Source organism: Urocampus carinirostris, chromosome 12, assembly GCF_059441175.1.
Source record: "Urocampus carinirostris isolate Australia breed hairy pipefish chromosome 12, RoL_Ucar_1.0, whole genome shotgun sequence".
Classification (NCBI taxonomy): Eukaryota; Metazoa; Chordata; class Actinopteri; order Syngnathiformes; family Syngnathidae; genus Urocampus; species Urocampus carinirostris.
The window spans coordinates 22,572,850-22,642,354 of record NC_142360.1 but is presented as its reverse complement, the minus strand read 5'-3'; the positions used below and the strand labels follow the sequence as shown (position 1 = coordinate 22,642,354).

Sequence of the window (69,505 nt, the reverse complement as noted above, 5' to 3'; positions counted from 1 at the left end):
AATTATAGATGTACAAAGAAATACACAGAACACAGAATTGCAGTTGAATTAATGCTGTTTGATGTCATTATACAAATGTAAAACAAAATTGGGGTGCTTCTCTTTTCAGTGTAAGAAATCGATTTATAGAGTGGCTGGCTAGCTGCACGTTAGCATTAGGTATCCTTGAATCGAATCCCAAGTCAACCGCTGGTGTTCACCATTTCTTTCTCTCGAGTCCGATTTAATTGATACATTTCTTTTAATGTAACGAGCAGCTAAAAGCTAGCTGTTGCCTTGCTTTCCAGTTTATTTTGGTGGACACTTTGACTTGTGATCGGCCCTGCTTTTTGATTGACAGCATACAGCAGCCCATCACAGTCACGCCCATCCAAAACACAAGCACTCGCATACAACTTGCCCCTCCCAATGGCATTTGCTGTGCTCTGTCTGCTCGGAACACAATGCAGGAAATGTTGATACCAACGACAATAAAGACCACTCAATTTAATATAAAATTTGCAAAGCAGTGAACCAGTGATAACCTAAGCGCAAAGTAGCGAGGGGATTGCTTTATGGACTTATTTGCTTCAAAACAGGAATTTTCCAGACACAGCTGGGATCCAAACGGACCTTTCCTCTCCTCTCCATTTCCTGCATACAACAAGTTATCCTTCTCCCGGCCATGTGCATCCTGTTGCCCGCCGACGCTGCTTTTTCCCCCGTTCTGATTTTTTTTAAAGTCTCTTGCAGCTGCGAAGCAGCAAAACATTGTTCTTCTCTGGCGGGCGACACGGTCGTGAGACTTCCGGCTAGAGTCTCCTCATCAAGAGGTTACGCTTGAGTTTTTCTCACCTCCATGAGGCATTTGAGTGCTTTCGTCCCCTTTGTGGTGCGTTTATGGCCTCCATGCATACACGCCTAAATGACAAGAGGTACTGAGGTGGATTTTTTTCAGTTTCTAAGACACATTGATCATACATAAAGGAAACTGTGTATTTTTTGGAGAGAGTGCTACAAAGCACAAGGAAGATTACAAACCATGGAGACTCAAAGTGACCCAAAACACACAATTTTACTAGCCTTTTTGCTATGTTTTTGTTTTTTTGGGTACCCTTACCAGCAAGATGGCGGACAATCATTTCAGTTTCCACGAGATGAGCTTTGTGTTACGTAACATAAATACACATTTCTGGACCTACAAGTATTTAAAAAATGCATGTTTGTATGGATCTTTGCTTTTTGTTCAAATGAATATTTTTTATGAAGTATTTTCTTATACCACTAAACTCTAAGTTATAGTAATAGCACTGTAAAAAAATAAATTTTACCCCACTTTGCATATATGAAGCATAATTGTGTAATATTAACCTATTTTAATGTAAAATAAGGAAAGATATATGTTATAAGCAACATTCTCTTATTTAGCAGATGTATTTACTTATTTTAGACAATATTTCTAAACATATCTGGGCAAGACAATTTCGCTCGTTTTCAGGATGCTTTTTCGTTTTCCATATGGCCTGTAAAGGGATGTGCACAACCAGGCTGTACTTGCCCAAGACACACCACACCTAAGAATGTTAACAAAAAACTAAAATACAGACGCTGCCCTAATCCTGTAACCCCTAACCCTAACCCTCCAACCCCTACCCCTCTAATCCCAACCCTCTAACCACTAAACCTCTAATCCTAACCCCTAATCCTCTAACCCTAGCCCTCCAACCCCTAACCCCTTAATCCTCGAACCACTAACGCCAACCCTCCAAACCCCTAACCCTCTAACCTTAACCCATAATCCTCTAACCACTAACCCTCTAATCCTAACCCCTAATCCTTTAACCTCTTACCCTCCAACCCCTTCCCCTCTAATCCCAACCCTCTAACCAGTAAAACTCTAATCCTAACCCCTAATCGTCTAACCCTCCAACCCCTAACCCTTAATCCTCGAACCACTAACGATAACCCTCCAACCCCTAACCCTCTAACCTTAACCCATAATCCTCTAACCCCTAACCCTCTAACCCTAAAACTCCAACCCTAACCGGGGTATAATCTTACGACCCACTAACATTATCATAGTGAGAGCTAAAATAGGAATATCATTTCAATCCCAAAATAACAGTATACTGTATGCCTAACCTTCTAACCTCTAATACTAACCCCTAACCCTCTAATCCCAACCCCTTAACCACTAAGACTCTAATCCTAACCCCTAATCCTCTAACCCTCCAACCCGCTAACCTTTCAACCCCTAACCCGCTAACCCTTAATCCTCGAACCACTAACACTAACCCTCCAACCGCTAACCCTCTAATCCCAACCCTCTAACCTTAACACATAATCCTCTAACCCTATAACCACTAACCCTCTAACCCCAAAGCCCTAACCTTCTAATCCCAACCCTCTAACCCCTACCCTTCTAATCCCAACCCTCTAACCACTAAAACTCTAATCCTAACCCCTAATCCTCTAACCCTAACCCTCCAACCCCTAACCCTCTAACCCCAAACCCTCCAACCCCTAACCTTCTAATCCCAACCCTCTAACCTTCTAATCCCAACCCTCTAACCACTAAGACTCTAATCCCAACCCCTAATCCTCTAACCCTCCAACCCATAACCCTCTAACCCTAACATTATCATAGTGAGAGCTAAAATAGGAATATCATTTCAATCCCAAGATAACAGTATACTTTATACCTAACCTTCTAACCACTAACACTCTAATCCTAACCCCTAACCCTCCAACCCCTACCCCTCTAATCCCAACCCCCTAACCACTAAGACTCTAATCCTAACCACTAATCCTCTAACCCTCCAACCCCTAACCCTCTAACCCTTAATCCTCGAACCAGTAACGCTAACCCTCCAACCTCTAACCCTTAATCCTCGAACCACTAACGCTAACCCTCCAACCCCTAACCCTCTAATCCCAACCCTCTAACCTTAACCCATAATCCTCTAACCCCTAACCCTCCAAGCCCTAAACCTCTAACCCCAAACCCTCCAACCCCTCTATCCCCTAACCCTCTAATCTCAACCCTCTAACCACTAAGACTCTAATCCTAACCCCTAATCCTCTAACCCTCCAACCCCTAACCCTCGAACCACTAACGCTAACCCTTAATCCTCGAACCACTAACGCTAACCCTCCAACCCCTAACCCTCTAACCTTAACCCATAATCCTCTAACCCTCTAACCCTAAAACTCCAACCCTAACCGGGGTATATCTTACGACCCACTAACATTACCATAGTGAGAGCTAAAATAGGAAGATCATTTCAATCCTTAAATTACAGTATATATCCGATCATAGTACTCCCTTTGCATCGATATCAGTGATTTTCGTTCCGCCCACCCTTCCCTTCAAATGGAATCAGTATGTACTTGGGGAAGGAGAGACGTTCTTCCGTCTTCTTCATCTGTTCCTTTTCATCTTTTGTTGCGCTTGACAGATCAAGAAGGAAGGTGACAAGGCGAGTCGTGACCAAAGTCAAACACGACGTGGAAATTTGCGTCTTTCAGTCCACAGGAAGTGTGCTCTCATCCCATTGTTAGCTTAAGCCCACCTGTGAGGATTACCTGTGGTCTGACAGGTGTCTTGCGCTCACCGTGAAGGAATTTACTGCAGGGGTGGTAAAGGAGGGGGCCACAGGGACACGCTTGGGGCCATTCCGAATCCCCACCAACCCCTAACACTCCTTTTTTCCATTCAAGGGAGGATGTTTCTGTCCACGAGTCAACAAAGCAATATAACTGAGGGACTTTGAGAATGCACCTACAACCATACAAAAACATGGGTAGGAAAATCGAAGGCCCGCGGGCAACATTTGGCCCGGCAAGCTTTTTTGTCCAACCCGCAGAATGAAAATAGTGAAAATAGAATGACAATATACATAATAATTAAGGACCCAATGTGTAATATTTGATGACTAGCGGGCACTGTTGTCTAATGTGAAGAAAACCAGTGCCGAATGATCATTAGATGTGAGACAAACATGGCGGCAACTACTAGGTATGGATTCCACTATGTAAAATAAATACAAATTTCTCGACCTGATTTTTATAAAAATTAATATTGATACGAGTTTACATATGTTTGCCTAATATTCAACTCAAACTTTTTTTTTTACTGAATGAAAGTTTTTTGTTCCACTAGGAGGCACTACATATTACACACTGTCTCTTTAAAATACTAATAATAATAAAACCAGCATTTCCACAACTGCTCCTTTGTGTGTCTACTATTAAAATATCAATAAAGAAATACTACAAAAGAAAAATTATAGTAATCCAACAAAAATACGAGTACAAAAAATACTACAAAAGTCCTACTGTAAAAATAATACAAAAATTCCACTACAGAAATGAAACCACTACGTAATACTAAAAGTAATTGTAGATGAGAAATGCTTCAAAAATAGTCCTATGGAAATACAAAAAAAATCACCTACAGAAATTCACTACAAAGGTTTTCTACAGAGTACCACAAGAATACTACAGAAATACTACCAAAATACAACGGAAGTAGCACCATACAACTTAATGTCAAATCAAGTGTTTTAAAACAGGGATATAATAAGTTTTAATTCTGAAAATAAAATACAACAAAAGTCCTACTACAGTAATAGTATAATACAGAAATACTTCCACAGAAATACTGCAAAATGCAACTACTGTAATTCTATAAAAATACTATCACATGAATACTACAAAAAATACAACTACAGTAACAGTACTCAGCTAAATACCAAATCTAGTGCCTAAAACAGGGACCTTATATATTTTACTTTCATCCTGAAAAAGGAAAACAATTCTACATAATTTTCTACAGAAAAACAACTACAGAAATGCTAGGTCACTTTGAGTCTGTTGTTTGTATTCTTTCTTTTAGCACTTGTTTTTGGTTGCACTACACAGTACATTAACATTACAACATCTAGCGGTCAAATAATACAAATTTGTGAGAACATTCCGGAAAAGGAATACCTGATAGAAACTCCTTTTAAAAAAAGCTAATTTTACATTGGATTGTTTTTAAAATGGGCAGCACGGCGGCGCAGTGGCTAGCACGTGTGCGGCACAGTTCTGAGGCCATGAGACGGAACCTCCTGTGTGGAGTTTGCATGTTCTCCCTATGCTTGCGTGGGTTTCCTCCGGTTTCATCCCACATTCCAAAAACATGCATGTCCAAATTGTCCCTAGGTGTGAATAAGCGAGTGAGTTGTCTGTCCCTGTGTGCCCTGCGATTGGCTGGCAACCAGTTCAGGGTCCCCTGCCCACTGCTCGAAGATAGCTGGGATGGGCTCCAGCCCCCGCGACCCTACTGAGGAAAAACCTTGCAGATAATGGATGTTTTTAAAATAAAACAAAATATGTTTTGTCCAACTGACCTGTTCTTTAATTGCTCTGCTAACCCAAATATGCCAGGAAAGTGTAAAAAGCAGTTTTTGGGAGGGAGGGTTAGGGGGTCACTTGGATGTGTCCCTCAGGACCGGTGAAGGGGAAACAGGAGGTTTACATCAAGTGCTCTTCTGAACTGGCGTCATCTGTTATCAGCAGAGCACATGGACGCGCAGACCGATAAACGCTTTTGATGGATGCTACTGAACCTAACCTAGTGACAAAACAACTTTTGCTTTACGAAAATGAACAAGTCATAGCCTTACTTTGAGTTTCACAGATTTAAGAACTCTTATATAAACATACAGTGCCTAGCTAAGTATTGCCCCTCCCAAAAACATTTCAGGCTTCAAATTGAAAGCTAAACAACTGAAAATATTTCCAAGAATCGACAATATGTGAGAAATATTCGTGAGTTGGAACTAAAATATGTCAACATTTTATATATTTACAACAAATCAAACTAAAAAGTAGGTGTTGCAAAAATATTAGTCCCACATTCTTTCAGCTCAGCCAACTGAGTCCAGAAGTTACCCGATAACTACTGAATGATCCAATGTCGACCTAAATGACTAACATTGACAAACAACGTGCCTTAACTCCCAGTTTGAATGCACCTGCTCTGTGATGGCTCAAAGGTCAGTGAAAGGAGACATTGAAGAACAGAGAACATTATAAAAAACATAACACTCGGACGGGTCAGGGATAAAGTTGACGAAAACTTAAAAGCAGGAATGGGAGATTAGAAGATGTTGCCACATTTATATATGTATTAGAGCACTGTGCGGGCAGATATATAATAATGGAGAGAGAATAAAACCTCTGCAAACCTACCAAGACCTTTGCAGAAGCCACATGGGAGACAGAAATAACATGTGGAACATGGTGCTTGGGTCAGTTGAGACACAAAACATTTTGGGTGTAAGAGTAACAGTGCACATCACCCTGAAAAAACATCCCCACTGTCAAACATGATGGTGTCAGCATGATGTTCTGGGTTTCATTTTCTACCGCAGGGACTGGGAGGATCGTTAGTTAATGGGAAAAGGGATGGAGCCAAATACAGGGCGATTCTGTCATAAAATCTGTTGAGGTCTGCAAGAGACCTGAAGATAGGGGGTATGTTCACATTCCAACAGGACAATGACCCCAGGCTTAAAGCATAATATACAATTATTATGGTTAAAAACTAACAATATGAAGGTGTTACAATGGCCAAGCCAAAGTCCAGAACTCAATACTATGGAGCATTTTTAAAAGGTCTAAAGAACGCTGTGCACAAATGATCACCATGAACCTTGGGGAATTTGAGCTGTTTTGTAAGGATGAATGGGCAAATATTTCAGTCTTAAGATAGTGTCTCACACGTTGTTGATTCTTAGAAGATATGTTGAGGTTTTTATCAATGTCTGAAGCCTGAAATATGGCAGTAGGTTGAAATGTTGTGGAGTGGTGCGGGGTCAGTACATAATAATTGTATTAACAATTTTCATCATATAATGTGAGAATTCCGGCATTAAAAAAAAAAATCCAAAATTGTTAGGTTAAACAAGAACTTAATACTGATTTAATATATTTTAAGTGTATGTTTCCATGACAGGTGAGGCATGGCCTCCCCCAACTAAACGTCACTGCTCCTTTTAAATGCATCAACCTGATATATTGTGACCCATAGCATAACAAAACAGTAGCTGAGTCTTTTCTTTCTGGTTTTTGGTTTGTTTTTACAATGGTGGCAAATGGAAAGAAGGCCAACCCACGCCTGGCATAACTGCCCAAGTGCTTTTCTGGTGTACAGTGCCAGTTGTAGTCTCTGTATCCGTCCTTATCAGCTTGACATTTTCATATAAACCACACGTGTGACACGCATCACTCTGTGGCCGGAGCCTAAATACAAGAACACGTTATCATTTGTTCCGAGTCCGACTTGTCTATTTCCCCTACCTCTGTCTTTTGGTCCATTGTTTTGTTTTGATGAAAAGCAGCGGCTTCCTCTCGGCTGCGATTACAGCTGGACGGTACCAGCATGCTGGAGCGAAGGGTTAGCTAGCCACCTGCGCGCAAGTGCGTCAATGTGTTATGTGCGACTTGTTTCCTCACATTGTGCAGCATCCTCAATGAAGATCGTCAAAGTCGTCATCCCTCAGGAGGATTAAAAAATCAGATAGGGGAAAAGTCAAGTCACATTTATTTGTGCAGCCCCTAATGAGAACAAGTCTAAAAGAGCTGAACAGACCACGATGACAACATCCCCTGATTTGAAACCTACAGTGCCGTTTAAAACGCTAGCAGTGCAAAATGTGACTAACCAGAATGGTTCAAAGGGGTGTGTCCATAAATAATAATAATAATAATAATAATTTCCTTGTATTGTCATTCTGTGTAACAATGTACACAGAACGAAATGTCGATTGCACCTGACCCGTTGTAGCAAGCCGATGCAGCCGCAGCCAACAGAGGGCGCCGCCGACCACTTTTTAAGTCTTAGGAATGACTCGGCCGGGGCGCGAACCACCGACCTCCCAGTCTCAAAGCGGGCGCCTTACCATCTAGGCTACTGAGCTGGTAAAGATAGCAGTGTGACAACCAATCTCTGAATTCATCAATTTGTGGAAGAAAAAAAACAAAAATAAGTGTGAATCAGGTGTAAATCGAATGTCACCTATTTTAGGATGATGAAGCCAGCACAGGTTGAAAGTGCATTTGAGGAAAATGAGTCATTCAAGACACTGCACCGATGAATGGTGTCTTTGATTAAAAAGTTGATTGGAGAGAGAAGAACCTATAAAGAGGTGCAGAAAATGTTCGTCTGTTCAGCTAAAATGATCTCCAATGCCTTAAAATGGGTAGAAAAATCACAGAAATGCGGAAAAAAACGGGAGACAACTTTTAAAATGGACCGGGGAAATAACCAGAATGGCAAAGGCTCAGCCAATAACGGCTCCAGGGCAATCACACACAGTCTACAGTTACTTGTAAATGCTGTGACAGTTAGAAGACGTCTTTTTTCAAGAACCCCACGCAAAGTCCCTCTGTTAGAACAAAAAGGCATGTGCAGAAGAGGTTACAATTCGCCAAAGAACACATCAACTGGCCTAAAGAAAATTAGAGGAACATTTTGGGGTCTGATAAAAGAAAAAATGTCCTTTTTGTGTCCAGGGGCCACAGACTGTGTGTGATACGACCCCAAAACTCTGAATTCAAACCTCAGAACACATTTATGACAGTGAAGCATGGTGGTGCAAGTATCATGGTGTGGGCATGTTTTTCCTACTCTGGTGTTGGTCCCATTTATCGCAAACCAGAGTTCATGGATCAGTGTGTGTATGTCAAGATACTTGAAAAGATTATGTTGCCTTATGCTGAAGGGTACATTCCCCTAAAATGCGTGTTTCAACAGGCCAGTGACCCCAAACACCCCAGAAGACGAGCAAAGTCTTGGTTCCAAACAATTAAAACCAATGTTATGGAGTGGCAAGCCCAATCCCCAGATCTCAATACAATCGAAAACTTGTGGGATGATATCAAAAATGCTGTTTGTGAAGCAGAACCAAAAACTGTAAATGAATTGTAGAATGTTGTTAAGCAATTGTGGAGTGAAATGACAACTAAAAGCTGCCAAAAGTTGATTTCTATGCAAAACAGTGATGTGAAGCAGTTATAAAAAACTGTTGTCATGCAACTAAATATTAGTATTGCTAAATCCTACCCTTTATTGGAAATACAACATAGTTTTGAGTTAGTACAGTCATCAGCAGACACTGCTATTTTTGGAACACACCCCTTTGAACTATTTGCCCAATTGCACAGCCTTCCAAGCATGCCCATTATGAAGGCTGGGTCTTGTTTGTTTTCTGACAATCTACTGCACCTAATGGTAACTTGTTTGGCATGTAACAATAAAAAATATACTATAACCTGAGATATTCTGTTTAGTCACATTGCACTGCTATTTTATTGAACAGCACGGTAAATGAGGGCAAGGAAAAACTCAAAAAGAATAGAATAGAATAGAATATGCCTTTATTGTCATTGTTACAACATGGGATATGCTGTGACAACGAAATTGGACGACTCCAGTCCCACATTTACAGTGAGTATAAGGAAACAAAGGAACAAAGTACTAACTGACTTTGTTGTCCTCGGGCGGGGGTGTGGGGGGCGGGGGGATTGTTTTGAGGGTCAAACAGAGTTCCCGAATGTTTGATCTTACATTACACAGTCCAGCGTTTTTCCGAATTGCTCAGTCCACAATTAGTAGATTTGGGAGTCCACAATTGAAAGGATTTGGGAGTACAGTCAATAAACATGCCCGATTAAAGTCGCCGTCGACGATAAAGCTCCGTTGGGGTAGTGCAAGCTGATGTTTAGCAGCGGGCAGGAGATATAGCGCTATGCTAACGTTAGCATCTGGTGAAACTGTTAGCGGTGGAAAGTATACAGCAAACACAAAGACCACAGTTAACTCTCCCGGTACATAGCTAGAAACTCCATATCGAGTGAGCATTGTGTATCAATGGTTCCGCTATTATTGTAGCGCGTAGTCTCCAACCCCTGTTTTTACCGGAGTCTTCGTCTCGTTCGAGCCGGTGATGTAATGCGGCGTCGGGAAAGCCAAGACTCCGTGATGGCAAAAAAAAGTCCTCCAATTCCGGACGTTGTTGGTGGCGATCCGCAGCTCAATTCACTTAAACCAGTTTCCCAGCACTAGCTTAAATATTTTTCCTTATTTATCCCGTTGTCAAACATGTCATCTTGACTTTGTTGGGGCTTAATAGATTGAATATGAATATAGTTACAATAAACTACCTTAAATTAAGTGCAGGAATTAAAGACATCCACATGTACATGTCATAAAAGCAAAGGACATAGTGTCGTCACCACAAAGTTTATTTTTCAAAGAATATATCAAAACCAACAATGATGTAGTGCAAATTGTACAATGAGATTCTCAAAATTCCGGAACCAAATATTTAAAATTGTGGAACAAAATGTTTTTTCTTAGACATTTAGGATTTAGTATCAGTATCGTCACACAAATGCCTCTGCCGATCACAGCCGAAGTCCAGCTCATCTGCAGGAGGTCGCTATACACCAAAACATATCGTCGACCGGTTGATGAAGGTGCTGTATCTGAGTCAGATCAGGAGGCTTCTCCTGCTACTGGTAATCATAAAAAAACGGTACAATCCGAGAGGGATGGGTGCCGCCAGGCTATACTTGCCCAGGACACACCACGGGAAGTAGTGTCTCAACGACCTGGTAGTTGAGGGATCCGCGAGCCTACTTATCTAATTTTTGTCTTTTAAGACTTTATTGCATGCTTATCCTGGAATGCCATGTCTTATCTGGTTTTGAATGACAATAAAGACATTTCGGAATCTAATTCACCTATATTTTCATTCTGCATTTCCCAACAATTCTATTCTATATTCCTATTGTAGTCTTGGTTATTGCTCCTAACTGATTACTTAATATTAATGTACTACTAAATTCTGTACCGAAAACCACAAATGATGTTTTCAATAAAGGACAAGTCAGTTCCGTTATGGTGGAAGGATGTTCCGCATAGTCAGGTGTGCCGAGTTGTCTTATTCAAAGGAGGCAAAAAAATAAGTAAACGAGGACCAACCCAGGCTTGGCAAACGGAGGGGGGTTGATTTGGGACGCAATTATTGTCTGACCCCGTCTCAGGTTGCAAAAGTCTGTGCTGAATCCTGGGTGAAAAAATGCAGTGCCACAAACCTTGGCATTGTTGGAGTCCCTTCCGCCTCCCGTTGCAGATTCCCGACCTTCATTCTGTGGCCCTGACCCTGATCAAAACCTGCAAGGATGATGTTACAGGAAGCTTGATGAGCCGGGGGAACCGGTGGGGGGTTCGGTCCTTGCGTGATGACAGCTCTCTGCTGACTTCCGTGTGGACCTGCTGCCTGCAGAGGGAGGTCAATCGAGCAAAGGTATTTTGGGGGAAAACAAACAACCGCTGAGAATTTCTTCTTCAAAGTATTGAATTTTCCGGACTATAAGGCGCACTTAAAACCACCAGTTTGGCCAGAAAGCCAAATGTGCATCTTATATACACCGCAGAATACAATGGGTGAGATTGATAACGCATACAGTATTTTAAGGTATGCGCTACAATACGAGGTTCTACGGTCAGGGTTGGGTAGGGTTACTTTAACTTGATTACTTTCAATTACTTTTGGATTACTCCAATACCAAATATGCTAATAAAAGACAAAAGAAACTAAATATGAATAAAATTATGACTCACAACACGTGGTAAGCTTTCTCTCCTGGCTTCGATCTCCGGCAAAACTAACATAAAATTCGGCAGAAACAAAATGAAAATAAATCCAAACAGCTTGCCAACATCATTTTTGCCGTTCCATGTATTCCGTTACTCCCCAAGCCTGCACAAAATTTTGTAATTTTATTCATATTTAGTTTCTTTTGTCTTTTATTAGCATTTTTGGTATTGGAGTAATCCAAAAGTAATTGAAAGTAGTCAAGTTAAAGTAACCCTACCCAACCCTGTCTACGGTATACCACAGTTTCTGTGTAATGATTGTGCAATTATCACTCAATGATAAATCAATCGATTAACATCACTGAGCATAATGGCAAAACATTGCATGCAAAGGGAATCAAACCAGAGCAGTGGCGTGAGAGCACTGACACTTTACAACAAGACCGCCGGTGGTCGGGCCGGCTGCAGTACTGAGTACAGTCTTACGAAGCAAGAAACACAGATTCGCATGGTGCATTCTGATAGGTTGACCCATTGTTTCAAAACTGTCGGGTCGGGACCCACTTTCGAGTCGCAGACGATTTTTCAATGGGCCGCAGACCTTTGCCAAGGGAAAATAATGCTAAGATCAAAAAAAAAAAGCAGGCTTAACACTCATAAACAGTAGATGGCAATATTGCCTTTCTGGGTCTCATATTCTTGTTCAGTCAAAAGGTGCTGTTCCTATTGTGTGTGAGAGGGAAGACATCACGTTCTATTGTGATTTTCTTCGTTTTTCTGCCCATAATGGGTGCTAAAAAAGCTAGTCATAAACGGAAAGAAAAGCATAAAACAGTGACAACAACGATCAAATCGAAGAAGAAAAGGATTGGGAAATATGAAAATGGTGAACGGGTGTCTGCCATTGAAACATTGCTTGAAAGTACAGTAAATGGTTGTTAGAATTATATATTTTTAGCTTTATTCTTATCAGTATATTTATCTTTAGCATCTATTTAACTCGTTATAGCTAGTAGTTATAGCTGATTTTTTAAACTTTGGGTATGAATTTCTCTTGGTATGTGGCTATTTCATACCACTTTAGGAAGGCGCTTATTCATGATTTAGGCTTATATGAGAATATATATGGTCCTTGAAGTTGTTTTAGTTTTACTGGTCTTTTCTCTGCTTTAAAATCCAAAATCTTTCAATTCGATAATTTCGAGAAGTGGGTCGCAGTTTGTCATCAGGGTGGAATGTTGGGTCAGTAAGTCAGACCAGTTGAGAAACACTGGGTCAAACAGTCTCTCTACTTCATCAGCCAGAAATGTTAAGAAGGAAAAAAACAGGAGGTTTTTCGACAAAATATTATATAAGCTCTTAAACGCAACATGATTGACGGACAGGTGAAGAAATGTCCGAACATGACACTGTTTAGTCTATCACAATCCAGAACAAAATGCACTATGCAAATCTGTGTTTCTGGCAACAAGAGTGTGGTAATGAGATAAGCTCTAAAGTCTTTTCGTATGTCAACGGCATTACTCGGGTTTACAATGTTATGTGATTTTGGTTAGCGACACATATCGAACACAAGGTAGCTCTTTGCCCCAATTTTATGCACCCTACTTATAGAAAATATAACGTTTCTGGTGAAAAAAAATAATCAGGTGCAATAGAAATTAAAGAATTAGAGCTCTTTGAACTCAGTTGGCCAATGTCAACACATAATAGAGAAAATATTTACCCATCAACCTTTTCAGGACAACTCAAATGACGCATCCCGCCTCTAATTTTTTGCAAAATTACTCAAACGAGGAAAGCAATATATTGTGGATAAAAACACTGTGTATAATCTTATTCTTTCCACTACCTCATCGTTACTCCTTATTTTTCTTTCAGTGTGGGTGGTCGGATCTAAGCACATGTCTACAGTGAAGCAAAATGTAGCCCTGAAGGGGTATTTGTCTCAACAGGTGGCGTTGGTTCCAGCTCCTTTTGCATCCGGAAACCAGCACGCTTAAAAAATTAGTGACAATAAAACCTGACAGGCAGAAGAAACTGCACTCAAGCGTAAACCAATTGAACTGATAGCAGACAACTTGTGTATAAACAAAAGAACAACTGCCCGCTTATTGCATTTGTCATGTCACATGAGTCATCTTGTTTCCCTCAAAGCTTCAATTAAACTACTTTAGTGTGACTTCATAGATTGATGACGAATGCCAGGCATCAGAACACGCACTTAGCATGATTGCAAGATTCGCTTACCACCACTCAGTCGTTTAGCTCCACTGGCGGAACCGGAGGAGTCGGGTCGGCTGCAGTACTGAGGTTCAGCTTGGGATAATTTGGGTGCCAGGCTGTACGCAGTGTTCTTCAGAACGTCTCCCGGCTCCGGCGTTCGTCCTATCCTAGGCCGGCTCACAAAGCCAGAGATTGTATCGGCGCTGATGACGGGAAAGAGAGAACTAAGAAAAGACAAACAGGTTTTGCCTCTACGTTCATTTGTACAGAACATGTTCATTCTCACTGGCCGAATGACGGGGCTAGTCCTCCTTTCTTTTGACATTCTCATTAAATTAACAGAAGATAGCACTCATTTTCTTCAATCCTTTGTTGAGTGGTACCAGACTTGATAACTGACTCCTATACGTTAGCAATGATCTATTATCGTTTAAAAAACTCTGAAGTCACATAAGGAGAAATATACCTGATAAATAGTCACCTGCTGCCACACTAAAATATTGAATCCCCGACACTACTTGTTAGAAAGATCGCAATCATATCTGGGTAATGAATTTTGTCGCACTCATGCGTATACAAAATCCCTTAGTTATCGCGGTTAATTAGGACCAGAACCAGCCACGTAATGTGAAAATGCGAAAAGTAGCATCACACCTCCATACAAGACCCCAAGAGTAAACTTACCTTGAGATGATGTCCTTACCGACTAAGATTTATACGAGAAAATACAAAAAAACAAATTCAGATCTACAAGTAAAAACACAGAACACAGAATTGCAGTTGAACGAATGGTCTTTATTGTTGTTATACAAAAGTATATCGAAACTGGAGGGCTACTCCTTTCAGTATAAGAAAGCGATTTAGGGAGCGGCTGGCTCGCTGCACCCTAGCATCGGGTAAACTCCACTACAGCCAAATCTCCACGCTGATTAAAATACAACTGTTCCGAATCTAGCGGTTTCTCACGAAGTGTACCTCCAGGTCGTCTGTTTTATAGGTAATGGATCTGGCTTGGTGAGATACCTTCTCGGCAGGGTAAACTTGTGAGAGTCCTTATGTAGCCTAGCCTTAGCATTAGGCCAGACATGCAGCCCTGGTATTGCCTTCTCCCCAATGTAGCCTCAATCGCTTTCCCAACACAATAATAATCGATGGAACACCCGATGATAATCTCCATTTCATTGCACTCTTCTGACTTTCCTAAGAGTCCGATTCAATTGATACATTTATTTTCAATGTAACGAGCCATTAAAAGCTAGTGGTCCTCATGCTCCACAGTTTGTTCAAGTAGCCACTTGTGTGCCTGCCCCGCTGCTTGACTGACAACATACAACAGCCTTTCACTGTTGTACACACAGTCACGCCCACCCAACAAACATAGCCTCCGCCTAACCTGGCCCGGTGATAGCATTTACTGTGTGCTGAACATATTGCAGAATACGTTGACATCAGTGGCACTAAAGGCAATTCATTTTAAATTCCATCGAAAACCAAAGCGTATGTTAATGCTAATTTAATTATTAATGATTGCTGTGCAAAGTGGATAGAGATTGACATCTGCGGGCAGAGTTCTCAAAGGAGTGGCACAATGTGTTACTTTTCTTAGACATTTCCCTGCAGATTGTGCCAAGGCTGCGATCTTATTCCATAGGGACGGTGGGATTCTTGTTCATCCATTTATGCGCGTCACTAATCCATGGCGAGGCATTTGGCTGGAGAGTCATAGTCACTGGCGCCATTTAACCGCGCTTCATTGAAATTCTTACCTTTGACATTCAGAGCACTTGGCAAAAATCGCGATACTTTGTTTTAAGTAGACGGTCTGATTTCCCTGGTCTGGACCAGTTCTAAATCTGCTACTTGGCCCTGCTAGACAGGGCAGGGAGCGCCGCTACCCAGACGCAGGGCCCCGACAAGCACCGCAGCTAGGGAGATCCATGGGAAGAGCCCCGCGTGGGTTTAAAGTCGCTGCCGTCACGTTTGCAACAATCTGCCTCAAAAAAAAAAAAAAAAAAAAAAAAAAGAACAAGCCGCACCATATTTAAAGCCGCAGGGTTTAAAATGTAGAAAATGAGTAGCGGCTTGTAGTCCATAATTTTTGGGAGAAGGTCTAAATAAATCCCGAACTCAAATCATGAATATTTATTAAAAAAAATTCGTCTCGAATGAACAAATGATAAATTTCTAGTTCATTTTACACTCAAAATAAGGTGGAAAGAAATCAATATATTTTAACCGTGCAAGGGGACATATTGGATTTTAACAACGTGTTTAAAGGCACATTATGTATTATTTAATGCTTTCAAAAAGGCTTAAAGGTCAGAAAGTGCCAAGAAACAAGTGATACGTTTATGATTTAATTATTATAGGTCATAATTCAAAACCTGTTCCAAAAATCCTTCCCTGAGCCCTTTCTAGATTTAACTAATAGGAAACAAAAGCAGACCTGCCCTACAGGGTGTGGAATCAAAGAAGAGCAACATTATTGGCCAATAGTAACATTGACATAAAGAGTGCATCACAGTCAAAATAATGAACAGGCACCCTAAGCAATCACCTTTGTGTAAGTCCAGTAGAGAAGTACAGAACAGAAGAAACTTATGTACTTAGTACCATTTCAAAATTCCTAGTAAAAATTCTCTGACTATTGTATGTTTAATTGAAGTACCACCAATCTAGTCTATTCTATAAATCTCGATTTGCATAATATATATACAATTTTTACAGTATAACTTTAGGGTTCTGGGAGTGTCTTTAGCTAGGTTTCTTGTCAAGGCCCTCCAACAAATACCAACAACATCAATAAATGATCTGCTTTCGTGTACAAGCTTTTCTGGAGATGCATGCTCTTAGATACTCCCTAGTGGCTCTCTGACGCCCAACAACGCAAGCCCCGCAATGCAGGGCCATTATCCTTGTACAAGATATTGGACATACATTTCCATAATTTATCCTCTTTAAAAATTATGCATGAAATCAATGGAATCAGTTGTGGGCAGTAAAATGAAAAAAAAAATGTAATCTTCTATTTTAATTCAATTAAAGAAAAGAAAAAGAAAGGAAACATACTGTAACATGAAGCCAAATCCCTTCCTACTCATGATGCATTACAAAGTATGTGACTAGAACAGACAATCCATTGTCTCTAACTTCAATTTTTATTTCAAAAAGCCCCAAGCCTTCATCTAAAACAGAGGTCAGCAAACTTTTTGAGTCACGTTGCATTGGATTAATAAATTTGCTAATAGGGCCGGGGTAAGAAAATGTTGGTTTTAAGTCGGCTATACATGAGGGAAAAAGATAATGTAGGCCGGAGCCCATCCCAGCTATCTTCAGGCACTGGGCAGGGGACACAGTGGCTAGTAGTTGGATTTGAAGCTGGGACCTCTGAACTGTGGGCCTGATGCACTACCAATCATTCGCCATGGTGCACCTTATTATTTGATGTCTATAGACAAACAACTTAATCAAATTAGTTTTGAAACACTTTGAGAAAAGTGATAAATGATGCCCCTTTTTGGAGCACAAAATTTGATAAAAAATCAAATTGCAATACAGGTAGCTTAATAAAGGTAGTTTAATAAATTAGATTTTCTGTTGGATGAAGTGGCTGGGGATAGGGAGGTCTTGGCTCCCCTGCTGAGGCTGCTGCCCTGCGACCCGCCCTCAAATAAGCGGAAGATAATGGATAAACGGCTAGATAATCAGAATGAAATAAAATGAAAACATGATTAAAAAAAACAAGTAAAGAAAAATGTAACCATCTATTTGAATTTTGGTTACACTACGGACAAGCGTGGCACCAAATCTACACATCTTCATTATTTCATTATTTTTTTTTAAACCTTTTATACATATTATGATTGTATCTTTCACTTTTTCATTCGACAGGCCGGATAAAAAAGACTGACGGGCAGAATGGGGCTTGCTGGCTGTAGTCTGCCCACCCTTCATATAAGTGATTTAGGAGATTTATGGCACTAGTCCACATTCTGAGTCCATATTGCTAAGTGCATTAGTGGTCCTAATTCCAATTCGCTCAACCAATTGATTGATAAGTAATTTCTCTTTATTTCTGTCCAAGGCACTGAACATCATTTTATATCTGCCACAGAAGTGTATTTTTTACTAAAAATAGATAAATATCTTGATAGATATAATAAATACATGCTAAAGATAGCAAGTAAAGAAAAATGTAGCCACCTATTTGAATGTTGAAGACAGTGGTGAGAAGTGTGGCACCAAAGCAACACATTTCCCAAGTCATACTTCTTTAAACCATTTTATACATACTATCATTATATCTTTATTATTTTAGTTTCATGGACCAGATGAAAAAGCCCGACGGGCTGCATGCGGCCATCGGGCTGTAGTTTTCCCACCCCTGATCTAAAACGTAAAGATGTATTTATAGTTTTATAGTCAATTAAATTGGTTGTGCTTGGGCATTTTCATGTCAAGTTACCTTTGAAAATCTCCGTTGAATTTCTCTTGGAGCATTCCTTTCCGGACTCTGACCCCGTAGGACTGGTCCCGATCAAAAGCCTTGGCTCGGCCTTCGTGTTCTAAGTCTGAGGGGGAGAGCATTTGCTAGTGAAATTTGTCAAATGTTGGATAAAATTGCTCAAGGGCATCATAACAGCCCTACAAAAATATTTGTTTTTACAGGGTTTGCTCACCATTTTCATGGCAAAAATCAAGCACTTTTTAAGGACCTTCAAAGCCTATTTTCTAATTTCTCCAAATACATTAAATTAAAATGTTTTGGGTGTAAATCATGTGTTTTGCAGATCCACAAATGTATCTGTGATTTACATATGGGATTTTAATTTTGCGTGAGCAATGAGCATGTATAAGGAGCATGTGAATTTCCCTACGGGAATGAATAAAGTATCCATCTATATCTATTCAAATGTTTTAGATATTAACGAATATATTTGATTTTGAGAAACATCTCTTCTTATGTAGTTGTTGGGTAAAAATGACATTGATATTTATCTTACATTTTCAGTTGCAGGAAGTTCTTCCCATTACAATTTAGCACTGGGAAATGCTTACTTCATATTTTCCATGGCCCATAAGAAATGTTCATAACTGATAAAAAATCCTTGCACTAGTACACATGTCATAGTGCCCTGTTTAGGTGTAGCATACACAGGTCCTCTTGGGCACGACCTCCAGGGGACAATGACGCCTTATAGGAGAGTGTCGTACAAACCAATGCCAGTTGCAGTTAACCACGAGGTAAGAAAAAAATGCAGTGGCAAAACAAAGCCACCAGAGAGCGGTGTCGGCGACATTTTTAAGACTAGATTTTATGAGACACACGCCAACAACTTAAGCATTTACGAGCACTTTACCCAAAATTTAATCCTTGACAACACAACTTTAAAATTCACATTTTCAGAATCAGCACCTGAGATGGCTCTAACCCACCCTGGCTATGTTGCAGGGAATCAGCCGTGCGAGGCCGATCGCTGCAGCTCGTAGTCGGCCTGGAATCGTTTTTGTTCTGTTTGTTTGTTTTGTTTTCCTGCTCGCTTGTGTGCCCACGGTGAGCGTTGACGCTTTCCCTCCCACTTACACCATCCCGACTGGCCGGAAGAGGATTTCTAGGAATGGAACACACATACAAACTTATGAGTATTGGAAAAAGCTCCAAAAATATGTTTTCGTCATTGGCTTGCTTTGTGGCCTGAAAAATGCATTAATCATTTTTCATTATTTCAATGCAAATGTTTATGTAGACTCTTTTGCTTTTAAACACTTTTACTATTTGGTTGAGTGCTGCAACATTTAGGAAATGAATTAGTTAACTCTGATTTTTACAGTTTATATACCTTATGTCATCCTTTTTAATCATTATATTACCATCAATCTAGCTATCTATTGATCTATCTGTATGCCAAAGCCATTTCCCCCTCATACGAGGTGAGTAGAACACACTCACATTCACCAACCATTCATTCCCCTTCGCTCTTCCCAACCTGAAACCAAACATTAAGCCCACAGCACAACAAGGGGTAAGTTTCTGTGCTATGCAACACTTCATCAGCAGAGAGGTCCGACAGCAAACACTGGTTTACCCCCTCTGCATCATATGCGTCAATATCAGTTGTTCTTAACTCCCTTCGCCCATTCACATATTTTTCTAGCACACACTCTTGCAGCCATTAAATTCAACAACCTCACATCCAGAGCACGTTTCACCCCATCCATCCGACTACATTCGGGCCTTTATCTCATTTTATTTCTTAACACTACATACTCTTTTAGTCAAGCAGCCTTGATTCATTCTTTCCATATGTCCAAACCATCTCAGAACAATTTCATCAACCCTCTCAACAAGATCTCTCACCACACCAGTTCTCCTTACATCATCATTCTTTAACCTATCCAGTCGTGTCACTCCACACATTCTACGCAAGCATCTCATTTCAAATACATTTAATCTATTACACCCATTTACTCTCAAACCCAATGCCTCTGAGCCATAGATAACTGCTGTTACCACCAGACCTTCATGCAATCCTCGCTTTGCAACCATTCCCAGATCTCTACACTTAAACAATTTGTTCAGCACACACATTGCCTAGCACCAGTAACCCACCCTCTTCTTCACGTCCTCCTCCAAACCACCACCTGCTGTCACAAACAAACCCAAATACTTAAAACCATCTACCTCCTGCAACTTTATACCATTCAACAAAATCTCTCATCAACCTACATCAACATGTCTTGAACACCTCATGACCTTACTCTTGTCTGTTTCACCTTAAGCTTCCTTCTCGTAGACACTCTTATCAAACTCCATTTCCAAAACACTCAGTCCTGCTGCAGAATCAGCCACCAAAGCAGTGCCATCTGCAAACAACAGCTGACTTGTACGTGAGCCACCCTTACACACTATTCTTGCGCTCCCTGCTCTTACACACACCACACGCACCACTCCATCCATATACAAATCGAACAGCCATGGTGACCTGACACACCCTTGCATCAAACTCACTCTTACCAGAGACCACTAGCTCACTTCACTTCCCACTCTCAAACAAGCTCTATTATCCTTATACAAGCTTTGCACAGAGCGCAGTAACCTGCCACTCACCCCATATATACTCAACACATGCCACAATGCCTCCCGAGCTATCCTGTCATATCCTTTCTATAAATACATGAATGCCCAATTCACTTTTCTTCCTTTCGCCATAAAGTTCACACGCAACTGCCCCACTTCAAAAATCGTTTTGTACATCCCCTTCCTCTTCTAAACCCACACTGTTAGTCCAACTTATCCCTTATTCATCTAATCAAAATCCTACCATAAAGCTTTCCCACCACACTCAACAGACCTACCTCTCAAATTATTACACACGCGCCTGTCACATTTCCCTCTGAGAACCACACATGCACTACGCCAGTCCTTTGCTACCACTCCAAGCACGAAACATACATTTAACAACCCTTTAAGTCACAATATCACAGATTCAACACCTCTCTTGTTGTGCTCTACCATGCATCCATTTAACCCAGCAGCCTTCTCTTCATTCATTAACCCAACAGCTGCTTCCACTTCTTCCCCTACAATCTTCTCATTCAATTCACCAAACAAAGACATCTGTCTACCACCCACAAGCACAATACAAGCCTCCCTGTAATCAGTCACAATTAACAGCTAATTAAAATACTCAGCCCATCTTTCACGCACCTCTTGCTCTTCTACCAACAGTCTGCGATTCTGATCCTACACGCTCTTATTTTTTCCATTTATTTTCAAAACATCCACCTGTTCTCCTCAAAACTCTCAGTCAACTTCCTCCCCCATCTATCATTCACTTCCTTTTTCGCATCTCTAACAACTCACTTTACAAAATGTATTTTCATTCTATGCACCTAATTTCTTCATCTCATTTTTTTAATCCTTTTTATACTTCGCATTCCACCACTCACTACCCTTTCTTATAACTCCACCAACTTTGTGCATTCCACAAACCTAAACTGCGCTACAAGTCTTCAGTCATTCCCAATCTTCCTCCACTCTCTTTACAGATCTTTCCTTCCTGATCTCAACACACTCTCACTATTCCCTCATACGCATCCTGCTTCACCTCACTAATCTTCACTTCTTCTCTCATAATCACTTTCCTTCCATAACCCTACCACTTACCACACACTCAATTTTGCCTCCACAAGATAGCTGTCAGACGTTCCACAAGCTTCTCCTCGGAGTACATTCACATTCAACATTATATTAACCTATGATTAATCAGTCAATTATTTAGTTGAAATAGAGAACAACATCAGTTTAAAATGTATTTATATCTAAAAGAAAATCAATATACATTTTTAAAAAACATAAATCAAGAATGATTCAGTTATCTGATTTGTCAATATAGTGTCACAATATAGTTATCAGTATTTTCCAAAATAAAGTAAATCACTGGTGTCAGGCTGAACACAAATGATCACTTTAAGTGACCCTCCTAAAATTGGTCAACAATTTGTAAACAATAAGCAGAAATAACATCCAAATGTTAAGACTGATTTTTGAGAAAAAGCAACAACTGAATTTTGACTTCAGTTAGTTTCTGATTACCACCAAATCATATTTTTTGGTTGAACAAAGAATCCATCTTAAGGACAAAATATTTTGAAAATAATATTTCCACTTTTTGCTTATTTTATCAATCCTGACTAATTACTAAATGATATTTTTTCTAAAAGCCAATCAAAAGTTAAATCTTTAAAGCTTTAAATTTGAGTTAAAACTTGCTTAAGGTCTTGCATTAAACGAGCTAAAGCCTTTTTGAAGCATTACTTTTGAGTTAAAGCTTTCAGGAGACAGTGTGTATTTTTTGACCAGTAAATGTATCTGTATTGTGTATTGCAACCAAAAACAAGTGCCAAGTATGAGGAATAATACAAGCTACAAAGACTGAAAGTGAAAAAAAAAACACAATAAAAGATAAAAAATAACCAAGCCTTTCGCAATCTTCATTTTTTTTATGTGCCCATAGCAACAAGATAGCGGATGATTATCCCAGCTCCTATAGGTGATGCTCATATTATGTAAAATAAATACAAATTTCTTCAAATATGAGTATTTGACAAAAGGTCTTAGCTGATCCAATAAATTGACAAAATAAATTGATTAAATATTATAATCATCCAAGTTTTTTGCAGCCCAATTCTTTTCATACTTAAAACTACATAGTGAGTTAATTCTTTCCCTGACCCAATGTTCTACATATCTATATTTTACTAACATGTATTTAAAAATGTCTCTTTGGTCTATTTTTTGCTTGAATGTCCAATCATCACTGATGACAATGCACTTCTAATATCCTTACGTCATTTGATATCCTCCAGGGGAATTAGAGCAATTGAGACTGGAGGCCAGGCTAAATCTTATCTTTTGAACGTTGGACGAGACGACATCTGGCTGCACGGATACACAACGGTGGACAATAAGCAGGAAAAGAACAACTAAGAAGACCTTAATCAGACAGGAGTCATGTGACTTACACAGTGATCATGCTGCGATGAGAGCTCGGGGTCACGGGTCGCTGGAGAGAATCATAAATGCTGGCTTGATGATGAGGGGTGGTCTTCCTCTTCACTTTGGTTATGTTGGTGACAATCTATTATTTCAATCGTGACAATCAAACAGTGTATTCAATATAGTGTGGAGCCAAAATAACCGAATGGACCGATTAACATCATATCCTGTGTCTGCAATGTGTTCTGCTATATTAGCGTGATTGTAAATTAGCTAGGCATAGAGGAGCATTTATTTTTCACCTACCCCCAGGTATTCTGTAGTAAGCAGACTTTCCCCAGACAGCTCACCGGGCTTTGGCTGAACCACTTCCTCTTCATCTTCATCTTGGTCCAAGTCTATCAAGTTTTTCTATCACAAAATCAATCATAGTAGACACAGGTCAGTCATATGAAGGCCTGAATAGTCCGACAGGCTAAAATCATCAGTTGCAATTTTACTAATGCCTTATTAAATCGACATGCAATTACCTGTTGTAAGATTTTTTTGCACACTGTAGAAACAATATGATTAGACTCACATAATTGTCATCCTCCTCATCGCCTGACTCAGGCCCTTCATCCTCCGCTGGAAGTAAAATGGCATTTATTAAATGGTTAGTTGAAAAATATAACAATTGGACAGCAAGAAAAAAATTAAATAAAAACGTTGAAAAAAAATCACTTTCACTGGAGAATGATACTTAAGATAATACAAACGATGGTGATGATTGAAATTAGAAAACTGATGATTGTAGGGATTGTGGTCATAATGATACTGAAGCATAAACATGCTTTTCTATTGATGATGATGACAAAACTGGTAATGATGATATTATTGTTGATAATGATACTAAGGACAAAACAATAATACTGATGATTTTACAAGTGATAACAATTATATTCGTGAAGATAATGATTCAATTCCAGTGATGCAGACACTAAAGATGGCACTGGTAAAGGTGATGATAAAACTGATAACAAGGCTGATACAAATAAAGACTAATGATGATGGTAATGATAAGGATGATATTGATGATGAGAATGATGTTACTGTAATACTGAAGATTATAATAGTAGTAAATATTGATTACACTGTTAATAATAATACTGAAAAAGAATATGATACTGATGAAAAGACAATGGGGATGACGATTTTGATGATTGTAATGCTAATAGCAGATGATGACAATACTGATGATCTATATAACGATACGGACAATGATAGTAATACAGGTGAGGACCGATGATGACACTAATAATAGTACACATAAAGATGAGGATCATACTGATGATGATAAGATACTCATGATACTGATAATTGTGTTAACAATACTCCCAGTACAATGACAAATATAATAAACATGATCATCATTATCCTGGTGAGTGGCCAGACAAAACGCAGATCAGAAGACCCCTAATGATGAGACAAAACTTTGGTCCTCGATTTCCCTCGCCCGGACGCGGGTTACCGGGGCCCCCTTCTGGAGCCAGGCCTGGAGGTGGGGTCCGCTGGCGAGCGCCTGGTGGCCGGACCCTTACCCACGGGGGCCGGCCGGGCACAGCCCGAAGGGACGACGTGGGACCCTCTTCCCATGGGCTCACCACCTGTAGGAGGGGCCAAAGGGGTCGGGTGCGCAGAGAGCTGGGTAGCAGCCAAGGGAGGTGTCCTTGGCGCGACGATCCCCGGCTACAGAAACTGGCTTTTGGGACATGGAACGTTACCTCTCTGGCAGGGAAGGAGCCCGAGTTGGTGCGTGAGGTTGAGAAATTCCGACTAGATATAGTCGGACTCACCTCTACGCACGGCTTGGGCTCTGGTACCAGTCCTCTCGAGAGGGGTTGGACTCTCTTCCACTCTGGAGTTGCCCGTGGTGAGAGGCGCAGAGCCGGTGTGGGCATATTAATTGCTCCACGGCTCGGCGCCTGTACGTTGGGGTTCACCCCGGTAGACGAGAGGGTAGCCTCCCTCCGCCTTCGGGTGGGGGGACGGGTCCTGACTGTTGTTTGTGCTTATGCACCAAATAGCAGTTCGGAGTACCCACCCTTCTTGGGGTCCTTAGAGGGTGTGCTTGAGAGCGTGCCCCCTGGGGACTCCCTCGTACTGCTGGGAGACTTCAACGCTCACGTGGGCAATGACAGTGAGACCTGGAGGGGCGTGATTGGGAAGAACGGCCCCCCTGACCTGAACCCGAGTGGTGTTTCGTTATTGGACTTCTGTGCTCGTCACGGTCTATCCATAATGAACACCATGTTCAGACATAAGGGTGTCCATATGTGCACTTGGCACCAGGACACCCTAGGCCGTAGTTCGATGATCGACTTTGTCATCGTTTCGTCGGACCTGCGGCCGCATGTTCTGGACACTCGGGTGAAGAGAGGGGCGGAGCTGTCAACTGATCACCACCTGGTGGTGAGTTGGCTTCGATGGTGGGGGAAGATGCCGGCCCGACCCGGCAGACCCAAGCGTGTTGTGAGGGTCTGTTGGGAACGGCTGGCAGAATCTCCTGTCAGAAGAAGTTTTAATTCACACCTCCGGCAGAACTTCGCCCATGTCCCGAGGGAGGCGGGGGACATTGAGTCCGAGTGGACCATGTTCCGCGCCTCCATTGTCGAGGCGGCTGATCGGAGCTGTGGCCGCAAGGTAGTCGGTGCCTGCCGCGGCGGCAACCCTCAGACCCGTTGGTGGTCACCGGCGGTGAGGGATGCCGTTAAGCTGAAGAAGGAGTCTTATCGGGCCTTCCTGGCCTGTGGGACTCTGGAAGCAGCTGGCAGGTATCGGCTGGCCAAGCGGAATGCGGCTTTGGCGGTTGCCGAGGCAAAAACTCGGGCATGGGAGGAGTTTGGCGAGGCCATGGAAGCCGACTTCCGAACGGCTTCGAGGAAATTCTGGTCCACCATCCGACGTCTTAGGGGGGGGAAGCGGTGTGCCATCGACACTGTGTATAGTGCCGATGGGGCGCTGCTGACCTCGACCCGGGACGTTGTGAATCGGTGGGCGGAGTACTTCGAAGACCTCCTCAATGCCACCGGCACGTCTTCCTCTGGGGAAGCAGAGCCTGAGGACTCTGGGTTGGGCTCTCGTATCACTGGGGTTGAAGTCACAGAGGTTGTCAAAAAACTCCTCGGTGGCAGGGCCCCGGGGGTCGATGAGATCCGCCCGGACTTCATTAAGGCTCTGGATGATGTGGGCGTGTCATGGTTGACGCGCCTCTGCAACATCGCGTGGACATCGGGGACAGTGCCTCTGGACTGGCAGACTGGGGTGGTGGTTCCCGTCTTTAAGAAGGGGGACCGGAGAGTGTGTTCCAACTACAGGGGAATCACACTTCTCAGCCTCCCTGGTAAGGTCTATTCAGGGGTACTGGAGAGGAGGGTCCGCCAGGAAGTCGAATCTCGGATTCAGGAGGAACAGTGTGGTTTTCGTCCTGGCCGTGGAACACTGGACCAGCTCTATACACTCTTCAGGGTCTTTGAGGGTCCATGGGAGTTTGCCTGTCCGGTCTACATGTGTTTTGTGGACTTGGAGAAGGCATTCGACCGTGTTCCTCGGGAGGCCCTGTGGGGGGTGCTTCGGGAGTATGGGGTACCGCACAGTCTTATCCGGGCTGTGCGGTCCCTGTATGCCCGGTGCCAGAGTCTGGTCCGCATTGCCGGCACTAAGTCGGATTCGTTCCCGGTGAGGGTTGGGCTCCGCCAGGGCTGCCCTTTGTCACCGATTCTGTTCATATCTTTTATGGACAGAATTTCTAGGCGCAGCCTTGGCGGGGATGGAGTCCGGTTTGGGGGCCTCAGCATTGCGTCACTGCTTTTTGCAGATGACGTGGTGCTGTTGGCTTCCTCAGGCCGTGATCTTCAGCTCTCGCTGGAGCGATTCGCAGCCGAGTGTGAAGCGGCCGGGATGGGGATCAGCAGCACCTCCAAGTCCGAGGCCATGGTTCTCAGTCGGAAAAGGGTGGTATGCTCCCTCCGGGTCGGGGAGGAGGTCTTGCCCCAAGTGGAGGAGTTCAAGTATCTTGGGGTCTTGTTCACGAGTGAGGGTAGGATGGAACGGGAGATCGACAGACAGGTCGGTGCAGCGTCTGCCGTCATTCGGACCCTGTACCGGTCTGTCGTGGTGAAGAGGGAGCTGAGCCGAAAGGCAAAGCTCTTGATCTACCAGTCGATCTACGTTCCTACCCTCACCTATGGTCATGAACTTTGGGTCATGACCGAAAGAACTCGATCGCGGATACAAGTGGCTGAAATGAGTTTCCTCCGCAGGGTGGCTGGGTTCTCCCTTAGAGATAGGGTGAGAAGCTCAGTCATCCGGGAGGAACTCGGTGTAGAGCCACTGCTCCTCCGCGTTGAGAGGAGCCAGTTGAGATGGCTTGGGCATCTAATAAGGATGCCTCCTGGACGCCTCCCTCGGGAGGTGTTCCGGGCATGTCCCACCGGCAGGAGGCCCCGGGGGCGGCCCAGGACACGTTGGAGAGACTATGTCTCTCGGCTGGCTTGGGAACGCCTCGGTGTCCCGTCGGATGAGCTGGAGGAGGTGGCTGGGGATAGGGACGTCTGGGCTTCCCTTTTAACGCTGCTGCCCCCGCGACCCGACCTCGGATAAGCGGAAGACAATGGATGGATGGATGGATCATTATCCTCATGAAAAGCAGGCAGAAAAAGAGGTATTAAGAAAGCATGTACTAACTCGAGTTGAGCTGTTTAATGATGAAGCCAATTTGCCTGTGAAGATTGGGATCGACTTCTTTGCAGAAGCTGTGGAGGATCACCTCCACACTCTTGGCACATGAAAACAAAACACATCGACTTGGGTTACGAAACTGACACGAGCAGCATAAACAGCTGCAAACATCTTCGAAAGGCAATTAATTTGGGCTAATGGTGTTGTAACTCATTCACTGCCATTGACTGTAACTTGTGTTGTGAAATGACCTTTATACCCGTCAATGACAATCAATGAGTTTAACGTAGAGGAGATGGCTGTGAGTTCACATCACAGTTAACCTACCATCTCTTTTGCCTCCTGCCTCACAGATGGGATGCACAGGATGCTGTAGAGAGCTCCATTCACGTATTTAAGAATCTGGAAAAAACAGAACATGCAGATGAGTCTCGGGATTCAAAGTCAACAGGGTTCATTATTCCGAGCAATGAATAAACGAAACACGAGTGCACACCTCATGGTTGTCATGTCCGAGAAGGTTAGTTAGAACTTTGAGCACGTGTTTGGCATTTTCTGCACACTTCCTTTTTCCTGTGCAAGGATAGCCACATAACTATTAAAGAAGAAAAAAGCCCAGTCGTTTCCAGAAATACCTTTTGTGCGCAGGCACAAGTTCTTGAGAAGAGATGCAGAATACTCCAAGGTGTAATCACTCAAGCGGTCCGAGTCATTCAGTTCTTCTACCAACCAGCCAATAAGATCATCTTCAATCATGGCTGTCTGCTGGCTCCTCCTAGAATATATATGTATTAGCATGGGATGTTTTGTGTTGGTTGAGACCTTATTCTCAATACTCTTGATTACATGAGGCTGAGTTTCTGCAGAGCCGCCAGCACATTTTCTCTGGTCAAGGAATCTTCCTTCTCCTCTCTGAGTGTATCCATCAAGAGTTTTGGGACAAGTGGTATTTGGGAGAGGTAAATTCGCCCTAAAAGTAGGAACGTAAAATCATGTTTATTTATTTTTCCTATCTCAATAGTTCTTAAATCTAAATTTAAAAATAAAAATGAAAAAATATATCATTTTTTAATCAAAATGTTGCACAATAGTTGACACCAAATCCTGAGTAATCATGTAAAGGACGGTAAAATTGAAAGGCTTTTGGGCAGTTAACCCTTACCGTCCACAAATGAGGAAAATGTATTGATGAGACAAGCCATGGATTGCCGCACAATTTCGTTCTTTGAAGTCAGTAAATTCAGAATAGTTTCCTACAAAAAGGGAAATACAATTGTTTTACATCAATGAGATACAATTTATATAAATGTGTGTAGCGTGGGGTTTTCTAGATGAGGCCAAAAGTGATCAATATATTTGCTATATATTGTATTAGAATTTACAATTAATAAATGTGTCGTGACTTGATTAAATATATAATTAATTAAGTATTGCATCTAAAGTTGTGAAATATACATTTGTCGTGACTTCAATGTTTATTTATTTCACTTCAGCCTGAACCAAAGGATTAGACAAGATTTTAGCAGATCAGGCTTATGCCCAGCTAGATTTGACGAGCAAGTTTGACAATTAAACAAATTTATGAAACCCACAACATTGACTATAAAATAATAGATTTTTATAGAAGATTAAATTAATCATTTTAAACAAAGAAAGGCTGCATGGCAACTGAGTGGTAAGAGTGTCCGCGGTCATGGCTACCAGCCTTCCGGTGCGGAGATTGCATGTGCGTGTTTGCGTGGGTTTCCTCCAGGCACTCCAGTTTCCTCCCACATTCCAAAAATATGCATGACAGTTAATAGGCCGCTCCAAATTGTCCCTAGGTGGGAATGAGCGAGTGAGTCGTCTGTCTCTGTGTGCCCTGCGACTGGCCGGCAACCAGTTCATGGTGTCCCCTGCCCACTGCCCGAAGATAGCTAGAATGGGCTCCCGCGACACCACTGAGGATAAGCGATGCAGATAGTAAAAATACAGAAATAAATGAGAAAAAAGTGAAATAATAGAATTTATGTATTTCAAAATAGTCATTTGTAATTTTATCATTATTTAATTAAACATTTATTAATGAATATTACATTTATTTATTTTGGATCATTTAACTTTATAATGACGTATGAAAAAAATCCTATAATGAGCTTTCTTTATATTGCTTAATGATGCATTATTTTTTACATTTAGCATTTTACGTCCAAGAAAAGGTTTGTGTACAATCGATGGAAAATGTTATTATCCAGACTAACTAATAACAATTAATATATGTTATTTTTTTTGTGCCATCAGACTGGTCCACCAGGCTCACCAAAATTTATAAAGGAAACCCGGAGTTGTCTTGTCCTAAAAACCTGTCCAAGAGTAGCAAATATTAAAAATTATTAAGGGATTCACCTGCTTTATGCTGTATTGTCCCAGGAGATCATTGCTTATGTAAGCCTGCAGAACAGTGTCCCTTTGTTCACCAGGAAGCGAGCGAGTGAGTCTCTTGAATGAATTGACAGGGAGGGGAAATTCAATTTAATTTGAGTTATAGGAGCAGTGAAAAACAAAGAAATAAAATATAGAAAAAAATATACAAACCCAGCGCAGTGCTTGAAGCAACAGGGCCTTCCGACGGTCCGATACTTCAAGCAGGTCCTTTTTCAGCTTCACGTAATCCAGAGAAGGAAGCATTGGCACTTCCTTAGTTCCGCTGGTGATTGTTTGAAAAGGCATCCAACATAAATGTTATCATCAAATTAACTAATGAAGCAGAGCTGTCGAAGAACTAAAGCCTTACTATGGTGCAATGGACGCTCGAAGTATTGAAGAAGGCTTAAGAAACACAAACATATCAATTTAATCTTAATCTTGCTGTTGTTAAACACATGTGAGTAATCATCATCATCATTTTAGCATGTGATCTACTGATAAAAACCTCATTAGTCAGTCATTACTAATACTGTATGTACATGGACATGCTTGTATCATGCGTGTGTGGCACATGCTATATTCCCAAACTTGGATTTCAGTTTGGGTACATGCTCCATGCAGACCAGTAGGATGGCTTGAGTTTTAGTTTTTGGAGCCTATGTGTCCAAACTATGAAAGAAGGGTCGTTTCTGGCACACCATTGACCATTACATAAAATCTTTTTCATAAAATGTACGTATTTTCTAAATAGGCAAACAAATTGTTTTTATTTAGAATTAAATAAGGAACATTTATATTACACGGCAGAAAACGTATCATCTCTGGGCATATATTTATATACAAATATATAGATATTTGTATATTAACCATTATTTTTATTATTTAATATTGTTTTTCCTTATTTCCTTGTTTTTAGTTTTTGGAATAGATTTTTTCCCGTAATAAGCAGTGCAGAAAAAATATAAGAAAACAACAAAGTAAAATGACCAAAACTATCGTAATTTTAGTATTTATCGAGTATTTAGTAGGAAATTTAAAATTAAATAATGGGCAATATTGATCTTTCCTGCGCTATAGTGACATCATTGTTAAACAAACTGCTATCTTGAGATGGCTTTTTTGATTTTCATTTTTCTATACGGGTATGAATCCCATCAACTGTTTGTGCAGGAGTGAGGTTAGGAGCAGTGCAAGGGTGAGGTTTACAACATCTTGGAAACAAAAGTTCATGTAATTGTTTCATCACTTGTTGATTGGCTGGTGCACTTAGATGCTGTAAATGTTGGCAGTCTGCAAGGTAGTGTTGTGAGCAATTGAGAAGAAAAATCAGTTGCCCACTTGAGCACCATACAGTCTACTCAACGCTTATGTTATTTTACGGAAATAAATGTTGTTCTTACCTAACAAAGTGTTTTTTTCCTTTTCAAATAAACAATTTATCTGGTGAATTATTACATTAAGAAGCCTTGTAAAAAAATGGCACAGAACGCAGATGGGCACAAAATACCGGTAGTCTGAGAATATAATATTTGTCTTCATGGTAGAAAACAAAGTGTACAGGACCGAGATGGTGCTAAAGAAGACCAGCCAAGGAAAAAAGTGAAGTGGTGAGTAAATTACATTGCCATCGTCATAGGGACTCATAGAGTAATATCCCTTTTGGGTCAAAAACATCATATACGAAACACACACAAAAGATAGCTTCAGTTTAAACAATACAGCTTGCACTTAACAGATTCAGGTCTTAAAGGGGCAGTGTGTATTATTTAGCACCTCCTAGTGGTAAAATTAAAACGAACTAACATATAAATGTGCATTTTTTTTTTAATTACTTGTAATAAATGCCATCGATTACTGGTACCTAAAGGAAGCTGGCCATCTCAGACATCTTGCTGCTATGAGTACCCGAAAACCAATAAACACGCGAAAGGCCTGGCAAACAAAATGAGAAGAAAAATAATGTGGTTTGGAAAATTGGAGTTTTCATAGTTTTTATTCTTCCTTGTGCTTTTTAGGACTTGTTTTCTGTTACACTACACAATACAGCAACAGTGGTCTAGTGGTCAAATAATACACACCTCCCCTTAAAGAATGTTTGTCAGGTTTGACGCGCTTTTTGCTTTGCATCAAAACAAAATCCCAGAGGGATTACAACCCCCAAAAAAGTATTATGTTTTTATGAACTTTTTCTTCCATTAGGTAGGAAGAAAATGATAGGTGTTTTACTCACAGTGCCAGGCCTGGTCAGGTCAGCCATTGGCACCGTCTGGTTGCTAAATAGTCGAGCGTTGACATTTCGTAAGTAATCGGCCGTTAACTGCAAAAACAAAGCAATGCCCTTGAGCTTGAGAAGTACAATTGACAGTGGTAATTCACAAAAGTTTTCATTATTACATTTGGAAAATATAAATAATTCTGTACCAAAAATGTTCTAAATCTACCCCCGTCCATGTTCAGTTTTATGAACTGCATTTTCTAGATTACAAGGCACACATTTAAAAATATTCTTTTGCAAAAACTTTATCTTGTATAAACTTCAATGGACTATAAGGCGCATGAAATTGTAAGTAGATAGAATAGAATAGAATATACCTTTATTGTCATTGTTACAAAATGGGTTAACATATTGTGACAACGAAATTGGGCGTAAAATTTAAGAGCGGGGTTTACATAAAAAAAGTCAGTTCATAGACCACATATATTACAAAATCTGGTTTCACAACTAAAATAAAATAGCCATATATAAATAGTTACCATATGTAAAAGCATGTAGTTATAGTTATGTAGTTCCAATTTTATTGAGCGCATTTCCGGTCTGTAAGTAGCACTTTTGGAATTTCTTTCAAATATTGTGTTTTGAGAACCCTTGAGTCCGGAAAATGCAGTACTTTATTGAAAAGAATAATCCATCAATTCTAACCTCAATTTTCTATCCTTAAATGGAACTGTTTTATGTTTGATCATACTAAAATAAAGTGTATTTTCATATCCCCCCCAAAAAGTTGCAGTGATGCATTCAGTGTCTCAATATACAATAAGAATGGACTAAAAAACAATCCATATTGGGTTGAAAAGAAGACCAATTCACTTCTTGAAGTAGTATCAATCCACTCAAAAAGAAAAAAAGAAAACAATGTTGAGTGAGATTTGGCTTTTTAAACACAATTATGATCTTTGGAAGTGTACTTCAATAAAATGACCACTTTTTTTGTGTCGGTTTTGTATTTATGCTTGTTGTTGCATGAAGATGACATCACAAATGCCAAAGTATTATTTTTATTCTGAAAGCTAAGTACCGTATTTTCCGCACTATAAGGCGCACCCCCCAAAAATAGTTTTTGGTCCTATATTTTCCATACATAAGGCGCACTGGATTATAAGGCGCTACAATGGGAACGTCGACAAAACAGTGAGATAGTTTAGTAAAACTTCTTATCCCCTTAACATTCCGAAAGCTTGCAAAGAAGCAAATACGTGTCGTAGACACGTGCGAATGCGGTGTCCGTACGATGTCACTCAAATGCATCGTTCCAAATATCATTCGGAAGGTTAAAGTCTTGGGATTCAAGAAATGCCAAACATTTCTTAGTTTCCATTTTATTTTTTGCTGGCAACTGTGTGGACAGCAAAATAAGAATTTTATTGTGCAGGGAAACGGGGTTCTTTACTGTGCATATGACAATAAACACTTTGAATTGAATTTAGTCTAAAAATAGACTCATCACAGAAACATCAAGATCGTTCTAAAAGAAGATACCGGGAAAATATAAAGCGCAATAGCTCACCTAAGTTCTCTTGCAGCCATCACGTTCAATAATGATACGTAACCATGGTCTTCTTACAACCGTGACTGTAGTAAATCCAGGAGAGTAAAATATTTACGAATACAGAATAGTAAAAAATGTTTTCTCTATGCCGTAGTGCAACCCAACGTGTGATTCACATTCATCTATTTCGGCCAATTGCAGGCTTTGTTTCGCCCCTTTAGCCTATGCGAGCCTGTAAATGGTAAAAAGGATCCGCCCCCTTTACCTCCGAATAACTTTAGCCAATAGTGACTGATTCAAATGATGATTGACACATTGGTTAGGAAATGAAACGCCGGTATATAAATCCCAGCATACACCTCGGACTACTTCGCCTTCAGGGGAAAATCTAGTAGGCGGCTGCTTGCCTTAGTTGCAAGACTTTGCGACTTAATATTGATCCATATATAAGGCGCGCTGCATTATAAGGCGCATGGTCAGCTTTTGAAAAAATAAAGGCTTTTAGGTGCGCCTTATAGTGCGTAAAATACGGTACTTGGAATGATGATTGCACTACAGTTTATCATAATTTTCTAACTGGACTTTTTGGAATGTACACAATTTGTAGTTATTAGAATTTTGTTTGGTTGTCAAAGAGTAAAATAAACATTACTATACAAAATCCAATGCTAAATTTAACAAATAAGAACAAAATCATTTCTTCTTTCTTTACATCCAAAACCAAAAAGCTTTGTGCTGGTGTTACTAGAGTGAAAAAAATATTCACAAGGGTAGGTCACTAAAAGTGGCTGAGTAGCACTCTCTTGAGTAACTTTTATGCCATTTTCAGTCAACAACAGGAGGTAAAGTGATCAAACCCCTAAGACGAATGAAAACAGGTAAATATAGCTACCCTCGATTCATAGTCCCAAAACAGGCTGCGTAAACTCGGATTGACTTGGACTGTTGAATATTGTGTTGCACGTATGTTTTGTATGAGTTTACGATCCACATTACATTTTTGCCCTCCAAGGTAAAGCTAACCAGCTCAGCAGTGATGCCAATAACGTGGTAGTGGTCAGCTTGCAGCTTCTTGAATTTGCGCATATAACTGGTGGCACGGCGCTCCGACTCAGCCAGCTGTGCCTGGAGCTGCTGCAGGGCTTCTGTGCGAAGTCAAATATGTCAATAAATATTTGCTTTTCATCCACATGTACGTAAAATCACTTCTTATAAACATTAGACACTTTCAAGCTTCACAAGGTGTGCTACATTAATCACCTCATCATCCTAAGTACCATCAGCTTTATATTTACCTTTGGAACTCGTCCCGCCTTCCCTCTGCATGCCGTCTGTTAAAGAATACACGTCAGCACGTCTCTCAATACTTTGAGGCACATAAAAAATATTCGAGATGCTAGTCAGAGAACGTCCCACATCCTGTTGAAGGCTCGCAGTGGCCTCACTGAGATAATTTGTACAGGATTAAGACAATCCGTTTTATAGTGTGACGGCAAACTGGTGTCAATATGAGGTGGATGCAAGTTTGTTTTGCAGGGAGGGATGCGTTTCTTTTTAAGAAAGTTCATTGAAGAACACTCTGGCATGGACAAACACAGCTGTCATGCATGACTTTACGTGCGCTTTACAATGCATGTCTTCCAGGGAACTTCTGTATGACATAAAAGTTTGCCCAGCAGGAGTCCATTGTAAGCATTTGACACGTCAGCTGTGTGAGTGTTTGCACAATGTAATGTTAAATGTGTATGCCGGGTCACATAATTTTACGGATACATTTCATTCCCTTACTTAGGAAAATAGAGTGACTAATATAGATTCATTCTTCATATTAAAAAAGTTCAAAAGTAATTAGTAAAGTTGGAAGTGCTTCAGAAAAATAGTGCAATGAAAAGGAGCGCAATTACATTTAGCAGCAACATATATAGAATAGAATATACCTTTATTGTCATTGTTACAAAATGGGTTAACATATTGTGACAACGAAATTGGGCAATAAAAGAACACTAAAAGTAAAAAGATTTACTGAAGGGACATGTGAAGCCGCTGCACTCGCGCGCGCCGCCATCTTGAACCTTAAACCTTAAAAGGCTTTTTTGAGAAAAAGTAATAAATGTTGGTAAATATTTAGTGTTTAAAATGAATGCAGGTCTAACACAATTTGCATATCATTGCATTGTGTAATGTGTAGCCCCAAAAAAAATCTTAATAAGTAAATAAAAAAGGAAAAAAATAAGATCCTGTATAGGCAAAATATCTATTTTTTGACTTATTTTGGAATTGTGTTGCTGCTAAATGCCTTCGGGTTACTTTTCATTGCACTGTTGTTCTAAAGCACGTACAACTTGGCCCAGTTTCCAAGTACTACCTTATAAATATTTTTGCGTATTTACCTTAAAATTCCTGTTAGTCCTTTTTTTCTCCGTTAACTCTTTATTACATGTTTATGCTGGAGTGCCGTGTCTAATATTTTAGTAAATAAGGTATGTTGTTGTCAATATCAATAAAGACAATTCTGATTCTAATCTAGGTACTGCACATAGAATAATTGTTGATTCACAAGGCTATACTAGCTAGTGCGCTACAATACGAATTTTGCTCAACTTCTTTTCTTTCGGTCTTTCAATAACAACAAACTGATTGCGTAATTGTAGAGACGAAAAATTGAATAGTGGTAAGTATTTAAAAGATTCTTTAGCCTCCCACCTTTGGGGACATGTTATTGTATTATATCATACTATTATTGTAGTGCTGTTTTGGGGCAAATATGTCGTTGTCTAATTGTGTTCATCAATGGTTGATGTTGTTTTTTTTTTTTTTAGCTGTGCCCAAATAAAAACCCACAAACAAACAAGACACTTGGATTGATCAGAATCCAAGGGAAATAACAATACATTTTTTAAAATTTGATAGTTTTTGAGTCAAATAAGCAAACAGTAGTTCAAAAAAGCAAAACTGTCTTTGTTTGAGTCTTTTAAAGACATTGATTTCTTCATTTTTCGAAGGGGATTTATTTTGCAATGCACGATATGTGTAGTCATTGTTCTTCCTTTTTTCCACACTTATTTTCATTTCAAAATAGTTCAGGCAAATCAGGCTAAATATCCTATTAAAGAAGTTCAAATATATCTTTTGAATCTTTATTATTTTTTGGAATCCATAAAGAAGCTCTGAGCGAAAATACATATCAAATGAAAGCAGTATTTCCAGTTTTTCTTTTGAGCAAAAGGATACATATAATGTCAGCAGCCTTGGGCAGTTTGTAGGCTTCAACATCAAGGACACAAACTCTTCAAGTTTATTCTTTAACTTTGGGATCCAGGCTTCCTAAAAAAAAAGATCATATTTTTACAATGAAAATGTGACCCCAATAATTAATCAACATATTACAGAAAACAATGACAAGGTCTTAAAAACCTGAAAGAGATCCTTAAAGAAGGGGTGGGTGTTGGGGTTGGCCACATAAGGCAAAGCATAGTAAGGCAGAAACTCAGTGGTCTGACTCAATGCTCGTCCACACGTCTCCAGGTACTTCTTGAAATTGGAATTTCTGTCCTCAAACTCTAGATGGTCCTATATGAAGTCAGACTGTGTTAATTTATGGATTTAGATTTTTATTTGGCATTAACCATCATGGTAATTTATGCCACTCTTACAGCGTTTAGGTGAATGACCGAATATTGCAGAAACCTATGCTACACATTTTTTGAAAAAAAAAAAAAAAAAATCAAAAATGGCATTTTCTCCAGCATCTTTTTTTGAGGGTGCAGTCTCATCTCATGCAGAAGATGTATGTTCCTCCCTAACAATGCTCTTTTTGCCTTTCTTCCCTGTGTCTCTCAGACAAAATCAATGCTAGTATTATTTTCGTTGATTATTGCAGATTTGTTCATGGCCAATAGAGAATACAAAGTTAGATCTGTAGTTGACAAAAATGAACTTTCCCTTACAATATTCTAGTTGTATGATATACATGAATGTGATGCAACTGAACTAGGTCACCTTGGATAGTTAGATACTTTAGTATAAAGAGTATAATTTTGATATATACATACATATATGATAATTGACAATTAATAGTGGTTTGCAATGCACTTGACATTATTTGAGTTATTGGTTCAGTTTAGCAGTGATAAGGACTAATACTTGGTTGAGAGGCAAACTACTGTACAGCACTAGATCTGTGATAAAAGCACTCCGACGAAGCAGAGCGCACGCCCTCTAGTGGCCTTGAACAATCACGTTTCAAACACAATAATGTCGGCTCAGATAGAATGTCATTATAAACATAATTGTACATGCTATCAAGAAACAACGTGCCACTAAACAAATCATAAAAATACATACTTGTTTTCCGGGTTGGCCTCTCAGTGGATAGATGGTAAAATGGATATAAAGGTAGAATTCCAGCTTTTGGGCCTCAGGGTCGTTGTAAACTAGATCGGAAGGAATATTATCTGCCCATAACTCAAAGAACACCTTATAGTCGCCACTGTCAAAGGATCCAAGGAGGTCCTTCTACACACACGAATAGGATGAGAAGGGACATCATTAAGGCATTTAAAATATGTAATATCAATGGAAAGAGAGAAACTTGTCATTTGACAACTATACAATTCAACCCTAATGACTCCGATTTACATTTTACCTGGACAATATGAGTCTTTACATCTCCCAGCGCATTTCCTTGAGGTTTGGACACAAGCTTTCCTTTACTCTTGCATTCCTCGTCAAAACTGTTAACTGTGTTGTCAAACTGTTCAACCTTAAGGTACTGTGGTAAAAGAAATACACAGGACAATGACAGACAAAAAGATGAAGATATTTCGATGGACTAGACACTTTGTTTGAAGTGATTCCTGGTTTTATCAGATCCGTAGAAAATGTATTAATACCTCCTCGATCATCCCAAGCAGATTGGCTTCACTGGCTAAAATGTCCCCCATTTTGGCGTCCTCCTCGGAACTCATGTGAGTATCCACAACTTCTTAAACCACACATACAAGAAAACGCTTCTTGGTGCCGTGATGGTTCTTTTGTCCCTGCTTCAGCATCAATTTATTCCAGCGCATTACATCATTGTGATACACCAAACTTATTGAAATACCACTACGAGGGATTACTTAAAAACTAAAACAGTAAAGAAAAATATGAGTTTAAAACTGTATGGAAAGTTTGAAGGTCATTCAAGTCTGTTTCAGTTGTTTTCATGTCGTGCGTTCGCAGCTGAATAATATGAAGCAAAGTAGCTAGCTGTGCGCTCACCTTCTCCCATTGTCACTTCCTATAGCGTCTTATAGGGCGCTCATGTGCTTTGGCAAGATATCATAATGTTATATTAACACTAATAATAAAAATATTTTTAAAAAACAGCATCATCTTATGCAATGCATTGATACTAGTGCGACACACACTGGGTGGCAACCGTACACAGAAGAGACGCTAACTACATAGCAACTGCAGTCTGGTAGCAGGAAAGTGACACTAAATGTCGCAAAAACGTGGCAAATGTCAATTACGGCATCTTTATGCAGTCTTCCACGCTAGATGGCAGTTGATACCAAGAATTTGTGATGCGCGAGTAAATCTATAACGCGAAGAAGAAAACATTGAGCACGTTGTTTGGCTTCACATTATTTTGAATGAATGACGAGTTAAGGATACACAAGTTAACTGCAAAATAAGCAAATTTATTGCAACCACTCGTAATTGAGCACTTAGAAATTTTGACTTGGCACAGTATAGAAGAACACAGTACCCAGCATCTTAGCGGTAAGGTAAGAGATATGTGTACAACTCATTTAGCTATCAGCTAGCATATCTTACTCTGGTTTGTTGGTTGGAACTCTTAAGCACTAGGGTTGCAGGAGTACCATTTTCCTGTGGTGTGACTTTGGCAAGTACAGCCTGGTGACGCCTTCCAAGCAAGGGTTATTTGGTCTTGAACAGCAACTCTATTGGTATATTCTCGTGAACGCCTCCGATTGTTCGATCATCAGAGCGATATACCGTAATTCATCGGTTATCGCTGTTAATGGGGGCCAAAACCACCCGCGACAAGTGAAAATCCGCGAAATAGCGACGCCCCTTCAAAAATGTTTTTTTTTTTTATTTTTATTTTTATAAATGTATTATTATTATTATTTTGGACCTGCGAAGCTCTGAACCGCGAACTTGGAACCACGAAGTAGTGACGCCCCTTTAAAAATGTTTAAGAATCTTTTTTTTTTTTTAAGCATTTTATTTTATTATTATTTGTTTAGAACCGCAAAGCTCTGAACCCGCGAAGGTGGAATCGCTAAGTAGCGAGGTCCCACTGTAGTAGTGGCCAAGTATTTTCTTATTACTTTAATAAAGAATTGGTGTCTGTGAATCATTATAATGCAGTGAGCCTAGGCAGGGTTTGTGGTTCCCTCCACGCTTTATCTTTCCCCATTTTTTCCCAAAACGTATTTATTTGCAACCTTAACAAATCGCCAACTGAACTCAAACAATAACACTTTGTTGACGCCTAAAAAGTCTAGTTATCCCCTTTAGGGTCGCGGGGGGTGCTAGAGCCCATCCCAGCTAGCATCGGGCAGAGGACACCCTGGACTGATAACACATGCATACCATCACTCACACGCATATATTCCGAGGAGTTTTTTTAGATTCCCTGGGATGCATGTTTTTGTAACGTGGGGGGAAAACCCGCACAGAGAGAACATGCAAAGTCTGCACAGTGAGGTCAGTAAAATGGACAGTGATGGGTAAATTGAAACCTTATGAAATACCATATTTTTCCAACTTTAGGGTCATTTTTTTATAGTTTGGCCGGGGGTGCGACATACTCTTGTGAAACATATGTGAATTTTATTAATACATTATTACCGGGTAGATCATTTCACGCGTTATTTTCACACTAAACACAATAGAACGCTGTAGGCCTGTGTTGCTAATTTCAACCTTGACGTGCCGAAAACTCCCACAATCCAGTTTAAATGACCCCATCCCCCTAGCACATGTCACTCGTGCAAACATCCCTGAAATGACTTTGCATCTAATTTTATGTGAACATGTAATAGAACAGTAGAGCACAATGAAGTTGCATCTTGTATAGAAATCACTTTTGAGCAAGATGAAAACATTTTTACTTTGGCAAAATAACTCCACCTTTTCTAACCAATTGGGACACGAACGTTCAAAAGATAAGCTGACATTTCTGCAAAGTAAATATTTGCAACTTGCCCAAAAGGGGATTTCGTTTCAATGTGCACATGCCCTGTGCTTTACTTTTCAAGACCATTTCTCCTTCAATTTTCTGCACCGCCTATACTTAGCACTTAGGGGGTTCTGGAACTCAGCCCAGCTATCTTCAGGCAGTGGGATTCCCCCCCCCTAAAAAAAGATTAAAAGTTTTAGTGACGTATGCGCACTCCTGCTTGGGGGGGACATTTCAGCCACAGGGACATTTTTTGGCACAACACCAGTAATTCATAAAAACACCTGAACAAAAATGGCACCGAAAAGTAAATCACATTCTGCAGATTACGGTATAACGATAGTGAAATATGCATCCGAAAAGCGGGGTGACGATGAGTCTGACGTAAGTGATGTAGAAACGGAAGCGGCGGGTCTTTTACTGTGACTGTGACATTGACGACGAAAACGAGTTCTGAAATACACAAAGCAGACTGCAAACTACGGGAACTAATACTGATCCAAAAGCACTTTTTTCTTCTAGTTTTTTGTTTTTGTTTTGATTTTTGCCCCGCCTATAGCAAGGTTCTTTGTTTTTGTTTTTTGATGTTGGAAAATTATCTCAGCTCCCTCTAGGTGAGCCTCATATAATGTGAAATAAATGCAAATTTCTCAGCCTATAAATATTCAAAAAAATGCAAGTTTATTTAATCGTTCATTTAGTTATGCTAATTATTCAAATTGTAACCGAAAAATATCCTTTTCACCATTAGGTGACACTACATAACACATTTTCTCTTTCCAATGCATAATTATTTCCCCCTATGTTCCGGTCCGGAGCCTTCGCTCAGAAAATGCTGGTCTACTAGTGATCCCAAGAGCCAAGAAGAGGTCCATGGGTTCGAGAGCGTTCTCTGTTCGGGCCCCGGTGCTGTGGAATAGCCATCCCCCTGAGATTCGATCTGCAACCTCAGTGGAAATGTTTAAGTCTCGGCTTAAAACAGACTTCTGTTCCATAGCATATGAATAACTTTTATCTTATATTGACAATATCTGTGTATTATTTATTATTGCAACATCCATTGCAGCCTGGTCATCGTGGAAGGGGGTCTACCTCATGTGCGGTCCCTTCTCAAGGTTTCTTCATTTTCCTCATGTTGAGGTTTTTGAGTTTTTCTTTGCCCTATTTTTCATTTTTAGATCAGGGGATGTTGTAATAATAGTCTGTTGTTTGCAATAATTTGTGGTCTGTGCAGCCCTTTGAGACTCTTTGTGATTAAGGGCTATACAAATAAACATGACTTGACTTGAATATACATGAATTAACTACCCAGCTTAATTACTACTAAATAAAACAATGATACCCACAATTTCTTTAAAAAAAATGGTTTTCTCTCTAAACGCCTCAACTCATTAGGCGTTCGTACCAGATTAAACCTGGCCATTATTCATCTGTGTGACGCCGCTTGTGACCGTTTCCTCTTGATGAGCTTAGCCCAAAACGAGATCTTGTTTGTCACGCTTCAAAACAAGGCTTCATTTCCACGCCCACTTGAACTCGACGCAAGCTTTAAAGCCGCTGCTATTTTTATTTTTCGAACATGTCATGTGACATTATTTTGTTGTTGACTCATTGTTTTTGTCCTGTTTTTATTTTAATGTTTGAAATGAAAGTTTTCATTCATTCATTCATTCATTCATTCATTTTCGCCCTTCACTACGATAGGTGGAATCAAAACCGGGACCTCTGAAATGTGATGCGGATGTGCTAAACAATCATCCACTGTCCCTGTCAACTGTTCCACGATCTCGAATTCAACGCTACATTGTTTTCCTTTTGTTACAGAATTTTAACGTAAATATTTTATCGCAATGAATGTGTTATCACGAGTAATCTCAGTATGCAAACTGTTAACCTATTAATTTTAGACCATCACTAATTGGTCCATTTTTTTATCTATGTACAGAAACAAGAAGATAAATGGCTGGAATTCTCTTTGAGGATATATTTGATGTGAAGGACATCGATCCAGATGGCAAAAAGTTCGACAGAGGTGTGTAATTGATACAAGCACATGAAAACACGTGCATGATCCTAAAAAAAATGCAGCGGATACGTAGTTTTGAACATTCTCAAATTACTGACTGAAATAACATTTATCACAAATTCTGTTTTTGTCAAATTTGAATTATATTTAAAAGGTAGTTTATACTCAGGGATCAGAATTTTCCGCGGATCCGCGGATTTCCGCTGTTTTTGAACCCCAAAGGTCATTCCCGTAAATCGTCAAAATTCGATGAGAAAATATTTTGGGGGGGTGAGGTATGATACGTGACTGTTTCATCACCCCAAGTTAGCAGTTAGAGATCGCGAGAAAAATCGGCAAAAAGAAGCGCAGCGCATTAGATCTATAACACACAACAAATAGATCGACTCCTACCATTGGTCGATAGGTTCGCTGATAACCAATCAACGGAGCTTTTGTTCAGAGCATTGGCTTTCTCAAACATGGCGCTCCTTCCGGTCTTTTCAAACGGTGAAATGAGTGTTTGAAAAAGTAAATATGAAAATACTAAGAAAAGAAGACGAGGCTTTTGTCTCCGAGATTGATAAAGGAATCAAGAATAAATTTAAGTGGTCATGGCTGGAGAAGACTGTCACAGACTGACATGTATTTTCTTTAAGCATGTTCAGTTTGTGCATTCCATTTTCAAATTAATGATGAATGGTTATTAATGTATATATTTTCATATATATTGTTGATTAGTAGCTAAATACAAGGTCCATCTTCATCATCAAAACACAACAACATTAGTGATGGTTGTAACATTGTAATCCCCCAATTGTTTTAAACATCTTAAAACTGAAAAAAATACATGGTTTCTGTTTTGTTGGATTTAATTCATTCTAGTGCAATTTTCACATAGCAAATAAGATAAATGCTGTTGGCTTCAGAGGGGCTTCGCCTGGACCCTGGCTATTTCAGCTGAAAATGAAAATCTCCATTCTGATCCCTGTTTATACTATACTAGTTTGCATCATACAGTACAATGAACAATGGCTCTTGGCAGCAATAGATTGATAACACCTATAGCTATTTTTCAAACAATTTAAGAATACTTCATATCTGCTTTTTGTCAATCTAAATAACATGCACTAATGCCATGTTTCCAAAGTGTCCCGTCTCCACTGTGAAAGTGAATCATTCAAGATGGACCTCATCTTGGATGTGAACATTCAAATCTATCCAGTAGATCTCGGTGAGATTTTTGATTAAATTGTTATAAGTTTTTCTTACAAATGCATTGATTGCATAACACAACTTATTTATTTAGTACACAGTAAAAATCTGAGTTCTTCTCTTTAAGGTGACAAGTTTAGACTGGTAATTGCCAGCACATTATATGAAGATGGAACGCCAGATGATGGGGAGTACAATCCACAAGACGACAGACCATCTCGGTATGTTCCTTTTTTTCGTGTTGGTTGGTGTAATTATTAGCTATTAATCTGTATTTGTCTAAATATAATTGTTTGGAATTTTCAGATCCGACCAATTTGATTATGTGATGTACGGGAAGGTTTATAAGATCGAGGGTGACGAGACTTCAACAGAAGCTGCAACACGGCTGTAAGTTTTTATATCAAATGTTTTAAAAGCATATTTTTATGAAAATATCTTAAAAGAAAGAAGGGGATGATCTATATTGAACACATTAGGCTTTGACATAAGGATAAAGCCATATCAGCATTTTTTTACCTAGCCAATTTAGAAGGTCTGTTATGATTTTTTTTTATTTTTTTTTAATGGCATTCCTTTTTTTTCAAGTTGTCAACAACTATTAATTCTAAAATGCTTAGGAATGTTTCTGTGAATTTAATTTGTTAGAGCATGTGGGACGTTTTCCTTAAATATGTTTCTTCACTTGCAGTTCTGCCTACGTGTCTTACGGCGGCCTCCTCATGCGGCTGCAGGGAGACGCAAACAACCTTCACGGCTTCGAGGTGGACTCGAGGGTTTACCTCCTAATGAAGAAGCTTGCCTTTTAAAACTCTGCTCCATTCTCTTCAGTATGTCCTCATCACAGTCTGACAAACACGAGAATGCAAATAACAGCTCTTCATGGAGTTTCTCTTTTGATTTGAGAAAATGAGAAATTGAGTAGCAATTTGACTGGGATATATAGGAACTGCTACAACCCCCTAATTTCCCATTTTCATATGTAAATATCTTTTTTTAAACATGTATGTATATATTTAAGGGCTCTAATTTTTGAATAGTGTACACCTGAATTATATGGAAATGTGGAACACAGATGTTTGTGAAAATCATGCTGTCGTTTAGGTTTATAAAATGTCAATTTTGATGATGTGTTTTGGCTATTTTTCTAAAAAAATAATAACTGAAAAACTATAAATGTAGAGAATATTTTCCAGTTCCTTTCTCAGTGCAAGAAAAAGTGTAAATGCTTCATTTGTAGGCTTGGGCCATTTTTGGGATGTTTCTTCTAGAAAAAAATGATGATTTGCTTTAATTCCTGATTAAAGTGACGTGCAACGATTTTATCCTGTATTTGTAGTAGGCTAGGTCTAACGCTTGGGAAATGTTCTTAAATGAGCAGTTGGAGACCATAGCAATCTGAATTTTAGTGTGGGAAACAGATTCTGAGGATTTGGAAATGGAGAATTAAAATTAAGATTAATTTGATAACCATTTATATTTTAATAAGTTATTTTCCCATTAAAGCGGCATCAATTTAAGTGTTTTTGTTGAAACCAATTATACCCATAGTCTAGTAAATTACTTGCACATATAAATGTTTTAGATTCCATGTTAAATTTCACATTACATTTAAAAAAATCACGAAAAAGAAGACAATCTGTCCCTTGCATGCTAAAGTACGTTAAACAGAGAATAGCAGACAGCCGAGTCTTAATTGAATTAAAGGGAGAACTGAAAGAAGCAGAGTGTTGTGTGGAATTTCAGCACAATTGTCGGATTTGTAATGGATGTCACAGGATGTTGACATGAGTAGCTGTGCAAAAAAAAAAAACTGAAGTGAGAGTACAAAAAAGCTTGCGTGCTGCATATTTGTATAATATGGTTTATTGAATAAAAATGGTCAGCTATTGAAAATTAAATAAGCACATTTCTTTCAAGCAAAGACTGCACTAAGGTATGTTAATTCACAAAATTGAGCGCCCTAGTTCGCCATAAACTCATTAGGGATGAGGTAGGAATTATATATATTTTTTACTTCTTATAAATGAGCTTATTTAGCACTGTTTTGAAATAAATGAATATGAATTGAAAAACTGATTTTAGTTGCACAAATTATTTTTAATATAAATTTCCCTGAAATTGCATTGAAACTATTGTATGGAAAATGGCCTTTATTGTCATTGATTACAAATGAGTAACCATTGTTTACAATGACATTGTATATGGAACTTTGGGATAAACATGCCACAAATACTTCAAGGGACATCATATATTATAAAGGTGTTTAAACATTTTAATTAACAAAAAACAAAACAATATTCATCAAAATAATAAAACACATGAACTTTCATACAAACATACATTTTTGAATAATCATAGGTGGATACATTTTTATTAATGGGGGCCCCACAAGGCTGTACTTGCCCAAGAAACACTATATAAGAAATGATGCCCCTATGGCCATAGTGGTTGAGGGTTCCACCTACCCAACATGAGCCTCACCTAAAGGGAGCTGACGTAAGCCGTGTGAAAAGCTGCAAAAGGATAAATTTATTCAATTGTATGCCACCTTCCTGCTACGGGTACCCAAAGAACTCCAAAAGGCTGTGCAAATAAGAACGGGTGGGTTTTGGTCACAGAGTCTCCTTAGTTTGTATTCTCCCTTATGCTTTTTAGCACTCGTTTTCAGTTGCACTATAACATACATCGGCATCTGGTGGTCCAATAATATACACTGTCACTTTAAAAGTATAAATAGGCAAACATATTTGTAAGGTAGTCCTTTTAGACGTGCATCAGAACAATAGTGCAATGACATTTAACAATAGCATTTCAAATTACATCGGGTAGAAGCACAGTCTTGTGTGTTTGTTCAGGGTTTGGGTGAGAAACTGTCTCTAAGCCTATTAACCCTTGTTTTTAGGGACCTGTTGCCAATGTTCCCACTTATTCGCTTGCACGTGAAATTGCACACTGCCCAAACCTCAGCGCACAAGAAAATCTATCTGGCGCATAAAAATCGGGGTTTGAAATTGCAAAATCAATTCCTTAACAAATTCGGCCAGAATTAAAAACAACATAGGTTCTCTCTGTGTGTTTTTACACCCGGTATTTTGAAGTCAATATCAACACGAGATTGGGTAAACAAAAGTGAGCGAGCATGTGAGGTGGAGAGAGGAGGTTGGGTGTAATGGTGGAGATCCTCCCCGCTGTTGAAGTGTTGGATGCATCTTGTACGTTCTTTTTAGCAAGTGTCTGCCTTTGCACAGTGTGTTAAATATGTTTCCTCCTGCTTGACCATGGTTAATAAACAACTAGCCTTTTATTTGCTTCTCTTCTGTTGTCAAATGTGACAGGAGTCTTATTGTTCACATTCACATGAAAACATTTTTTTTCTTGGGTGATATGTTACTGAAAAATTTGGTGTTGCATTCAAATAATGTGCAAATACTTGTTCGTTTGGAGCCCTTAACCACGAGGGTCGTAAGGGCACCACTTCTTGTGGTGTGTCTTGGGGAAGTACAGCCTGTGGCGCCCATCTTTCTCCAGGCTAACATATACTTCCACATTTGATTTAATACATTTAAATCCAACATTGCCTGGAGCGCCTACCAGAGGGCAGCAGCAGCAGATCAAAGAGGTGGTGGCTGGGGTGAGAGGAGTCCTGTGTGATCCGATGCGGTGCAGCCAGCAATCTCATTCTGACTGGGCAGGGAGCAGTCAATGACTTTCTGGGCTATGTGATGACTGAATTGTATTTCTGTCTGCTCCCCAGCATCACAATCCTTTCTATCAGTGCCATTTAATTCATATTGTGAAGGTAAGAGAATAGTTTTACGTAATTACAGTTGTAAGTCGAGGAATTTTGACTTCACCAATACTTTTCTATTTGTTGGTTGATTTGATAGTTGGCGTTGTGCAACTTCAAATTCGGATCATTGGTGAAACATAATTGATGTAAGTTGACGCCGTTTTTTTTAGGTCAGGAAACAACAAACATTACAAATATATATATATATATATATATATATATATATATATATATATATACACAAGATAAATATAATAAAAATCTACTGTAACCAATGTTCCCTCTAAACTGCGCGTGTGCGCAATCGCGCACTGCCCGCACATTCTCAGCGCGCAAAAAATCTATCCAGCGCAATGTTCCCTCTAAGCTGCGTGTGAGTGCAATTGCGCACTACCCAGAGCTTTTCCGCGCACAAAAAAATCTAGCCAGCTCACAAAAATCAGGGCTCGAAATTTCTAATTAAGAAGCGAATTAAGTCAAAGGTACAGTGCATGAAGGTAAAAATACAAGGGTTCCCCTGACATTGTGTTCTTAATGCGGTATTTTGAAGTCAAGGTCGAAGTAGAACGAAGTTGAGTAAAGTCAGTAGAGTTTTTCGAGAACCGCCTTCTTCGGCTCGGCTCACTAAAAGGAACCGGCTCTTTCGGGTCCTAAACTGCTCTTCAGGTTGTTTTTGCTTCTTTCATCCCTATATGACCAAATATTATGTAAAATTATGCACAAAATGACTTAAAGGAAGGGGGAATACAACAAAAAAGAAAAAAAATACCAAAATGAAAAAGTGAAAAGCTGAGAAAAAAATAATAAAAGGAAGAGAAAAAAGAAGGAAACATTCAGAAAAAAAGCCAGAAAAAAAGAAAGGAAAGAAACAAAGGAAAAAAAGGAAATAGAGAACAAAAAGAAAAAAGTAACAGCTAGGAAAAAATAAACACAATCAGATATTTTTAAAGGAATTAAAAAAAAAATAGAAAAAAAAGGGAAAAAGAAGGAAAAGTTTGTGTTGCATTCAAATAATTTCCAATTATACCAAGTCAATCTTGTTGCCAACATTGTACTTCCACTAAAAAATGTGACTAAATACAGTTGTGTATCGTGCAACCGACTAAATAAGCCCCCCAAAATGTTCATATTATGCGACAAAAGATACCAAGAAAAAAAAGAAATGGAAATCTTGTGAAAGAATTGTTGTAAAAACAAATGACGTTTGTAGGCCGAACAACCTTTGCAATAATACATTAGTCAATTCATTCAAAAGTGAAAAAAATTGCATTGCCTGAAATGATTTAGTTGCCACACTTGGGGTTGCTGTTGCTCACTGTTGTTTCAAGCGTTGCTCACTGACTTTGTGTGAACGCTCAGACCCGTGGAAAATTACAGGGAACATTGACTGTAACCATCCCCGGGCTCTCTGTAAACTTTGACGGAGCCTCAGCCGAAAGGTGCATCCGCGTTTGTGATTGGTCGAGGTGTAACAAGATACCCGGAAGTGATGACTTGAGGATTAAAACACGCAGGAATGGCTCAGGCGCTCCAGAATCCTTTCTCACGTAAATACGCTGCCAGTTCGACAAGTTGGACTTTAAAATAGACACAGGCACTCCCCAAAAAGGAGAAGACAATGCTCCCAGGCTGGTAAGAGTCCGTTTCTTGTATGAGCTGGGCTGTAAATGGAAGCAGCACCTTGTGCGAAAAAATGAAGGTGAACCTTAAAAGTGTGTAGCAGCCCGTCACCATGGATCATGGACGGAGGAAGAAGCTGACATTTTTCACCATTGGACTCATATTTCTGTTGAGCGGCGTGGAATACGGTAAACGTGATGCAATGCTTGAAATCTGTAAATAATGTTTAGCCTTTATCTTTGTGAACTTGTCGATACATACACCTTTATGTCGACTTGAATATGATGGAAGTTGTACCAAGGGCGTAGTTCCTATCAATATTATGTGATCACAAAAAATGCTCTATGTCCCCACCAATTTCGAGCATTTATACTCCCCCCCCCCCCCTCCAATATTATGTGATCATTAATAAAGGCTCTATGTCTGTGCCAAAACCAAACCCACGTCCCTAGTTTGTACTAATTGTTCAAAATCAAGAACGGTGTGTTTACAAATGTATTCAGGATATGTGCACTTGCAGTAAGATAATCCAGTCAGTTTTGCCTTAAAGCTTCCAATACTGGATGTTTTCCAATTATTATTATTTTTGAATGAACACACATTTATAACAAGTTGAAAGTGAAATCATTTGTTCGATGAGTTTATAAAATCCGAATTTGGACTTAAAACACAATGCTATTGTGCAGTAAATTCAACATTTGTCAAATGGAAAACTTGTTAGTTCAGTATTTAAATAATCTGAAATTATAATAACCGCTCCTTAATAGATTTCCCCACACCTGAAAGTTGTCTTACCTCACAGCAAGAAAGACTTTCTTAGAACTTCTGACATTTACATATCTAACATTTTAATTATAAGTGTCTCGATCAAACTTTTTTTGTCTGCTGTTCCGATACAAATTTGAAGGTATGTGCTCTTCGATAATGATCTAATTCCATACCGATACTGATCTGATGCTGCTTCCGAAGAAAATAATTTAGAATTGGATTATTCTTACTGCTCCATATGAAACCGTTATGGTTGATGAATGTAATTGATAGTACAGTGGACCCCCAGGACACAACTTTAATCAGTTCTGAGGTCGGGATCTCAACGTGAAATCGTCATAATGCGGAGGTTTAAAACCTATTGTAATTAGCCAATATGTTGCAAATCCCCAGTACCTCAGATATAGCCATAAAGCATGTACAAACATTAGTAACAAAATGGTATATATTAAGTACCACTTATATTCAATATATTATTACAAATGTGTATATCATAAAGGAAAAATGAAATCTTATTTACCTATACTGAGGGATGACTTGATCTGTTACAGTGGAGTTTGTGGGTGGATGCAGATGGGGCGGGAGACGCCGGATGAAAAAGAAAACAGTGTTTTAACTTGGACTTGCAAGGATTGTAATGCCCTTAGATACATTGCTTTTATTACCTTTTTATTCTTAATAATTGTCCCGAATATTCATTTTATTCTACGTTTTTATTCCATAGTGATGGTTACAATGTGTGTGCCTTCTTCGTATTTGTTTATTATCCCTAGCTGAGTTTCCATCTGTATCTTCTTATTCTGACTGCAAGTCTAGTAACCCATAACTTAACAAATTAAAGTTTGTTACACAAAATTCTAAACAAAGGAAGTGAGCGAAATGGAGCGTTGTGGAGTTCAGCCAATCGCTTATCGTCTTCATGAAGCTGGGATGTAAAGCATTCGAGGGCCAACATCTTCTCAGATTCAGATTCAGATTCAGATCTACTTTATTGTCATTCTAGTACACGTGTATACAGAACGAAATGTCGATGCATCTGACCCCCACAGTTTCCTTGAATGTACAGATATAAATAAAGTTGTATTGTATTTTGGCTACGTATAGTATTTTACCATAGTGCCGATAGTGCAAGAAGAGTAGCTAACCAGATGTGCAAAATGGGCAGTCAGGTTAACAAGTCAGGTACACAGTAACATTAACACTGTAACAATAACGCTGTAATTACAATAGTGCAGAGAGCAATGTGCAAGGAGTGGCAAGCTATAAAAAACTGCCAGTAGTGCAAAAAGTCAGATTAGCAGCCGTTTAGATTTAAGTTAACTATATGTTAGATTGACCATTTAACAGTCTAATGGCCAGGGGGACTAGACTATTGCGGAGCCTGGTGGTCCTGCACCGCACACTGCAGTACCTCTTCCCAGAGGCTAGCAGAGTGAACAGTCCATGATGGGGGTGAGAGGGGTCCCCGGTAATGTTCTTAGCATGGGATAGGCAGCGCTTCTGGCCAATGTCCTGAATGGAGGGAAGTGTAGTCCCGATTATTTTCTCTGCTGTCCTCGTTACCCTCCTCACACTACCCCAGTCGGTAGCGCTGCAGCCTCCACACCACACAGAGATACAGCTGGTCAGGATACTCTCTATGGTGCCCCTGTAGAATGTGATGAGGGAGGGTGGGGGTAGGTGGGCTCTCCTCATCCTCCGCAGGAAGTACAGGCGCTGCTGTGCCCTCTTAACCAGTGATGCAGTGTTCACGGACCAGGTGAGTTTGTTTGTAATGTGCACCCCTAGGAACTTGATACTGCTGACAACCTCCACAGCCATGTTGTTGATGCAAAGTGGGGCATGGTTGGGCTGGTTTTTCCTAAAGTCGACAATGATCTCTTTAGTTTTGTCAACATTCAGGACCAGGCTGTTGTCCCTGCACCAGCCCACCAACTGCTCCACCTCCTGCTCCTCTCCTTCTATGACATGAACCAAAAGCAGACCGGCATATTGTTGATGTACGAGGAATGTGGATTGCAAATCCTTATGCTCAAACACCACAAAGTTTGAATGTGGTAAAAAATTTTGGGCACACAAAATCATTTATTGTTTTCGTATTGTGGAGGAAAGGTTTTGACAAAGGGCCAAAAAACATTGTATCGTGAAAATATAGTGCGTTAGGGATGCCGTAACCCGGGGGGTTTCTGTATTAAGATTAGGCTTGTGGGTCCTTCTATAGTACCTAGCGATAGTAATTATGTCATATTGCCACATTTGAGGCTTAAAAATGAAAGCTAAAAAGTTGAAAATATTTCCTAAAAATCAAAAGCTTAGGAAACAAAATTGTGAAGTGGAATCAAATTATTTCAAGATTTTATATAATTACAATGAACAACTTAAAAGCAGGTGTTTCCAAAATATTGCATCCTGTTCTCTCAGCTCTGACAACTGACTCCAAATGTTCCCCGATGACTTCCGAAAGATCCAATGTCCACCTAATTGACTAAAATGACAGTGTATACCCGTGCGTCATTCAGTTCAAATGTACCTGAGCAGACAGCATTATGAACGCACTAGGCAGGTCCAGGATCAAGTTTGTAAACGTTCAAAAGCAGGAATGGGATACAAGGAGATTTCGCAGCATTTACACATTTCTAGAGCACTGTGCGAGCAATAACATCAAAATTGAGAGAGCATAAAACCCCTGCAAATCTACCACTACCTGGCTGTCCCTCTTAACTTTCGACAGAAACAAGGAGAAAACAAATCAGAGAATTAACCAATAGGCCCATGATCACATTTAATGACCTGCAGGCATACACAGCCGAGGTGGGACAATCTGTGCATAAGGCTACTATTAGTCGTACTCTGGTAGTTCTGCCCTTTATGGACGAGTGGCAAGAAGAAAGCCCTTTCTAAAAGAATACCATAAAAAGGCACATTTGGCGTTTGCAAGAAGCCACATGGGAGACACGCATAACACGTGACACAAGGTGTTCTGGTCAGATGAGGCCCAAATTGAACTTTTTGGACTGAATGAAAAGCTTTACGTTAGGCATAAGAGTAACACTGCATATCACCCTGAAAACACCATCCCCACTAGTGGTGTCATTATCTTGCTCTGGGTTTGTTTTTTTCCTCAGCAGGGACTGGGAAAATAGTTATATTTGATGGGATGATCGATGGAGCAAAATACAGGGCATTTCTGGCAGAACATCTGTTCAAGTCTGCAAGAGATCTGAGAATGAGGCACTGGTTGACAATCCAACAGGACAATAACCCTAAACCCTATACTATTCTTTCATAAAGAGATCTTTGTCAGGGTGATGTTTAATAAAATTAGTTCGACTTATGGCACGTGTCAAGAAATGTCTTCCTGCTCTGTTCGAATTTAGTTCATTGTCTGCACACTTGGTTAGGCAATGTGAATTACAATGAGTCAGCACACTGGTTTGTCCTGGAAATGCCAAGGTTGCAGATATGGGTTTTGTTCATTGTTGAAGTCTTTTCTAGCCAGACCTAAACACATTGGGAAATGTTTATGTTGAAATCCGTTTTCAAATCACCGGATTTCCCAAAACAATGATTTATAGTTGTCTGAGAACTTTGACCGCATCTCCGTGCCCCTGAGACAGATTTCTTGGTCTGTAGCGTGGGAAATCTAAGTTTACAGCAATGTTCTTAGAGTCCTCTGGGGCAGGCTTAAATGTGTTTTTGAGGATCTTTACAGGATTATATTTACAGAGAGAGTGAAATATTCTAATACCTGTATATGATTCTTGATTACTCTAGCCTTTAGCATTGTAAATACAATTCTTCCATATTACTTATCCCAAACAAATCTTCCTATTTTTGTCCTCAGCTGTAATACTGCCTACAATATGGAGGTATTTGCAAACGTTACAGGCCCCGTCCTACTTCCTCGGTATGACCCTATCAGCGTTCAGCCTGAGCGGGCTCCTTTCAGGACCGCTGTTTGGTCACTGGTCCGACCGAACGCGAACCACCAAGAAGATTATCTTGTTTGCCAACCTTTTTGAGATTGTGGGTGAGTTGAAACCTTTTTTGCAAAGCAAACATTTTTCTGTAGTTGACTATTTTTTTCCCGTTTTTCGACTGTTCAGGTAACTTCATGTACTTTATGGGCTTTTCCAAGTGGCTCCTACTGTCAAGCAGATTGGTGGCAGGTAATGATGATGATGCAAAATAATTTTAATTCAAATGCATTACGATCCCCTATTACTTTTTATCAGGGATGGTCTAGTAAGGAAGATATATGTACTCACAACGGTGCCCAATATGGCTATCGGCTGTCCCCTAAAGGCCGTTTAACAACAGGATCTACAAATGAGAGGATAAATAAATTGGCATCATTTCAATGCAACATTATTGTAACCCCTTGTTGATAAACAAATACATCTGTAAAATGTCAACAGTCACTGAAATATGTCATGGCACATATCATTGGGAAGCTAAAACTCTTGGGATTCAAGATACAATAATGTACTCATCGCAAAAACATCATAATCAGTCTGAAAAAAGCTACCCGAAAACTATAAAGCGGGTGTAGCTCACCAATTACTTCCTGTCGTGGTCATCAAACTAGTTAAATGTCTGAGAACATAGTTGTTTTTTTCCAGGATGGACCAGTGAATCGAACCGTGTGAAGTATTTACTTCAAAACACACGATAATGTCAACAGATTTAAAAAAAAAAAATCCACCTAAAAGTATTTCTGCTTCGTTTGACGATCTTTGTTGAAATATGTTTGGATCCCTGTAAAACAATCCTTTTAGAAAAATCCCTTTATGGTCATTAGCCTCTGGCCTTTTGATTGACACCACTCTCAGCCAATAGCAGATTTTTTTCACAGTCCACAGTCCACATTAGCCCATACTAGCCTGTTTGATAAGACTGAGATCGCTTCCTGTAGTTCCAAATATCCTCAGCCAGTAGTAAACGAATGAAATAATGTTTGACTTATTGGTTAGCCAACAAATGACCCAACATAAATTTATATAATTTTTGGATATGTATTCAAATCAGAGACGAAAATAAACAACAGCGAGCAATTCTTTGGTCAATATTCCTGATAGCATAGCTGAATCATTTCTTCGGTATCATGCAAATTTATCTCAAAAATCAGTAGAAAGGGGTCCCAATTATTATAAGCAGAGTTATATTCAAGGCATTAAGGTGTCCAAAGACTCAAAATGTTGGCGAACTATGAGGACGTCAGAAGCTCCGTATCAACATGACGTAGACATACATTCACTTTGAGTTAATAGTGAAGTTTTCCGCATGCCCTTATCCATCTCAAATATTTCTCCAAATTACGGCGGCTAAGTGGTTAGCGCGTCCGCGGCACAGTTCTAAGGTTATGGAATCAAATCCAGCTACCAGCCTTCCTGTGCGGAGTGTGCATGTTCGCCCTGTCATTGCGTGGGTTTCCTCCGGGAACTGCGGTTTTCCATGTTAATTTCTCTGGTCTAAATTGTCCCTGGGTTTGAATGAGCGAATGAGTTGTCTGTCTCTGTGTGCCCTGCGACGGGCTGCTAACCGGTTCAAGGTGTCCCCTGCTCACTGCCGGAAGATGGCTGGAATGGTCTCCAGCACCCCTGCGAACCCTACTGAGGATAAGCGGTGCAGAAAATCTATGAATGGATCGATAGTTTTTGGCTGAGGAAAAGGGACGAACCTCACCCCAAACGTTCTGGATACCTCTGAGACATTGTCCAACTATTTTTATACAAAACACTGCACTAGCGTGTGGATCACATCTACATTGTGATACAAAGATGGCCCACCTAAATCGGCAGCCACAGGCTGTCGTCTGCCTCGTGCTCTCATTGGCTGAAAACAAGCTCTGTCTAATCTATGAATTCTCACGCAAGGCAAGACAACTAGTTGTGTTCTGCACGGGACATGTGCTCTGTTCAAAGACCTTTTTATAATTATTAAATGTTTGAAAAAAGAACTCTGGTGTTATATTGAAGATATTTGATGCATAATTACCATTACATTTTCCAAATGAGCTCTCACTTGAATAACAGTATTTTGTAACACTAATGTGAGAATGGCTCAGGAAACAAATTTACCGTGAATGCTCCCCCCAGTACCACGTACTTAAGTATCCACCCTCCTTGGAGTGTAGGAATACACTGGAATTCTTAGAATGTTCTATTTTTGAGTGAGGAATTGGTATTTTAAAACGTCCAAAATCTCTTTTCTAGTCCGCCAGGTTTTATTCAACCAAAGTCGGTCAATACCAGTTAATTACATTGTCTGTAACCAAATGAACGCACCCAAAAGTATAATAATTATTGTCTAGTAAACAAGTTTATTGACTAAATATGCAATGCTGTAAAATGTGGAAGTTAAAAAAAGCAATACAAAATCCTCCATGCACCTTTAAAACAAATGCATTTTTAAAGAAAATAAGTTTGTGTTGTTGTCATTAGGTTCCTTGTTATTTTTTTTTTAATACTAGACATGTTGTCTTTAGGTATTGGAACAGGTGCTGGCTCGTCCATCTTTGGTTTGCTGACCAGGATCACAGTCCCGGAAGATCGCTCCACTGCGTTTGCCGCTGTCATGGTCTGTCGACAGGTGGGACTTTTGATTGGTGAGTCCTCTGATCGTGAAATTCAATTGCAGTAATCCCTTGTTTTTCACAGAGATTTTGTTTCAAAAAGGTCCCGCGATAGTCAAAAACTGCTAAATAGAAGGGTTCATTTATTTGTTAGTTTATTAACCCTGAAAAACCCCAAGACCCCTTTCTTCTTTGGAAAATTCTTACCTATGTGTTCTCCGGGGTAAATACACATTTATACATTGAAACCTCATTTAAAGGCTGAATCATTTCATTAATAAATAAAAGTACCGTACTCTTTAAACTTTTTACAAATAATATCTCTACTGTCAAATAATAATTTTAAACATATTTTGATTTCAAGACACTGTGTTTTTACTTCACATGATACTTTGTTGCCATCATGTGGACATTATGGAAAATTGCATTTACTTCCCTTAGGGGTCTGCAAACCAAAATGTGGAAAAAATTAATTTTAGACCCCCCCCCCAAAAAAATACGTCATTGACCCTTGGGCAGGAAATGGTCGACTTAGCCAATCGGAACGCAGAACACAGTGCACGATGGAAATCCGGGATGTAGCAAAACCGCTATGTAAAAATCACTATGGAGATGTATTGGAAGTCTGTCATAAGTGGTGCTTTACAATATAACATTCAATACAGTATATTGATTCAGTTAGGTTTGAAGACTGAGAATGATGGACTTTTTCCATGCATATTAGCAAGTAATTTTTGGTAACTTCACAATAGTTGACCTCATTTGCCCTTTGTTGTAGGTCCAGCATTCAACATCTTCCTAAGACTCTGCGATTTCCATCTGGGTCCTTTCGTGGTCAATACATTCACTGCACCAGGGGTAAGATGTAAATAGCTTCTGCCTGCAATATTTTTTTTTCATGTCTACTGACGTTAACAATCGAACTTCCATGTTGATTTTCCTCTCAAGAAAATGGCCCCCAAATTGTAAAAGGTCTAATACGCTAGGTTTCCCTCTTATGTTTTAGACCAGACGCCACCAACCTTTTGAGAGATGGGCACTACTACGCATTTTATTGATTTGCACGAAGGGCTAACGAAAGTAGAATACGTAAATCCAGGATAACTGACTGAATGCAGCTTGATCTTATCTGGCTGGCATATTTTAGCTTATTTCATTTATCCTTCATACGGGAGGAATCTTTCTTTGATAAGGGAACAGATGAATGGGAGTTGCACCTATCTATATTATAGAGCAGGGGTCGGCAACCTATAACGATTTTATAAACTCATCGAACATTCATATACACATTGAACAGCCATGGTGACCTGACACACCCTTGCCTCAAACCTACTTCTACCGGAAACCACTTGCTCACTTCACTCACCCATCTTACACAAGCTTTATTATCCTCATACAACCATTGCACAGCACGCAGCAATCTGCCACCCACCCCATATATCAGGGGTCGGGAACCTATGGCTCGCGAGCTATATATGGCTCTTTCTACGAGTATCTGTGGCTCAGAGACAGATTTGATTGCATGTAAAATTTCTCCATCTTGTCCAAAAGTTGTTTCGTCTATCCTATTAAGTTACACGTAAAGCTAAACCGAAACTTACCGACAATTGATTACTTCGCAGTATATATATGGCACGTTTTTCACTACAATTTACAGTCAAGGTGTCACACAAAAAAATGGGGAAAAAAAAACTCGTTTTAGCTGTACAACGCTAAAGAATCCTTTATATAAAAGTTCACTATGTAATCTGTGTTCAGTGTTCAGATACCTTATGATGAATCCACAGAACTGTAAATACGCCAAAACACCGGAAGAGAACTTAGTCATTTGATTGGGTGAGTGGGAGGGATGGGTGGAGCTATGCAAAAAGTACAAGCACTCCTTCCCATCTCTCGCCAAAGGTAAGCACATAATGCTCCCTATTCTCAGAATGTTGTGACGTTTTTACAAAATAAATGCTTGCATCTGGTTTTGAAACCAATATGTGTGATAAAAAAGGGTCAAAAGGAGTTTAACCGATCTTGAGTCATTGCAAGAAAGAGACAAGTTTAAAGTGGTATGTTTGTTGATTTTGGGACAGGGGCTCTGGCATTATTCTCTTTTCATAATTTTTATCAAATCATCAAAAACAAATGTGCTGAAGACTAAGCTTTTGTCTGGGGCGCGGGTTTAGCAATTTAGTAAATTTGTCTCATAATATATGGTGTGGCTCTTTCCCAAAATAAAATTAATATTTTTTGCTTTTATGGCTCTTTGAGTCAAAAAGGTTCCCGACCCCTGCCATATATCCTCAACATGGTCAATCAATGCATAAATATTATTTAATGGTCATACAGTAACTGCATAAAACACTGTGTTATTGCATTTAGCGTTAAACAGGACTGCAATATAAAACCTTACTACACCTTAACCCCTTAAAGTTGCGTCAGGCCGCCGGATTTTTGATAAACAATACGTGTCAGTACGATGTCAACAGTCACTGAAATACGTAATCCCACGGATCATTGGAAAGCTTAAACTCTTGGAATTCAAGATTGGTGACCATTTCAAAATGTATTTATCACAGAAACATCACGATCAGTCTGAAACAAGATGCTCAAAAACTATAAATCCCGCATAACTCACCAATTCCGCACATCATAATATTCATTGAATGTCCGAAAAAATAGTTTTGTTGCATCAAAGACAATCCAGAGCATCCGACCATGAAAAATATTTACTCCAAAACGCACAATAATGCCGACGGGTAAAAAAAAGAAATCCGCCTAAAAGAAGGATTGCCTAGTTCGACGTTTCTTCTTGTAATTCATTCGTGCCCCCCAATACCCCAAGAATGTGTAAAATACAATGTTTAGTTTTTCAAACCGTGACAAGGTACCAGGGAAGGCTTCAAGCTATTGTGTCACCTGTTTTCCAGCTAAGATGTCCATGCTACACTTGACTGCAGACATTTAGTTGCAAAAAAAAAAAAAGTTCAGGCGAGAATGAAAATAAGATGTTGGTATCACGTGCAGTGATTATTTCAGAGTCCATATCATCCTAATTGATCCGAACAGGATTTTAGTTACCTTAAGTACGTCTTGGATTGGGATTTTAGACTATTTTTTTTTTTTTTACCGGAATGTTGAGTTAGGTAATGATTGCGAATGTTAAGCACTTTGTGGATGCTTTACATTCTTTTCTATTTTTCTCCTCTTTAGTTATTCATGTGTTTAATGTGGATTCTTCTCCAATTTGCCGTGGTCTTCATGTACTGGGATCTTCCGCCTCTGGAGAGGAAAAAAGGGACTCTTGCAACAACCGAGTGCAGCGACGCGATGAGTAAACAAAAGGCGGAGGATGAGGGAGAGGAGACTGAAGTTGAAGAAGACGAGGAAGAAAAGCCGTTAATGCGATCTCAGGAGCTGGTCGGCTCCTATGGTTCTTTGGCTGCTGCCAACTCGCATGGGAATCAAGCACCTGAAAGTCCCGATGCAACCTTAAATCAAATTTCACAAACTCAATCACCCTCCCATGAGTCCACCAAACCCTTTAAGAACTTCAGTGTCTCAGGAGGTAGGTGGCTTTTATACTGAAGGGAATTAAGTATGTACACACATCTTGAATATCGTATATCTGTGGTTTAAGAATATTTTGGAGTTACGACTTTTAAAATTCGACTGTTATTTTATTACGTCGTATTGGTTTGTCCAATACCCTGAAATAACTGTTTTTACTATGTCGTTACTACGTTACAATTATATTATTACTTATGTTGTTATTAGGTTTAGGGTTAAATAGGGTCAGTAAACCAATTTTCTTTTTTCAAAAAACAAAAACCCTATGTGTCTTGTCTCTGTCTGAGCGAGCCATTTTCCCACGCTATACCTGCTCAGTGGTCTGAAAAATATTTAGTTCGTGGGCCAAGGACGACAAAATCAAATCATGGATAGCTCGTTTTAAAGTTCTTTGACCTTTCCTTTATTCAACAAGCTTAAATCGGTCAAGGAAGCTTTTTTATTTTTTATTCTTCCTATTTCACTTGATCAACTGATACATAATAATATATTATTTTTTAGAGGTCGTACAAATGGATATTCGGAAGAAATACAAGAAGAAATTGTATCAGGCAAAATAAAAAAGACTACTATACTTGTTTCTTATTTTATTGCACTAGGTTTACGAATTGACGGTATACAGAGGTTTTAAGGCCGTAGTGTTTGCTGTAAAAGTACCAAATATTAAAGCTGTAAGAATATCCTTAAAAGGTACTATGCTTGTCAACCATCATGAAATTTTAATCGACTTCACGCATCCAGACATGAACTTCAATAGATATTTTGACTGTGATGTTCTTCAACTGTTATTCTGCAGAGTTCTTGAGAGAAGAGGTAGTTGTGCTGCTGGCTGCTCAATTCATCACCCTTTTTAATCAGACAGCACTGGAGGTACAATACTGTATTAAATATGATGAATACATTTCAATACAGAGAAAAATGGCTTATGTTTAATGTACAGGGTCTTCCAAAATGGATGGCCCCAGTATAAATGCCCGTATCCCAAACAACTTGAAGGATCTTAATTGCAGTTTGTCACAAAAGTGAGTACACTCCTTCAGAGATTTCATTATAATTATTAATTTAATCGAATATCACTGAAGAAACATAAGCTTTGACACAATGAAAAGAAGTATGTGAACAAAGCTCATGGCTTACTGGAAAGATATCCTCTGGCCTGATGAGACAAAAATTCATTTATTTGGCTCAGATGGTGTGAACCATGTGTGGTGGCAACCAGGTGAGAAGTGCAAACATGTTTGTGTTGTGCCCAAAGTCAAGCTTGGTGTTGGGAATGTCATTGTTTAGGGCTGCTATAGTGCAACTACAATTGGGGAGTTGCATTTCACTGAGCAAAATATGAACTCAAGGATGTACTGTGAAATACTGGAGCAGAGAATGATCCCCTACCTCCAGAAACTGGGTCGCAGGGCAATGTTCCAGCCTGACAATGAGCACAAATACACTTCTAAGATGGACTGGCCAAGCATGTCTCCAGATCTAAATCCAATGGAAGATCTTTTGGGCATCCTCAACCGAAAAGTGGAAGCACAAAATCTTGAATATCCCTCAGTTCAGTCATGGTTTCATGGAGGAGTGGAAGAGATGTCAAGTGGCAATTTGTCAGGCTCTGGTAAAATCGTTAACCAGGAGGATTAAATCTGTTCTTCAAAATCATGGTGACCACACAAAATATTGATCTTAGATAACTTTTATTTAAGGGTGTACTCTCTTTTCTTACCAGGAGTTTAGCTACTAATAGCTATATTTTAAATATTTTTTGGGGGAAAAACTCACACTGCTATATATATATATATATATATATATATATATACAGACTACCGCTTATTGTGTAAAAGCGATGTAACTTCAGTGTTGTTTAATTAAACATTATGATGACATCTGCAGAAATATAAAGGGAAGTACTCACTTTTGTGACATACTGTCACTCATTCAATGCGAGACGTTTCTCTCAAATGGGAAGTGCGGGTAACAGCCAATTTTTGCTTATAGAAAATGTAAATCTGTATTTATCCAGGCATTAGGACATATCAAAACCCTCATTTTTCTGTTGAAAACAAAAAGTATGATTCTAGCTTTTACCATCGTTTAGTAAACAACAGTTAAACATTACTAAGTTTCTTGACTATACTACTTTCTCATACTGAGAAAAAATGTATTTTTTGTGAAAAGATGCATATCAAGCACAACTTTTAACTTTGGTGCATTTTTTTTTTCTTTATTTTGTGATACCTCCAACATCCAAACAGTGCTTTCCATAAACACAAGGCCACTTGCTTGCTTGCAAGAACACTGAACTTATGCATGAACTGAGCAAGAACTTTTCAATGCTTAATGTTTCTAATGAGCTGATCACACGATTTCTCTCAATCGCTGGATAGAATAAGCAAAGCAACACGAAGTAGCGAGGGCTTTCCAAAGTGGACCAAGATCTGATCAACGCCATTCCTGCCATATAGTGGTTATTCATCATACTGAAATCTTTCCCAGAGCCTTAAAATTTACTCATCAGCAGTGCCAAAACATTTGGAATAATATTTTAAAATATAAGAGAGATAAAAACTTATTTTTACATGGCAATTGAGGACAATGCTTATGAGAACGTTCTCCTCGTCATGGTAATGAATGAGTTAAAAAAACTGCACTTTATATTGTAGGTCATAAATGATACTGGTTAAATTAATAAAGAAAAGTACTACTTCTTTTTGGTCCTATAATAAATGTTCAATATGAGCGCTGTTTGTGAGCAAAAGTAGTTCAGCAAGTAGCTCAGGGCCTCGTTACATTGAAAAGAAATTCATCAGTTAAACTGGACTCTGATGAAAGTCAGAAAAGAGCAAATAAATTTGGATCACTAGCGGGTGATTTGGGGTTTGATATTATGTCAGGGAGAAACTGAGGTGGCGATGGGAAAGAAGGCAATCGTGGTGCTGCTGGTCCGGCCTAGTGTTTCATCTACGTAACAAGCCACCCCCGCCGAGCCTGTATCTCACCGATGTCAGCACCATTACCCGTGGAATAGATCACCCGGAGCTACGATTCATAGAAAACTGCTACATTCAGCACGTGGCTCAATAAGAGTATTCCTGATGCTAAGAGCAGCTAGCCGTCCGCTCTCTAAATCGCTTTTTGCTTTTAATATAATGACAATAAAGACTATTTATTCAACTGCAATTATGTATTCTGCTTTTATTTGTAGATCTATAGTGGGTCTTACGCGCTCAATCAGTAAGGACGTCATCTTGAGGTATGGCTTTTATGAAGGGGCGCCGCTACGGTGCAGATTTTCGTGTTTTTCGGGGGGTTTGGCCCCCTGTTAGCCGCAATAACCAAGGTCATACTTGAATTCCAACGGAAATAGTCAACATTATTGGCCTAGAAGATTGGGTCGAAAATTTTGGAACACCCTGTATAAAGAGCATGTTTTACATTTTTGTGTGTTCATGATAATGATAACAATCACCCACTTGTCCTGCAGACTATGGTGACACCACTGACCCAAAAATACTTCAACTATGGGGAATTGGAGAACAGTCTCATGTACTGTCTCTGTGGCGTGGAAGTGATCGCCGGTTTCATATTCGTACGATGGCTGAGTCGACGATTTGCTGAGCGAGTGATTCTGGCTGTCGGCTTGTGCATTTGCAACATTTCCTGTGTTTGGTGCCTCATCTTCCTGGCTAAGCCGCTAGGTCAGTCTGCATAATGGCCAATGCTGTATGCTTCTTCTGTTATTTGGAGCTCTCCAGGATTTGTGGCAGGCTTTCTAGAAATAAACCTGTTTTATATTGTCTTGCTCAGGTGGTTTTCCTTGGCAGCTGGCAGAGTTTGTCATAGGCGTATTCCTGCAGGTTCTGGGTTTGCCATTTGTAGCTGTTGCGCAGGTTTCCCTCTTCTCCAAAGTCACCTCTGAAAAAACACAAGGTAAATAAACATGGTAAAAATAGAATATGTGGGAGGGTTGTATTTAGGTGGGTTAAGGACAGAGGGGGATAGAGAGGAAGAGCAAATATGAACAATTACTTAACATTATATTTCCAAGAGCATGGCTACATTGGCTTCAAAGCACACTTGCTATTGTTGATGATTGCTTTTTTTTTTAGAAACAAAATTTTCAATTTAAACATTTTGGCCTACTTAGAATTGGAGTTAAAGACTTAAAGTCAAATTTTGGCTAACCAAAGGTGTTACACCTGAGAAACAGTCGTGTAAGACTTTTACTGCTGTTTGGCACGCAGTGCAAAACTAGCCAATCAAATTGTACTGAGGGCGGGGCCACTGTTGGAGGAAAGTTACAGTTGAAAGGGAGGTGGCTATCCCAGTCCAACTGGAAATCCAGTTTTAATAATAATAATAATAATTTCCTTTGTATTGTCATTCTTTGTAACAATGTACACAGAACGAAATGTCGATACATCTGACCCGTTGTAGCGAGTCGATGCAGCCGCAGCCAGAGGGCGCCGCCATTATACCAATTAGGTATGTCTCGGTCGAGGCGCGAACCAGCGACCTCCCAGTCTCAAAGCGGGCACACTACCATCTAGGCTACTGAGCTGGTAATGAAGTGCTTATCTGCTGTTAAAAACATAAAGGGTACATTTTTAGCCCTCATAATAAGCAATAATTATCAGAGCCAGTTTACTAAGCAAATACAAAATTTGAGTAAATTTTAATTTTCCGTTACTTGCCCTTTGTGATTACCTATTGTTTAAAAAAAACATTCATTTGCTACTTAAAACAAACCTCAAACAATATAATGAATATGAATTCCACAAGGATAAAAAATATTTTCGATTCAAATGAAAAACAGAAAAAAACATGTTTTCTAATTCTGTTATTTGGGAATGTAAGAATTTTAACTATGTTTGATTAAGATTGAACATGATCTTCAATGTAATTATCTAATTGCATAATTTGTAGCTTTTAAAATGTGTGTCATTAGATTTTTTTGTTTAAGTTTTAAATGAATAGTAATGTTCATTTTGATTCAGTTCTGTTGTAACGTGTGGAATCTTGTTTACCCCGAAAGTACACGCCCACTCACTCATTCCCAGTTAACCCCAATGAGTATGCATAGGGCTGCATGATTTCTCATACCACATATGCCATTTTTGATTTTAAAAGGAGAGTGCATTTTTGTGTGTGTGTGTTTTTTGTTTTTTTGTTTTTTTTGTTTTGTTTTTTTTGTTGAGTACTTCGCCCTCCTTTTGTCCTCTGGTCAAAATGACCCGCCGCTGTGTTGTTATAAACCCTTAGAAATCCGATTATATTTTATTTAACACAAGTCAAGTTACATTTGTATAGGCCTTAATCACAGAATGTCTCAAAGGACTGCACAGGACACGATGGCACCATCACCTGATCTAAAACCAACATGCTCAATGTTAGTGACTTTTACTTAATTGGTCAGAAACATGAAATGTTTGTTTTTATTCACATTTCCGTGTAAACTGTATAAAAAAAGTACTAAAAATGGTCCTTATAATGAAAACACTGGGGTTAATTATGTAAAGATATTTTAAACTTAAAAAAGCGCCCTCTTTTGGGTAGCTTTTATGTTTGCCGTCTGCTCTCACAAGGCTCAAACCGCAGTGCTTTGCGACTATACAATCGCACTACGTCACATCGCAATGTCGATTAGATTTCGGTAGTCGTACATCTCCCGTTATTAATTGCAATTCCCCCTATTAAACGATTTTAAACCTTACAAACAAGCAAAGCAAGACGGACGTCGTTGAATAGAGACAAAGATTATTTGTGTAAACAAGTTTATTTTATTAACTAAATAAACAACACAAACAATTCTTTATCTGTCTTTTTGAGATTTTTTCCCATTTGCGTTAAATTTGGAGTTGCTTACTTGCATGGTGGTGCAGGATTTTGCTCACTTAAGCAGATAGTTTTACTTTGTAAAAGAAACTGTCACATTTTAGTTTATTTTGCTACGATGTCAGATTATCAGTTCCCATTGTCTTCCTACACAGAAGGCAGAACTTTGTAAATCTCTTTCATCCTGAATGCATTTTTAACTTAGATAATAATATTTAAATTAACAAATAATTTGTTTGTTAGGGATTAGAAATCTATAAGAACAATGACCAAAACCATCTGGATTAGAGCCAAAACAGGCAAGCTCAGATAGATCCAAGTTTTTTTTTTTTTCTTAAATTATTTTTTTCCCCCGTACGAAAATGTTTATTCTGCAAAAAAATTTGAAATGATGAGAAAAGGTATAGTATTTATCATGTTATTGTCCTTGCAGGTTTCAGTCAGGGGGTGCGTCGCTCAGTCGGCGGTCTGGCAACCATTCTGGGCCCCCTGTGGGCTGGGGGCCTCACTGATAACATGTACATTATGATGGGGGTGATGATGGGGCTTCTGCTACTCCTGACGGTAAACAACACACTAAAAACAAATCACTAGCAATTTCAGAATGTGTTGCTTAATTCTGGGGGGAAAAATATTTATCGTCATGCTGCAATTCTAAAAGTCAAAAATGTTTTTTTTCTGCAGATGATGTTGGCCTTTTCCTACAAGCGGCTGGTTGAACCCTCCCAAGAAGAAGAAGCGGAAAGCAGAGAGCGTTGTTGATTTATATTGCTCTCAAGGGACTGGTTTAGTGAATATCTACATTTCCCATGGAAATATAGAAACTTAGCGTTGTCATTATTGGTGTGCACTAGCACTGACAATTAGTGGTTGAAGAAATCTAAATTAAAATTATCTAGTTATATATTTACAGCCCTTTTCAATTCAGATGAGCAGTGGAATTCCCCTTTAAACTAATCTGCTCTCATGGTTTCAAAGACATATATAAATAAACCGAGGCGTGGTGTAGTTCTTTCAATTACCACTAGTCGGAGTTATTAGACCAAAAAAGTGGATGGCCGTTTCACTAATTCCTTCACGTCCTAAAATAATATGCACAAACGTTAAACTAATTCTAACTTTGTGTCAACCATTTGTATGTTAAATGAAATGTGTTCCTCCACTCAGCTTATTTGCCAAAGACCCCTAAAAATCTATCACAAGCCGCCGGAGTTCTTTTACATACCTGTCAACCTTAGCTGATTGCTCCCCTTACTATTGAGTGCAATCCACCTTATTAAGCGATAATAAACCTTACAAACTCAACACAGCACCTATTTATTTACTATTTATATACTATTACTATTTACTCACTGAAAGACAGACCATGTAGTGTAAAAACAAAGGTAATGTGTGTAAAAAAGTTTATTTACCAAATAAACAACACAAACATTTTTTCACGTGTATCAGTTTTCTTTACTGATACTGATTCAAACATCCTAACGATACAAAAATTGTTATACGGCATCCACAATTTGAACGGATCCAAACATATCAAATACAGGGAAAACGTATAAATTGACAGTTATGTTTTTAGCACAAAACTGTTATTTTAATTAAGGTTTTTATCATTGTTAATTTAAAAAAAGTACGGTTTTTTTTGCATTGTTACCCATTTTAATATAACTAACCTTATTTGCTGTAAACGTTTTTATATTTATGGTGAAAAAATAATGTATATTATTAAACACTCCGTGTCAACTTAATGTGCTAATTTTAATTATTTGGTCATTAATATGCCACAGATACTATAGATCAGGAAATTGTATTGAAAACGAATCTGATAACAATAATTGCCACTGCCATTCGTTTTACTTTTTCATTCAATCGGTGTGTTTATAATTTATCATTTAAAAAAATCTTATCAATTCAAAAGCCATCATTTATCCAATTTCCATGCAAAAAAAAATTGTTAACAAATAGAATTATTTTTTTTGTTATTCCAACATGTGAAATGCACAACAAATTCAAAAAGTACCATCCTAATGGAGCGAGAAGTTTTGCAAGATAAAATACCACGTTAAAAATAATAAATTAAGGGCAATAGTACAAAAAAAGTAATATTAATTTTAACAAACAAAATAAATAAAATGGAATCATCCCTTGTCATCATTGCACATTTCTTGAGCAGGATAACCGGTGTTTCATTAATTTTACTTCATTGAAGTTTTTCGATCCATTCCTTCTCGTCTTGATGGTCCTATATCATATGATTATTCATGTAAATATAATAGCTATAGCATAACCTTTCATAATGAATTAATATTTACATAAATAAATATTGAAGTGTTATCCTTCCAAAAATGCAATAATGTTATGTGGCGAAATAATTGAGAAAAATACGTTTTGAAAAATCCGATGAGTAACATTTCTTTAAGTTATACGTCTGAGGGTCCGCTGGGTGTCATCGCAGCGTCAGAATCGGAAACGAGCTTGGAGTCGAGGCCCAACGTCACGTCGTGATTGGGGCGGGGCGCCGAACGTGAACTCTAGTTGAACTTGCTTTATGTAGGGCGGCGTGGACTTGAAAATGTCACAAGGCCACATACAAAGATATTTTCAGCTTTTACCTCTACTAAAAAACAATCCCCCCCCTCCTCACCATCAGCAACCCGCCCACATCCTACAACACGTGCTCCAATCCCAATCGTACT

General features: G+C 39.3%; 3 protein-coding genes across 12 annotated transcripts; 2 read left to right on the top strand and 1 right to left on the bottom strand.

Moving 5' to 3' along the window:
• Window positions 1-10,254: 10,254 nt before the first annotated feature.
• Window positions 10,255-39,725, bottom strand: armc9 (armadillo repeat containing 9). 7 transcript variants are annotated; one of them, XM_088348967.1, is made up of 26 exons: window positions 39,515-39,725; window positions 39,145-39,294; window positions 38,898-39,023; window positions 38,597-38,767; window positions 37,667-37,822; window positions 37,484-37,576; window positions 35,548-35,572; window positions 35,249-35,397; window positions 32,716-32,802; window positions 32,106-32,141; window positions 30,853-30,887; window positions 30,654-30,765; window positions 30,465-30,557; window positions 29,242-29,332; window positions 28,926-29,049; window positions 28,715-28,854; window positions 28,576-28,652; window positions 28,407-28,481; window positions 28,086-28,176; window positions 23,941-23,987; window positions 23,667-23,771; window positions 23,387-23,502; window positions 19,298-19,473; window positions 18,327-18,432; window positions 13,886-14,064; window positions 10,255-11,315 (listed from the first exon to the last, which is right to left on the bottom strand). In XM_088348967.1, the coding sequence occupies exons 2-26, from the start codon at window positions 39,217-39,219 to the stop codon at window positions 11,224-11,226; spliced, it is 2,577 nt and encodes an 858-aa protein (XP_088205093.1). In that variant the 5' UTR covers window positions 39,220-39,294; window positions 39,515-39,725; the 3' UTR covers window positions 10,255-11,223. The 7 variants fall into 7 exon arrangements, with proteins under 7 accessions (XP_088205093.1, XP_088205090.1, XP_088205094.1 ...); XM_088348964.1 differs by having other exon boundaries at window positions 39,145-39,236; XM_088348968.1 differs by having other exon boundaries at window positions 35,276-35,397; window positions 39,145-39,236.
• An 85-nt stretch (window positions 39,726-39,810) lies between these two features.
• Window positions 39,811-45,796, top strand: polr2h (RNA polymerase II, I and III subunit H). 2 transcript variants are annotated; one of them, XM_088348972.1, is made up of 6 exons: window positions 39,811-40,021; window positions 43,396-43,482; window positions 44,606-44,689; window positions 44,798-44,891; window positions 44,977-45,060; window positions 45,362-45,796. In XM_088348972.1, exons 2-6 carry the CDS (start codon window positions 43,410-43,412, stop codon window positions 45,477-45,479), a joined length of 453 nt encoding a protein of 150 aa, XP_088205098.1. In that variant the 5' UTR covers window positions 39,811-40,021; window positions 43,396-43,409; the 3' UTR covers window positions 45,480-45,796. The 2 variants fall into 2 exon arrangements, with proteins under 2 accessions (XP_088205098.1, XP_088205097.1); XM_088348971.1 differs by having other exon boundaries at window positions 39,811-40,026.
• A 4,135-nt stretch (window positions 45,797-49,931) lies between these two features.
• On the top strand, window positions 49,932-68,950 carry mfsd8l1 (major facilitator superfamily domain containing 8-like 1). 3 transcript variants are annotated; one of them, XM_088349889.1, is made up of 12 exons: window positions 49,932-50,095; window positions 50,184-50,271; window positions 54,696-54,881; window positions 54,958-55,020; window positions 57,339-57,458; window positions 58,204-58,283; window positions 60,627-60,981; window positions 61,780-61,853; window positions 64,462-64,675; window positions 64,785-64,907; window positions 67,246-67,376; window positions 67,497-68,950. In XM_088349889.1, the coding sequence occupies exons 2-12, from the start codon at window positions 50,196-50,198 to the stop codon at window positions 67,572-67,574; spliced, it is 1,500 nt and encodes a 499-aa protein (XP_088206015.1). In that variant the 5' UTR covers window positions 49,932-50,095; window positions 50,184-50,195; the 3' UTR covers window positions 67,575-68,950. The 3 variants fall into 3 exon arrangements, with proteins under 3 accessions (XP_088206015.1, XP_088206014.1, XP_088206013.1); XM_088349888.1 differs by having other exon boundaries at window positions 50,177-50,271; XM_088349887.1 differs by having other exon boundaries at window positions 49,932-50,271.
• Window positions 68,951-69,505: the final 555 nt, after the last annotated feature.

Coding starts and splice junctions, on each gene's coding strand:
- armc9 (XM_088348964.1), bottom strand. Junction 23,503..23,666: donor TTACTACAGAATACCTGGGG/GTAGGTGAAAAA, acceptor TTGAAATAATAG/ATTGTCACCAACATAACCAA. Junction 18,433..19,297: donor TTCCCTGCAACATAGCCAGG/GTGGGTTAGAGC, acceptor TCTCCCCCTCAG/ACTTAGAACACGAAGGCCGA.
- polr2h (XM_088348972.1), top strand. CDS start 43,410: ATGGCTGGAATTCTCTTTGAGGATATATTTGATGTGAAGGACATCGAT. Junction 43,483..44,605: donor TGGCAAAAAGTTCGACAGAG/GTGTGTAATTGA, acceptor ATGTTTCCAAAG/TGTCCCGTCTCCACTGTGAA. Junction 45,061..45,361: donor ACAGAAGCTGCAACACGGCT/GTAAGTTTTTAT, acceptor CTTCACTTGCAG/TTCTGCCTACGTGTCTTACG.
- mfsd8l1 (XM_088349889.1), top strand. CDS start 50,196: ATGGATCATGGACGGAGGAAGAAGCTGACATTTTTCACCATTGGACTC. Junction 57,459..58,203: donor ACAGGTGGGACTTTTGATTG/GTGAGTCCTCTG, acceptor CCTTTGTTGTAG/GTCCAGCATTCAACATCTTC. Junction 67,377..67,496: donor GGCTTCTGCTACTCCTGACG/GTAAACAACACA, acceptor TTTTTTCTGCAG/ATGATGTTGGCCTTTTCCTA.